A 72,089-nucleotide genomic window follows, 5' to 3' on the forward strand; every position below is an offset into this window, starting at 1 on the left:
TCTCAATGCATGTGATCAAGAAGGGGCAAAGTAGCAAGTCCCAAGGGCACAAGAGAGAACAACAGTTAAAGAATCAGCCCGATAACAAAAAAGCAAAAGAAGGGCAAGTGTTTCTATTGCAAAAGGGAAGGATACTTCAAGTTCAAATGCAAAATTCTTAAGAACAAGAAAGAGAAGCAAGTCTCTTCTAATGATGCAAGCAAAAATCCAGTGGCTATGATTTCAGAAATTAACTTTTTTGAAAATAATCTTGCTTGTTGGCTTGATTCTGGTGCTACAGGACACATTTGCAACAAAGAGTTGTTTAAGTCCACAAAATCAACAAATCAAGGCACCGTAGTCTACATGAGAAATTCTACTACCATTCTAGCTCAAGGCATTGGTGAAGTGGAATTAATGTTTACTTCTGGAAATGTTGTAACTCTTACCAAAGCATTTTATGTTCTAGAAGTTAGGAAGAACCTTGTGTCGCGTAGTTTATTGAATAAGTTTGGTTTTAGACTCGTTTTTGAGGCTGATAAGTTTGTATTGTCCAAAGGTGGTATGTTTGTAGGAAAAGAATATCTTTGTAATGGTAAGTTCAAACTTAATGTAATTACTTTCAATAAGAATAATGACATTTTCGAGTATAAACTTGAATCATCTTCTTCTTTATGGCATCAAAGACTTGGTCATGTTAACTGTAGAAGAATCAACGAAATCATGAAACTTGACTTGTTACCATGTAGTGAACAAAAGAAAGGAAAATACAACATGTATGCTAACCAAAATCACAAGAAGTCCTTTCCTAAAGTTGAAGAATCATCTAAAAAATTGGATCTTATGCATTAGGTGGTAAAAAAATATTTTATGACATTCATAGATGGTTGTACTAGATATTGTCATGTTTATTTGCTACATTCGAAAGATTAAGTCATGCATAAATTCAAGACATGCAAATCTGAAATAGAACTTCATTGTGAAACTTCTATCAAATGTTGAAGAACAAATAAAGGTAGAGAATATTATGATGTTGCATATTTTGAGTCTACCGAGATAAAACATGAAGTTACTACTCCTTATACACCACAACAACATAGTGTAGTAGAAAGGAAAAATCGTTTGTTAAAGGAAATAGTTAATCTACTCTTGTCAAATTTTGGCCTTAATAAAGGTTTTTGGGATGAAGGTTTGTTGATATCTCGTCACATTCTAAATAGAGTTCCAAATAAAAACAATTCTATCACTTATTATGAACTTTGGAATAAGAGGAAGCCTAATCTCAACTACTTGAGAATTTGGGGTTGTATGGCTAGTGTAAAGCTCTTGAAACCTAAGAAACGAAAATTGGGAGAAAGAGGTGTTGAGTGTATATGTTTGGGATATGCACAAAATATTAAACCTTACAAATTCATGGTAATGGAACCTAATGATTCAATTTCATTTAACAGCATAATTGTATTTAGGGATGCTATTTTTGAAGAAAATAGATTCACCTCCATTTCTAAAATGAGGGATGGTATTCCAAAGTCAAGTGAATTAATAAAAGATGATAGAAATGAGTTCATTGAATTGAGAAGAAGCAAAAGAGCTAAAAAGTCAAAAGACTTTGGCTCGGATTTTTATATGTATCTAGTCGAAGGAACCAAAGATAAATTGACCAATCAAATCCCTTATTGTTTCAATATCGAGACTGATCCTGAGACATTTGAAGAATCAGTGAAATCACAAGATACTCCTTTTTGGAAGGAAGCAATTAATGATGAAATCGACTCAATTAAGGATAACAAAACCTTGAAATTGATAGACTTACCACTTAGTTCAAAACCAATAGTTTATAAGTGAATTTTCAAGAAGAAAATGAAGGTTGATGGAACTATTGATAAGTTCAAGACTAGGTTAGTTGCCAACAGTTTCACACAAAAGTATAGTATGGACTATTTTGATACATATACTCTAGTAATAAAATTTTCTACAATTAGAATGTTACTTGCTCTAGTTTCAATCCAAAATTTAGTGATACACCATTGGATGTTAAAATAGTTTACTAAATGGTGATTTGGATGAAAAAGTCTACATGCAATAACCCGAAAGATTTTTTGTTCCTAGAAAATGTCACGCCCCAAATCGACCACCTGATTTGGATGCAACACGCCATGAAACTCAAGGAGTATACCCCCCTGAAGTCTCAGAAGGTATCTTACTTTACTACTCAACCTTGCAAACAATACCTGGGATAGATGCTTTTACAAAAAAAGAAAAGATCCAATAGAACCACGCTCAACATGAACTAGCATAAAAAGTAAACGTATCATAAAAATAAAAGTCAAACTTGTCCACTTATGGACAAGTGCCACACACTAGAATCCCTCAGCCATGACTAGAAAATAAAAATAAGCCATAATGATAAATCCCCGCTGCTAAACTTATGAGCTTGACCACTATATCAACCTCCAACCATTGACCATCTATTCTTCCTCTTCTTCCATGAACACTAACTCATATTCTCCATCGTTGTCTGCAAAATGGGGTGAGAAAGGGGGGTGAGCTTTTGCAAGCTTAGCAAGTACTACCTACTATACCTGTCGGATCATACACGTTACATATACATATAATTTAGCACTTACACAACACAATTCATACTTCATATTCATAGCTCCAACTGTTACAAAAGGACCATAAAGTCGTATGCAAATTTGCCAACACAATTATGCATCAAATTCGAATTCATAACAATCACCAAATAAAAGCTTTAACTTAATTAGAGGAACATGCCTTCATCGGTCTCTGTGTACACAGCCTAGTGTTTAATCCCCACTAGGGAAAGGTCATGGTTCGATTTCGAATTCATAATTATAGTAGTTGGGCTTGGTCTTGTCGAGTGTAGTCATGATCATAATTAAGTGGGTCCATTACATTAGTACATTTTATTTCGTAAACATATTCAATAACAAGCATATCATGATAAAAATTCCATTCAAAATAGCATATATGATCCGAATTTTTATATAGTAAAGTAATGTCCCAATTCATAAAATGTTTGTTGTTACAACTACAAGGATAGTGTGTAGTACTCACCTCAACTTTGACTAATTTCTTTTACTCTTCCACCCCTTGAGCTATGTGACGCCCCCACTTATTCTGGTAGTGCGAATTTCACCCCCTTATGTCTACAATCTATTTGTGCGAAATTCTTTGCTAACCAATCCATACCAAGAATTACATCAAAGTCATTCACGCCAATTTGTACTAGGTCAGCGTCAAACTCTTTACCTCCCACATCAATCTGACACCCCTTATATCTTATGTGAGAAACTAAAATTTTATTCCCAGGTATAGAGACACGATAGGGGTCGTCCAACCATTCTGATACCATATTAAGCAATATCACGAATCTTTTTGAAACAAATGAATGAGATGCACCACAATCAAACAGTACATAAGCAGGTACAGAGTTTATAGAAAGCACACCTGTGACCACATCATCAAACCCCTCGATATCCATGTCAGTCATCGCATGGATTCTCGCATTAGCTTTTGGCCTGGCATCAATGGATTTAGGTCCTTTTGTCACATCCCTTGGTGGTTTTGAACAATCCTTAGCACGATGGCCCACTTGTCCGCAATTGAAGCAAGCTCCTGTCTTCCAATGACACTCTCCTGGGTGGCGTCTGTGATAGTAGGCACATTCCGGAGCTATAGGAGTGTTATTTCTAGCAACCTTGCCTACTGCCTTGCCCGATCCAGAAGTGTCTTTGGTATTCACTTTAACTCTCTTGACAAGTTTGAACAACCCTTTTTGTCTTGGATTATTTGGGTTTCCCACGAAATCAATAGGCCTTGGGCGTTTAGCCTTCTCCACCTCCTTAATCCTTACTATCTCAGCTTCAGCTCTCAAACTAGCCTCATACATAGCACTATAAGTTGGAGTAGTTGCATTCACCATCCCCGCTTGAATTTCACTCAGTAAGCCATTTTTGTACCTCAACATCTTCAACGATTCGTCAGCTAAAATGGTAGGGGAGAATCTACCTAGAGTCGTAAATTTATGGGCATACTCCACTACTGACATTCCAGGTGTTTGTCTTAAATTTTCAAATTGCTGCATCCTCTGCAACCTAATCTCCGGTGGAAAGAAATAAGCCATAAACTGGTCCCTAAAGTGAGCCCAAGTGATGGGTGAGGTAATAGTTGGTTCCACTGCGGTCTACCACTTGCTCGCGTCTCCTACTAGGAAAGGCTTAATAATCAAATGTTTCATTCCTTCAGGCACATTAAGCAGTGTAAAATTGCTTTCAACTTCCTCTATCCATTTCTCAGCCTTATCTGGGTCGAGTGCTCTATCAAAGGTAGGCACATGAACCTTTTTCATGTGCTCATAATAGACATGGGTCCCCATAGGTCCCTGAGCATTAAAGTTTCTTTGTTAGTTACCATTCCCTTGCAAGTTGGCATTCAAATTTGCTTTTCTTTGGACTATGGTAGCTAGGTTAGTTATAACTTGCATGAGCTCCGGGGGCATGTTCACTTGCATATTTGTTGTGGCATTACCCGCTGTATTAGAGCCTTGACCCTGAGGGGGTGTTTGTTGATTATTGCTGTTCTGATTTCACACTCTTCTTCTAGGCAGCATATTCCTACACACATGCTTTTGTTATATACTCTTAAATTTTTATAGTAAAAGAAATTTGTTTTATTATTATCATTACTATTATTATCAGATACATATTTCTTGTGAAGCTTAATCAAGATGAGAAAAGGAATGGAAAAGAAATATAGCATTCCAACCTTTGAGCAAGAAAGAAATCCAAGTTACAGGTTAAATTAATCAAATGTAATTTATCGTAATTTAACCAAGAGAATGGGTGGCAATAAGCCTTATTCACTACTAAGCAAGAGTCGAACTAATACTCTTCTATTTGGGGCTAAGATTCACCACTAAACATATAAACTAGCAGGAATGTTAGCTCAACTAGAAAAAAAAAATCACTACTAGTATTTATTCCTCTTTATCTTGCACCACCAGCTCTTCCTCAGGATCTTCTTCCACTTCCTCATCACTTTCATTCTCATGACCCTGAGCTACATTGACTGGATGGGGTGGAATGCGCTCCAAAAGCATCCCTAACATTCCTTCCACATGAATCAATCGCCTTTCTTGAGCTGCCACATTTTGGTCAATCTCATCTTGAAATCCTCTCATCTCCTTTCTTACTATTTGCTCAACCTTCGTAACCTCTAGGCAGCCCTTTTTTCACAAATTCCTTCCACCAACTTACATTTCAAATCCTTATTTTCATCTTGAAGCTGGCGTTTAATCTCCACTTGCCTATTGCATTCATTTGCTAGCCTTTGAATCTCCTCCCTTTCACGAACCCTTTGTTCCACCACTACGCTGAGAAACTCCACAGGAATTGACATATTCTTATCTCCTTACACCACAAAATTGCTCATTAATGGCTTATACTTATTGGCTTAATTCATAGTAGTAACTAACACAATAACATTGAAGATCTTAAACCAGGCTCTAATACCACTAAATGTCAAGCCCCAAATCGACCACCTGATTTGGAATGCAACATGCCATGAAACTCAAGGAGTATACCCCCTTGAAGTCTCACAAGGCATCTTACTTTACTACTCAACCTTGCAAACAATACCTGGGATAGATGCTTTTACAAAAAAAGGAAAAGATCCAATAGAACCATGCTCAACATCAACTAGCATAAGGAGTAAACATATCATCAAAATAAAAGTCAAACTTGTCCACTTATGGACAAGTGCCACACACTAGAATCCCTCAGACATGACTAGAAAATAAAAATAAACCATAATGATAAATCCCCGCTGCTAAACTTATGAGCTTGACCACTATATCAACCTTCAACCATTGACCATCTATTTTTCCTCTTCTTCCACGAACACTAACTCATATTCTCCATCGTTGTCTGCAAAATGGGGTGAGAAAAGGGGGTGAGTTTTTGCAAGCTCAGCAAGTACTACCTACTATCTCTGTCGGATCATACATGTTACATATACATATAATTTAGCACTCACATAGCACAATTCATACTTCATATTCAAAGCTCCAACTGTTACAAAAGGGCCATAGAGTTGTATACAAATTTGCCAACACAATTATGCATCAAATTCGAATTTGTAAAAATCACCAAATAAAAGCTTTAACTTAATTAGAGGATCATACCTTCATTGGTCTCTGTGTACACTGCCTAGTGTTTAACCCCCACTAGGGAAAGGTCATGGTTCAAATTCGAATTCATAATTATAGTAGTTGGGCCTGGTCCTGCTAAGTGTAATCATGATCATAATTAAGTGGGTCCATTACATTAGTACATTTTATTTCGTAAACATATTCAATAACAAGCATATCATGATAAAAATTCCATTCAAAATAGCATATATGATCCGTATTTTTATATAGTAAAGTAATGCCCCAATTCATAAAATGTTTGTTGTTACAACTACAAGGATAGTGTGAAGTATTCACCTCAACTTCGACTAACTTCTTTTACTCTTCCACCCCTTGAGCTATGTGACGCCCTCACTTCTCTCTAAGACGAACCAAAGGTTATCGGGGGGATGCCTGCCCAACTCTCGCCAGGTCTTAGTATAATTTCAGTTCAAATTTAAAGGATAACGACTAATAACCAAAGTCGAAATAAAGACAAGAAGTCATTTCCATACATGAATATTCAATCTTACATCACAAGTTTCAAAATACAACCATTTTCTCAGAATATACAACTTCCAAAAGATGTCTAGTCAAATACATTCAAAACCCTAATCAAAAGTGCCTCAAGTCGGCTTCTCCATAACTATTTCCATCTCAGTCCCTGCTAAGGAAAACAAATCTAATGGGATGAGCTAACGCTTAGTGAGGCCAAGAAAACATGCAAAACACATAGTTCAGGCAGTGATAGCATTTAAGCGAGAATTAAAGCTGTAACATTTAAGCAATTCACAATTTTCAATAAAACACATTCAATGAGGATACATGAGCTCTCAGGAGTTAGGTTCAACTTACTTCACCAAGGCTCGATCGATTACCTCCCCGCGATGACACTCCGTCAACCGGGTCGGCATTAAATCCGTAGAACTCCACTTACTTCACAGTTCCGTCCACCATTACACCGCACCGGGCCCGAACTTCTATAAAAGGCACTACTACTCGAGTAGGCCAAGCGAGATCTCTCAATAAATCAAGCTTACAGTTATCTCATGGTTCACCAAATTTCTCGACCAAGCTCTTGTTGGCTCAAGTCGTAAGGTCGGCCAATTGAGATTTGGGCGTCCCCCAATTCAGTTATAAGTCGAGGAGATTCACTCCAACAACATGCAGATAGTTCAGTAATAAGTCGAGAAGATTCACTCCAACGACATCCAGTCAACCAAATACAGTTCAGTTATGAGCAGTTCAGTTGTGCAATCAGTTAAAAGAGAACGAGTGTAATAATGTACACACTCGACTCAATAGTTGTCAACCATTCAGTACATAAGAAGCAATTCACATAATTGCAACAAATCATGCACTTGACACTCACCAATCAAAATAAGGGAATAAGTGCTCAAACAAACTTTTAGGCGTTCACTTCGAGATCCTCTTGAAGGTCCCCTTGAGCGCCTGAACAAATAATAATTGATTATCACACACTATTACTTACAAACCCTTTGCTAACAAGGAAGATTGTACACTTGTACAATACTAAGAAAATGTCATTAAAGAGAGCCTTAATTACTCAAAAATTGAGCTCAACAGTGGGGTTTAATAACACAAGAAAAACTGATTTCCTCCATGAAATCAAGTTTAAAACGGTCAATCAAAGGATAGGGAAGAGTTTCCAAAAACTCATTTCCCAACAAGTCGGTAAAATTCAGTTTTAAGTGACAATCTTTGAAATTTCAGATCTTTCACTCAATAGGTCTAAAATTGGAAAACTTTATACTGTTGGAAACTAGGTTCAAAGTTCTAAAAGTTCTTCATACTTTTTCAAGATTCTAAATGAAAGATATTCAAATTTCAGTTCAAAGTGGCTGATTTGAGCATGCAAGATAGTTTCAGTCTTGTTTTTCGGCAAATTTTGGAAATTTGGCAAAATTCACAGAAAGTGAACTAGCCTCTAAAATTCCTAACATAATAAGAGTTCCATACAAAGCTTCAAACACAACAAGTAGAACTAAATTCGGAGTCATGAGTATCAAGATATCATAGTTCAAAGTCGGTAAATTTTCATTACTAAATAGTGAATTTTCAGATTTTAAAAGTAAATTTTGGGACATCATTTGGGTATTGAATTGGTCTTAGAGTAACACCAAATTTAGTACAATTCAACTTCCATATGATGACTACTCCTCTATCAAATTTCACGTAAAAAATAGTACGAGAAGGTAGTTAAAAAAACTACCAAAATTTAGAGAATTCTTAAAGCAAATCTGTCTTCTTGTTTTCTTTTCCTTTTTCAAACATTTTGCCCAATGAAATCAACTCCAATTCTATCCATTTTTGAAACCAAGGTTCTAGGAACACTTAATAAGCATTTGAAAAGCAATGGACATCAAGATTTTCGAAACAAAACGTCCCAAATCAAACCTAACTAGTCGGCTAGCGAGAAGAAAAAGATTTCCAGATTTTCAGCTTTGTCACAGTTTGAAAATTGAACCATATCTCACTCAATACAACTTGAAATTAAGAATGGTTGTCGCGTTGAAAACTAGAATCAAAAGGCTACATTTCATCAGAACGAGTCATTTTCAAAATCCATTCACAAGTGAGAGAAAATAGAGCCAAAAGATGCAGCTTCTACCTTACTCTTGGATAGACCATCAGAACAGGACAACAACTTTGCCGAATCACTACGGCTCACTCAATTCGAACTAGAAAATGAATTTTATACCGTTGGAAAGTTATAAATGTCTAGGTTCAAATGCCACAAACAACACTTGATTTTGACTTTTGCACAAAGAGTTATGTTCAATCAAAGGGGCACTGTTCAGACTGCTTGAACACATTTTCTAGTTTTCTTCAAATTTCGAAATTTCAAGTTTTATCAACCAATTCAAATAATTTTTGGTATAAATTTTCTATACACCATATACAACATATATCAACCAATTTCACAGCAAAAAAACCCACAAAAATTTGAAAGGCAGGTACGAAAAGCACTGGACAGATTCGGCCAGTTCTAGTTCCTCTTATTTCTCAACTTTCTCTCCATTTCTAACCGTAATTCCTCTCATTCAACACATAAACAACATAACAAGCATTTAATCCTCCAGGCAGCTACCTAGAGGTCACCACAAGACCGCTAGCCTAACATTTAAAGCAAGAAATTAAACACCTCAAGTCCGCTAGCCTAATCCATGCTTAGGGTTCAAACCCTTGCAAATCCAATCGTAAATCTTGTATTAAATGGAGAGATTAGATGAGTTGATGGTTACCTCCTTAACTCTTGAAGAAACCAGAAATTTCACCACCAAAAACGTCCAAGACTCACTGCAAGATGAAGCCTTTCAACGAGCTCAAGCTAATCTCCAAGGGATTTTGAGGTTGGATGCAAAGTTAGAAGTGATTTGGAGCAAGAATAAGCAAGATGGATTGGAACTTTCTTTCCCTTGCTGTTTGGCCGGCTATGGAGTGAGGAGAGAGAGAGAGTTTGTTTTGTGAAGCTTCCAAAAGAAGCCTAAGGAATTTGTGGTAAAAAATCTTACAAAAGTCAACTAGGAATAGTGTCGCGCGCGGTATCGTGCCATCATTTTTTTTTCTCTTATTTGTTACACTTGTGCACTAAACGTCCGATGTAATTCCTTTAACATTATAATTATTCACTCTTAATAGTTTAGAATAAATTTCTTAAATCTCCATTTAACCGTTCCGGCTCAAAATACGTGAACTTCCGATTTACGCGCGATAAAGCGAAACTTAAAAGAAATTCTTATAACGATAATATAATTAACTAATACTAGGGTAAATAATCATAAAAATAACTATTTTAGAAATAAAACATGAGTCCTCACATCCTCTCCCCCTTAAGAAAATTTCGTCCTCGAAATTATACCTTGATCTCAGAACAGGTCTGGATACTTTTCTCGAATCTCTTCTTCAATTTCCCAAGTTGCTTCCTCTAGTCCGTGGTTCCTCCATAAGACTTTCACCAATGGAATCCGCTTAGTTCTGAATTCTTTCACCTTACGATCTAGAAGTTTTATCGGTTTCTCCTCATAGGTCAGCACTTCATCAATTTCAATATTCTCCGGTTGCAGGATATGAGACGGATCTGGATGATATCTCTTGAACATGGACACGTGAAAAACATTGTGAATTCGAGACAGACTTGGTGGCAATTCCAACTTATACGCCACGTTTCCCACGTGTTGGATAATCTTATACGGTCCTACAAATCTCGGTTGCAACTTCTTTCTTCTTCTTGCCATCAAACTCGCTTTCAGAGGAGTAATCTAAAGAAAAATTTGATCTCCAACCACCAATTCCAAGTCCTTCCTTCGGTTATCTGCATAACTCTTTGACGACTTTTTACGGTTTGAATCCTCTGGCGTATCAACTTCACTTTTTCGTTCGCCTCCTCAATCCAAGGTACTGTAGTTGGGTCCAAAACTTTCTTTTCACCTATTTCGTCCCAACAAATCAGAGACCTACGCTTCCGACCATATAGTGCTTCATATGGAGCCATTTGAATGGAAGAATGAAAACTATTATTATAAGCAAATTCTACCAAAGCCAAATACTTACTCCAACTCTCCTCAAAATCCAAAATACAAGTTCTCAACATGTCCTCAAGAGTTTGAATCGTCCTCTTCGACTGTCCATCTGTCTGGGGATGGTAAATAGTACTAAAATTCAATTTAGTCCCAAACACTTCTTACATCTTTTGCCAGAACCACTAGACAAATCGTCCTCTAGGGTGTCGATCAAACACAATACTTACAGGTATCTCGTGTAACCTTATAATTTCATCCAAATACAGCTTCGCTAATTTCTCCACTACTAATCGGCAGAAAATGAGCCGATTTGGTCAATCTATCCACTATTACCCAAATGGCATCATGACCCCTTTGTGTTCTAAGTAATCTAGATACAAAATTCATGGTGATATTTTTTCATTTCCACTCGAGTATCTCTAAAAGTTGCAAAAGACCTGATGATTTTTGATATTTGGCTTTAACCTGTTGACAAATCAAACAGGTCTGGACAAATTGAGTATCTTCTTTATGTTCTCCCACCAGTACAAACTCTTCGAGTTCTGGTACATTTTATTCCCTCCAAAATGTACTGTGTACTTAGATCGGTGTGTTTCTTTCAAAATTTCCTTCTTAAACCCTTCGTCATTTGGCACTACTATCCGATTCCGAAACTTCAATACACCATTTACTCCCAAGTTAAAATCAACCTCTCTCCCTTTTTGACTTTCTCGAACCACCTTTTCACTTCAGGGTCCTTTCCCTGAGTCTCCTTAATATGTTCCAACAAAGTGGATTTCACGACAATATTTTCAAGGATCCCTTTTCTCGATTCAAGTCGAGGGTTCCATATACTAATCTTCTCCAACAATTGCAACTCTTTAATCATCAATCTTGCCACTTGCACTTGACAACTTAAAGCATCGGCCACTACATTGGCTTTCCTTGAATGGTACTTTATTGTGCAATCATAATCCTCCAAGAATTCCATCCACCTACGTTGTCTCAAGTTCAGCCTTTTAGGAAAACAAATACTTAAGGTTCTTGTGGTCCGTAAAAACCTCAAATGTTACCCCATAGAGGTAATGTCTCCACTTCTTTAATGCAAACACTGCAGCCGCTAATTCCAAGTTATGAGTTGGGTAATTTCTCTCGTGTGACTTTAATTTTCTAGAGGCATACGCTATCACCTTATCATTTTGCATTAATACACATCCCAAACCTTCCTTTAAAGCATCTGTGTAGACCACAAAACTATCCTTCCCATTCGGTAGAGCTAATACTGGTGCTCTCGTCAAACGTCTCTTTACTTTTGAAAACTTTCTTCACACTTAGGACTCTATATAAATTTCTCACTTTTCTTGGTCAGTTCAGTCATGGGTCCAGCAATCTTAGAAAAATTCTTGATAAATCTCCGGTAATACCCTGCTAACCCTAAAAAATTTCAAACTTCAGTAGAGTTTTTCGGTTGTTTCTATTTTGAGACTGTTTTAACTTTGGCTGGATTCACTTTAATCCCGTCCTTGGAAATTATATAACCTAAGAATGTCACTTCTTTCAACCAAAACTCACACTTGCTAAACTTAACATACAGCTGATGTTCCCTCAAAATTTGTAAAACAGTTCTCAAATGTTTCTCGTGATCCTCCAAGATCTTAGAGTATACCAGTATGTCATTGATGAACACTACTACAAGCTGGTCTAGATAAGGCTTAAAAACTCGATGCATTAAATCCATAAAAGCCGCAGGTGCATTCGTTAACCTGAACGGCATTACGGCAAACTCAAAGTGTCCATACCTCGAGTTGAAGGCAGTTTTGGGTATATCCTTTTCCAAAATCCTCAACTGGTAGTAACCCTGTCTGAGATCCAATTTCGAGAATACTACCGCCCCTTGCAATTGGTCAAACAATTCATCAATATGGGGCAAATGGTACTATTCTTAATGGTGATATCGTTCAAACCTCGGTAATCTATACACAGCGTTAAACTTCCATCCTTCTTCTTAACAAACAAGACTGGGGCTCCCCACGGTGAATCGCTCTCCTTTATAAAGTCTTTCTCTAACAAATCCTATAATTACAATTTCAACTCTCTCAATTTAGTTGAGCCATCCTATACGGCATTTTAGAGATAGGTGCTACTCCTGGATTCACATCAATCTTAAAAACTGTTTCCTTTTCCGGAGGTAAAGACTCTAACTCTTTAGGGAAGACATCCGGATACTCCTTCACTACAGGCATATCTTCCAATCTCACTTTATCGCTAGAAGTATTTATAAGAAAAGTCAAATATCCCTGAACTCCCTTACTCAATATTTTTCCAACTCGAATTCTTGAAATAAGTGCAGATGAGACTAATCTACCCCTTACATCCAATTTTAAGGTTGCCTCTCCTAGAATGCACAACTCTATTGTTTTCGTCTTACAGTTCAACTACGCATTGTAATGAGCTAACCAGTCCATTCCTAGAATCACATCATACCCCTTAATCGCTAAACACATCAAATTGACCAGGAATTTCCGTTCCCCAACCTAGATCTCACAATCCTTAAATACCAAGTTAGCGATTAAACTTTGATCCCCAGTAGGCGTTCTAACCTCCAAATCATAAGGTAACTTAATTGGTTTCAGATCTACTCCACTCATAAACTTAGGGTTCACAAAAGAGTGTGTTGCACCCGAATCAATTAAAACCTTAACTAGATGGCGAAAAATAGGGATCGTACCTTCGACCACCTCAGTAGCATCAGGGATTTGTTGATAGTCCAATGCGCAAACCCTAGCAGGTACCTTTGGTCGACTCCCTCCAGCACTAGTCTGCTTAGAGGTTGACTTTTCTGCCCTTTGGGTGCTACCTTCTACCTTCAGTTTACTTGGATAATTCGCGAGTTGGTGTTCAGCACTGCCACAGTACAAACACTTTCTCGAAGGTATTCCTCTTGATTGACCTTGCCCACTACGACCTCCTCTGAATAAAATTCCTCTAGAAGCTCCTGCGGCCCTTACTCCTTCCATTCCTCTTCCCATCTTGGAAGGTGGGGCACTCTTACTTGTCTGTCCAAAAGTATAACTAGAAATGTTTCTTTTCTTAGTGTGGAAAACCCTAACTTGCAGCCTTGCGCTCTCAACTCTCTGCGCTTTCTCCAGTGCTTCAGTAAACGTAGAGATTTAGGCTGCTGCCAACCCTTCCTGGATCTCCACATTGAGTCCTTGCACGAAGCGCCTTATCCTTTTCAGCTTATTAGTCACCAATTCTAGAGCGTACTTAGAAAGTTTAGTGAACTTCCCTTCATACTCGGCTACACTAAGAGTTCCTTGTCTTAACTTTAGAAATTCGTCCTCCCGCTTCTCTTGGATTAGAGACAGAAGAAACTTCTCATTAAATTCCCTCGTGAAGTTTTCTCAAGTCCAAGGGGTTTGGACTCTCTCCCACGTGCTACTCCCTCAAATTGGAAAGCAGCAAAGTTCACTCGCCTATCTTCGGTATAGTCTAAGGCAGCGAATATGTTGTTCATCCTCTCCAATCAGTTCTCCGCTATCTCGGGATCAGGTTCCCCAGTAAATCTAAGCGGGTTAAATTTCAGAAACCTCTCCAAGGCTCTATCTTCCCCTCTATCCTGGCCCCCGAGTTGGTTAAGTGGTTCTGGACCCTGTCTCTTAGCTAATCGTTTAAGGATATCAGTTATTCTATTAATGGCAGTAGCCACTTGGTTACCCTCTACATTTCTTTGTCCCTGGGTCGACCCAATTGCCGATCCCTGATCATCTCCTTGAGGTTGGTTTTACCTAGTCCCACACCCATCACCTCAACCACTCCTTCGTCCGTCCATAATCCTAGTTATGTCTAGTGCAAGAAATAAAATAATTACGCGAGAAAATACTTGATATACAAGCCAACTCGAAAATATTAGAAATAACAATAATTCACATGTATTTACACTTCAAAACTCATACAATTAGCAGTCATGGGACATTTACAAAAATACGGCACACAGGTACCACAAAAGTACTTTTAGTCATGTGCGACCAAAGTAGATCCAAGTGCCTTAAAAGTAGGTCACACAGTCAAGCAAAATACAATAGCCTTTGCACTAGCATCACCCCAACTATTTCTAACTACAAAAGTCAAAAGAGAGTCATCACTCAAGTCTAATCCACCGTAGGACTATTAGGCGGAACCTCCTCCTCACGATCCTCCTTGAAAGGCTCCTCCTCACTGCCCTCTGCACAACCTCCATCACCTCATCAATCAGCATAGTAGCGTCGGCCAAGATCCCAGAAGCCCGATCTCGGATTTCCTCGCCTATCCTAGTCAGACGAGCTCTAACCCTCCGAACCTCATCACGAGCGGATTTAGCCCTAGCCATCTCGTCCACCACTATCCCTTCTAACTCAACAATCCTAGCACTCCGAGCATTCACCATAATGCTCAACTCCTCAACCTCCTGAAGTAAAGATCGGTTGGTATTCACCAACTGACGATACTCGTTATCAAGGGAAAGTACTAGATCGTTAGGGTACGCATACGTCACCCTACAAAGACATCGAGAAAACCTAATAGAAGGCGAATAACGCACATGAGTTCCTCCACCAAGGGCTCGATAGTAAATAGGCCTAAGGGGCTCCACGTGGCCATTAGCATGACCATTACCATTAACAACATGTCCTCCATTTCCATTCTCCATCCCTGCAAAACAACTACAATTTCCATGTTAGAAATTTAAAGTCACTAACTTGCTCAAACATTATTTAAGGTATAACTAAGTTATGTCATTCCTAATCTCCAGAGTAAAGTCTCTAATATCTCCCAAATAGATCTCTAATCTAGTGCCCTGATACCTACTATGACGATCCCACTTCTCCCTAAGGCGAACCAAAAGTTATTAGCGGGACGCCTGCCCAACTCTCGCTAGGACTCAATACAATTCCAGTTCAAATTTAAAGGATAACGACTAATAAGCAAAGTCGAAATAAAGACAAGAAGTCTTTTCCATACATGAATATTCAATCTTACATCACAAGTTTCAAAATACAACCACTTTCCTAGAATATACAACTTTCAAAAGATTTCAAGTCAAATACATTTAAAACCCTAATCAAAAGTGCCTCAAGTCGATTTCTCCATAACTCTTTCCATCTCGGTCCCTACTAAGGAAAACAAATCTAATGGGATGAACTAGCGCTCAGTGAGGCCAAGAAAACATGCAAAACACATAATTCATGTAGTGATAGCATTCAAGCGAGAATTAAAGCTGTAACATTCAAGCAATTCACAATTTTCAATTAAACACATTCAATGAGGATACAAGAGCTCTCAGGAGGTAGGTTCCACTTGCTTCACCAAGGCTCGATCGATTACCTCCCCGCGATGACACTCCGTCAATCGGGTTGGCATTAAGTCCATAGAACTCTACTTACTTCACAGTTCTGTCCACCATTACACCGCACCAGACCCGAACTTCTATAAAAGGCACTACTACTCGAGTAAACCAAGCGAGATCTCTCAATAGATCAAGTTTACAGTTATCTCATGGTTCACCAACCTTTTCGACCAAGCCCTTACTGGCTCGAGTCGCAAGGTTGGCCAATTGAGATTTGGGCATCTCCCAATCAATTATAAGTCGAGGAGATTCACTCCAATGACATGCAGACAGTTCAGTTATAAGTCGAGGAGATTCACTCCAATGACATTCAGTCAACCAAATACAGTTTAGTTATGAGGAGTTCAGTTGTGCAATCAGTTAAAAGAGAACGAGTGCGATAACGTACACACTTGACTCAACAGTTGTAAACCATTCAGTCCATAAGAAGCAATTCACATAATTGCAACAAATCATGCACTTGACACTCACCAATCAAAATAAGGGAGCAAGTGCTCAAACAAGCTTTTAGGCGTCCACTTCGAGATTCTCTTGAAGGTCCCCTTGAGCGCCTGAACAAATAATAATTGATTATCACACACTATTACTTACAAACCCCTTGCTAACAAGGAAGATTGTACACTTGTACAATACTAAGAAAATGTCATTAAAGAGAGCCTTAATTACTCGAAAATCGAGCTCAAAATTGGGGTTTAATAACACAAGAAAAACTTATTTCCTCCATGAAATCAAGTTTAAAATGGTCAATCAATATCAAAGGAAAGGGAAGAGTTTCCAAAAACGCATTTCCCAACAAGTCGATAAAATTCAGTTTTAAGTGACAATCTTTGAAATTTCAGATCTTTCACTCAGTAGGTCCAAAATTGGAAAACTTTGTACCGTTGGAAACTAGGTTCAAAGTTCTAAAAATTCTTGGAAGATACTTTTCCAAGATTCTAAACTGAAGACATTCAAATTTCAAGTCAAAGTGGCTGATTTGAGCATACAAGACAGTTTCAGTCTTGTTTTTTGACAAATTTTGGAAATTTGACAAAATTCACAGAAAGTGAACTAGCATCTAAAATTCGTAACACAATAAGAGTTCCATACAAAGTTTCAAACACAACAAACGGAACTAAATTTGGAGTCAATAGTATCAAGATATCATAGTTCAAAACCGGTAAATTTTCACTACTAAACAGTGAATTTTCAGATTTTAAAGGGTTAATTCCACTTTGTCCCCCCAAACTTTGGACGATTACCCACTTCAGTCCCTAAACTTCAAAATGGGACACTTAAGTCCCTAAACTTATAATACCTCCCACTTAAGGAAAATTGTTAACAAATCCTGAATGTCGTCGGTGGTCAAAGTGTCCCATTTTATAAGGGTTTAGAGATTTAAGTGTCCCATTTTATAAGTTTAGGAACTTAAGTGGGAAGTATTTTAAAGGTTAGGGACTTAAGTTTCCCATTTTGAAGTTTACGGATTGAAGTGGGTAATCGTCCAAAGTTTGGGGGGACAAAGTGGAATTAACCCGATTTTAAAAGTAAATTTTGGGACATCATTTGGGTATCAAAATGGTCTTAGAATAACACCAAATCTGGTACAATTCAACTTCCATATGAGAACTACTCCTCTATCAAAGTTCACATAAAAAATCGTACAGGAAGGTAGTTAACAAAACTACCAAAGTTTAGGGAATTCTTAAAGCAAATCTATGCTTTCTTTTCCTTTTTCAAACATTTTGCCCAATGAAATCAACTCCAATTCTATCCATTTTTGAAACCAAGGTTCTAGGAACACTTAATAAGCATTTGACAAGCAATGGACGTCAAGATTTTTGAAACAAAACGTCCCAAATCAAACCTAACCAGTCGGCTAGCAAGAAGAAAAAGATTTCCAGATTTCCAACTTTGTCATAGTTTGGAAATTGAACCATATGTCACTCAATACAACTTGAAATTGAGAATGGTTGGTGGCGTTGGAAACTAGAATAAAAAGGCTACATCATCAGAATGATTCAATTTCAAAATCCATTCACAATTGAGAGAAAATAGAGCCACAAGATGCAGCTTCTACCTTACTCTTGGATAGACCATCAGAATAGGACAGCAACTTTGCCGAATCACTACGGCTCATTCAGTTCGAACTAGAAAGTGAATTTTATACCGTTGGAAAGCTACAAATGTCTAGTTTCAAATGCTGCAAACGGCACTCGATTTTGACTTTTGTACAAAGAGTTGTGTTCAATCAAAGGGGCACTGTTCAGACTGCCTGAACACATTTTCCAGTTTTCATCAAATTTCGAAATTTCAAGTTTTGCTCAACCAATTCAAATGATTTTTGGTAGAAACTTTCTACACATCATATATAACATATATCAACCAATTTCACAGCAAAACAACCCACAAAAATTTGAAAGGCAGGTGCGAAAAGCACTAGACAGATTCGGCCAGTTCTAGTCCTCTCATTTCTCAACTTTCTTTCCATTTCTAACCGTAATTCCTCTCATTCAACACATAAACAACATTAAACAAGCATTTAATCCTCAAGGAAGCCACCTAGAGGTCACCACAAGACCGCTAGCCTAACATTTAAATCAAGAAATTAAACACCTCAAGTCCACTTGCCTAATCCATGCTTAGGGTTCAAACACTTGCAAATCCAATCGTAAATCTTGTATTAAATGGAGAGATTAGATGAGTTGATGGTTACCTCCTTAGCTCTTGAAGAAACCAGAAATTTCACCACCAAAAACTTCCAAGAATCACAGCAAGATGAAGCCGTTCACCAAGCTCAAGCTAATCTCCAAGGGATTTTGAGGTTGGATGCAAAGTTAGAAGTGATTTGGAGCAAGAATGAGCAAGATGGATTAGAGCTTAGCTTTCTTTCCTTTCTTTCCCTTGCTGTTCAGCTGGCTATGGAGTGAGGAGAGAGAGAGAGTTTTGTTTTGTGGAGCTTCCTTTGGAAGCTTAAGGAATTTGTGGGCAAAAATCTTACAAAAGTCAAATAGGAATAGTGTCGTGCGCGGTATCGTACCACCGTTTTTTTTCCTCTTGTTTGTTACTCTTGTGCACTAAACCTCCAATGTAATTTCTTTAACATTATAATTATTCACTCTTAGTAGTCTAGAATAAATTTTTTAAATCTCCATTTAACCGTTCCGGCTCGAAATACCCTGTCGCGCCCCACTTTTTGAATGTAGTGTGGGAGTAGTGTGTGAGATATGTATGTGAACGTGTGAAAGCGAAAAGAAAAGGCCATGGGATTGTGAAATGCGACGGTTTGGCCAAATAAAGTTCAAAAAAGGGTTTTTTGGATGAAAAAACGGAGTCGCCACTTGGTATGGAGTTAGGGTGTACCAAGTCACCCAAAAATGATTTTTGTTTTTGAACGAAAAAGTAAATAAACCCTTTTTAAGAACTTTTAGGTCTACGTAACCAAAGAAAGGAATCGGGGGTCACATTTGATAAGGGAGAAGGCAAAGGCAAAGCCTAAGGCACTCCCTTACCCTAGCAAGAGCTAGTTGCGTGACTTAGCCCCACTTTTCCTAATTCTTCTACCCAAGGTATGTATCGCATGTTGGATATGACTAATGGATGCGAAAAGGGAAAAAAAATGCAATCCTAAACCTAAAATGTTTCTCATGAGGCTTTTAGGTCCCAACCACATGAATTGTGGTGGCCAATAAGGATAGCTCTCATGGAAGTCATGATTAATGCAAGTGAGGACTCAAGTGCAAGTGTGCAAGTGTGAGAAAATAAAGGTGCTTGTGTGTGCAAATGAATGAAAATAGGATATTAGATACGTATAAGTTCAATTTGAGTGTCATTTGTGAGGTAGAAAAATAAATGAGGGATAGGAAAAAGGTGACGAGAAAATGGATTGAGAAAAATCTAAGTAGTGAGAAAATGTGGCTAAAAGAGTGAGGAGGTGATATAAAAAGAATGCAAGTGTATGACCCTAAGGGAATGCATCAGGTCGGGCACGGGAAGAACTCCTAACTTTACGACTTTGATTTTCCCTTGGATTAGAAGGAAGAACTGGCGTGCTAAGGCTATTTTGTAGCCAAACTCGCTCGTTTCCCTTATCGAAAGGGGACTCTCAAGCAAATGTACCCTATAACTAGCATGAGGATGCAAAAAAGCCTAAAATGAGGGGAAAAGGGTTAGAGGAGCATGCCAAATGATAAAAACTAAAAAAATGCATGAAATGTAATGAACATGCAAGTATGCACTAACGAAAGGGAGACGGCCTATTGAGTCTAGCGTTGGACTAGCCCTTTCTATGAATTCTACTAGCGTTGGACTAGTGGAAACGGAATAATGAGCCACAACTAGCATTGGACTAGTGTGGTGACGTACATTCATCCATCACATTCATCTATGATTATAGAAAGCAAGTAGACATGCAAATCACCTATAAACACGTAGCACATAACACTTAGCATGCTCGACTAGATGCAATAGCCTATTAAAGCAATTAACACATAGCAACAAAAGCAAGCAATCAAGCTAATGAACCTATTACATTTGCTAACTAAAACAAAAGGGGAAGGGGAAGAATGGATAAGAATGCTCGCCACGCCCTATCTATTACAAGCCAAGAGGTGTACACATACTCCATTAAAAGAATAACTTAATAAAAGCAAGAGTAAATGAAATAAAGGAACTAAAGAAAAGCAAGGAGAGCAAATTAGACATGCAATTCTCACTTAGCACGTTGGATCACATAGGAGAGACAAAAAAGATAAAAGAAGTTATACCTCCCTTGAAATGGAGCCCTAATGGAGTGAAACCACTTATTTACCCTTCAAAATAATAAAAGAGTCAAGGCATCACTTTAATCAAGAAATAATCACAAAAAGACAAAAGTAAACCTGAAATTGAATCAATTAAATCATGTAGACAACCCACATTTAAGAAATCAAAAGAAGAAAGGATTTGATTGCAAAAATTAACAAAGCTTTGGGGTCAAAATTAAAGAAAAATAAAGTTTAGGGGCCTATTTGCAATTAAGTTAGGGACCCAATTGAAAGAAGTTGAAAATGTTCAGGGCCACAGTACAATTAAGGAGAAATCCAGGGACTGATTCACAAATTTGCTTTCTGGTTTCTTAATGGATCAGGCCATTGGTCCATTTTCTAACTTCTTCTTGGGCCAAGACCAGTTGGCCCGCTTAGAAGTCCAAGGAAAAACAAGTGGGCTAGTATATTGTTTTGGCCCAAAAAAAAAAAAGCCAACCAAGCAGACGGGCCTTGATACTCTAGCCCCAGCCAAAAGCCCAAAAATAAATTGAACCCTCTTACACAAACCCAGCCAAATATCATTAGCCAAACATAAGTCTAAGCCCAACAAGATAACAAATCAACTAAAATTATTTAAGCTACAATTATGACCTAAAACCAAGAATTAATCTACCCCAAAAGACTACTTAAGAAAATGAGAAGATGACAAAAATCCAAATGGGTGAAATTAATTCAGCTTTTCCAATTTTTGGGGCTCAAAATACAATTCATATAAGGACCCATCTGAAGGATTTATAAAAGCTTTGAAGTCAAATTATGAAGTTCTAAAACTTTGGGGTTAGATCACAAAGAAGGGGAAAGTTTCGGGACTGAAAACACAAATTTAACAAATGGTCATCTTCTCCAAACAGATTAGCCATCCGCTGCTGTTTTCATTTTTACTTTGCGGACAAATGAACACCAGAAAATTCAACTCTGGCTAACCCAAAAAAAAATGAAACTCACACAAACTTGTTATCCTACCATTTCAATTTGAGTTCATTCAATCCGGAAACATGGGAAGCAGAGAAGTAGAAGACAGCAATGCATCAAAATTTCTTAAACGTAAAGAAAAGAATCGGCCAATTCAACCAGTTTCTCCACACGAAAATGTAAACAAGGCATCTTCCAATAAGAATTTTCAGCTCAGGCATTTCGTTGAACAGATTAGGGGCATCAGGAATTTCATCAGATTTTTGCTCAATTGAAGTTATGATTGGCCCCAAAATTGTTCAAAACATAGGGAAATTTAGTCCAAACAATCACAGATAGCATGTATGTTTCACAATCATGTACAACCGGCAAACATTGCAATGAGCAAATTCAGAAAAGACATGCTTTTGAGAGCTTCCAACGTTTGTGTTTGAAAAGAAACAGAAATTGAAAGGCAGAGGACAGCTTACGATATTTTCTCTCGGTGAAGTTCCGAAGGCGGCAATGATGGATTGGCGGTGTGGTGGTGGCGCTTTCCTGGCAGCGGCAACTCCGGCAGCTTCCTCGTGTAGCCAGACCCCTCCTCCGATGCTCCTTTCCAATTTTCGAGATTTTCCTTTCCTTCCTCTGGCTATCATTCGAATCCTCCGAAGGAAACCCCTCCAATTTCCAGATTTTCCCCTTTTGTTCTTGTTCTCCTCTTCCCCTCAACCGAGAGCCTCCCTCTCTGTTTTCTTTTCTTCTCCCCATTATCTCCCTCGGCTATCAACTCTCTTTTCTATTTTTCTTCTTGCCTTTTCCCTTCCCTTGTTCTAGTCGGGCAGCTCTCAATTTGTTTACCGAAGCTCTCTTCAATCTCCCCCGAACTTCCCCCAGCTTTCCCCTGCGTTTTTCTCCTCTAGTCGCTCTCCCAATTTGCTGAAACTTTCATGCCCCAATCCTAGCCGCCCCCTCTCTACTCTCTTCCTTCCCGAAGCTTTTTTCAAGAAATCCCCCGTCCGCTGTGTTTCCTCCTCTGTTTTTCTTGTTCCTTTTCTTTAGACCAAGCCCCCCCGTAGCTCTCTCTCTTGCTTGGTTTTCTTAGCCGTTGTTCCCCAGATTCTTTCGTCCGCCGCCCTCTGTTTTTCTTGTTTCTTTTTCTCTTGCTTTGTTTCATTCTACCCCCCTCTCAGTTCTCTTTTTGCCTGTCCGAAGCCTTCACTCTTTTCCCCCTTTTTTTTTTGTTTCTGCTTGCCGAAGCTGCCCCCCATTTTTCCTGTTTTTCCAAAAACCTCCTCCTATACACTTGTCCCATACTTCCTTTGACACTTGTCTAATGATTGTTTTGTACACTTGTTCAACATGCACACTTCCACCTATTTTGCCATTTTCATTTTTCTTCAAAAATCAATTAAAGATAAGTTAACAATTTTCAAACCAAATTTAAGAGAATTAAAGCCACTTTTAACATCTTACAAAAATAAAAATGATGAATCTAACCCAATTAAAAAATAAATAATAAATGATAAAAATGAAATTAAAAATAAAAAAAAATTTGGTGTCTACAGTTTGCCCCTCTTTGTCTGAGTTTTGGAAAAACTTGAGACAAAGAAGTAGACACCAAATACCTACCTTCGTTATTCGGCTGCGAACACCTCGAACGATGGACGCTATAGAAATAGGGACTGACACCAAAATTTCAAAATAGGACTGACCCAATCAGAAAATTAAAAATGGGGCTGACTAGAGAAAGAAATTTAAATCATGGGATTGACCCGAATAAAATGAAAGTCATGGGACTGGCCCAAATGAAACGAAAATCATGGGACTGACCCGAATAAAACGAAAATCATGGGACTGGCCCGAATAAAATGAAAATCATGGGACTGACCCGAATGAAATGAAAATCATGAGACTGACCCGAATAAAACGAAAATCATGGGACTGACCCGAATGAAACGAAAATCATGAGATTGACCCGAATAAAATGAAAATCATGGGACTGACCCGAATAAAACGAAAATCATGGGACTGACCCGAATAAAACGAAAATCATGGGACTGACCCGAATGAAACGAAAATCATGAGACTGACCCGAATAAAATGAAAATCATGGGACTGACCCGAATAAAACGAAAATCATGGGACTGACCCGAAATGAAATGAAAATCATGGGACTGGCCTGAAAAAATGAAAATCATGGGACGCACGCTAGTGGGACTGACCCAACGACTAGTGGCGGTGCAAAAATGAAATGCTGGCATGTATGAAAAATGTATAAGACTTGCTTGAAAAATTATCCAAAGATTTGCCCCAGTGTGATGAATTGGTCAGTGGGATGAAACCCGAGCCTGCCTTGATACATTGGTCAGTGGGATGAAACCCGACCCTGCCGAAAATAAAAGCGGTCAGTGGGATAAAACCCGAGCCTGCCGAGAATAAAAGCGGTCAATGGGATAAAACCCGAGCCTGCCGAGAATAAAGGCGGTCAGCGGGATAAAACCCGAGCCTGCGGAAAATAAAAGCGGTCAGTGGAATAAAATCCGAGCCTAATGAGAATAAAAGCGGTCAGTGGGATAAAACCCGAGCCTGCCGAAAATAAAAGCGATCAGTGGGATAAAATCCAAGCCTGCCGAGAATAAAAGTGGTCAATGGGATAAAACCCGAGCCTGCCAAAAATAAAAGCGGTCAGTGGGATAAAATCCGAGCCTGCCGAGAATAAAAGCGGTCAGTGGGATAAAACCCAAGCCTGCCGAAAATAAAAGCGGTCAGTGGGATAAAATCGGAGCCTGCCGAAAATAAAAGCGGTCAGTGGGATAAAACCCGAGCCTGCCGAAAATAAAAGCGGTCAGTGGGATAAAACCCGAGCCTGCCGAAGATAAAAGCGGTCAGTGGGATAAAACCGAAGCCTGTCGAGAATAAAAGCGGTCAGTGGGTATAAAACCCAAGCCTGCCGAGAATAAAAGCGGTCAGTGGGATAAAACCCGAGCCTGCCGAGAATAAAAGCGATCAGTGGGATAAAACCCGAGCCTGCCGAGAATAAAAGCGCGGTCAGTGGGATAAAACCCGAGCCTGCCGAAGATAAAAGCGGTCAGTGGGATAAAACCCGAGCCTGCCGAAAATAAAAGCGGTCAGTGGGATAAAACCCGAGCCTGCCGAAAATAAAAGCGGTCAGTGGGATAAAACCCAAGCCTGTCGAGAATAAAAGCGGTCAGTGGGATAAAACCCGAGCCTGCCATCCAATTGGTCAAGAAATTGAATTTGATTTGTCTAGAAACAAGCAATTAAATTTGATTTTCCAAGAAACAAGAATTTGAACTTGATTTTTGACTTTTGAATTTTTCTGATTTTTCGAGAGAATATTTTTCAAAAATAATTTGCCCCCAGTGTAGGGCCCTTCTCCCTTCTTTCTTCTCTTTCTTCGGCATCGACCTTCCACATCACCAGATGCTCTTTCGTCGATTTCAACTATGAATACCTGCACAGGGCTTACATGCACTCAAATTTTCATGAAAAGGACAGCGTGACTGATTTGAAAAATGCATTATTTGATTCTTGGACGAAATTCTCAATTGGACTACACAAATATTTGCCCCTGTGTGGGCTTATTTCGCGAAATCAAATAATAAAAAAATAAAAAATTTTGCCCCAGTATAGGCCCATTTTGTAAAATCTCTTAAATGAAAATTTGTCCCAGTGTGGACCTATTCAATTGCAAAAATTGGTTTGGATGACTTTCCATTTATTTGAACACTATGTTTCTTCACAGAAAATTTCATGATGAATTTCTCAAAATAATACCAAATTACAAATGATTCCTTCCTCACTTTAGCATTGATGCTTGAGGCAATGGGTCACCACTTCTTGTTGGCTCATCTTTCAGGACCAATCAAATGGGCGTTATGTCTGATTTGGAAATGGGAGGTCAAGATTTGTTTTATTCTTGTGCCCAAATGGTATGTAATCTCTTCAATACCACATTCTAGTGAAAGCAAAGAGTTTGTCACCCTTATTTCTTAAGAAAATTTAGTCAACGTATAAGCTTTACTGGCTTGCAACAAAATGGGTATAAGCGATAGCTAAACCTGTGAAAACTGGTTATACCCCCATAATCACAAATGATTGATGGATTTCTTATGAGCATAATCCTCACTTTGAATTGTCATGAAGGAATAAGTCAACGATGGACTTTATTAGCTTGTAATGTGGCTTGAAACGATAGTTGAAGGATTAGTCTTTCAAGGTCATTGCACCGAAGATCACATTTTTCCAAAATTACCCCTATTCTGAACTCAAAGATCTCAGAATTTGTTTGTATTCTTCTCATCATTCACCAGGGACTTCAGCGTCGAATTTTTCTGCATTTTCTTGCATTTAATTTTCTTGCTTTGCTTTTTGTCTCTTTTTCCTTTCCCTTAACTTGGTGGGTTTTCACATGGTGAGTAGTGTCAACTCCATACCCAAGCAATTCAGAAATACAGCTAAAATTTTCCGGCATCAGAAATTTTCTTGACAGGGCTATTGCAAAGAACAGAAGTCAGGACTTTCAGCTTTTGTAATGGGGTCTGGTAGGGTGTTTAGAAAAGTTAAGGCTTGAAGGCAAATTTCAAGAGTGGTTTAAAGAATCTGAGATCGCATTGTTGTGCCAACCCTATTTTAGGGTTAAATCAGAATTTGCCCCAGTTTATGCTCAATTGAGGCTTTTTCTCTTTCATTTCCTTTCTTCCTTTGATTTTTCGGTCTTCTGCCATTCTTTTGAAATTTGACAAAATTTGCTCCAGTTTATTTTTGAACTGAGGTTCTCTTTTCTTCTTTTGTCTTTTGATTTTGTGGCTTTTCACTTTTTCACTTCTTGAAATTTTCCTTTTCAACTCAAACTTGCTCCAGTGAGGGGTTTGCGATTCTCAGGGGTTGCCAAATGAAGTATTTTATTCTGAAAACTCAAAAGGGATAACTAGGGATAGAATGATTGATCGGAAAAGAAGAGGGCCTGACTTTTATTCTGTTCCTTACAATAATTCTGAAAGGAAAATTTTCATTAATGTGAAATTTTTGCATGCATCTGAATCAATTTACTGAGAAAGACCCCCCATAAGTGGTTCTTCGGGCAAAACCCTTCCTTTTTCCCTTTTTCCAAAATTGAAGCCCAGATAGATTCAAATTTCTCCAATTTGTGATTCCCTCTTTTCTTTTCTTTTAGCATTTTTGCTTTTTTTTTCTTTATTTTTGAAAAATTTTCCAATCTCCCTCCCCAATGTGGGGTGCGATCATAGATGCTTTGAAAAGAACATCCAATTTTGGCTCAAATGAGGATGCAAGGGATAAATAGTGTTTAGGTTGTAGAAACGATGGCCAAAGTATCATTCTTACATCTTATGACAACCAAAGTATCGAAATGGTCATTGAAAATCTACTCCCTTTTTGATATCTAAGAATTTTCCAACATAGGGCAGTGATCATTAAGGCTCTTATTTGAAACGAAATTATTCTTTTAAAGACTCAAATGGGAGAGCAAATGATAAAATCTGTATGGATAGAGAAACGAACGCTTGAAGTATCATTCCAAATTTTCAAAACAAACAAGAATAATGCACATTTTTGCTTTCACTTAGATGTGAATTGAATCTGGTTAAACCAATGGGCATTTTTCTAAGCAAAGTTCGCTCCAATTTGCAATTTATCAATCAACGTGACTGATTTTATTTTGGGATGCTTTTGTGAAGGAGAAAAGGTATCTCATGGGGCCTTTTGAGTGACCTCTTTCAATTTTTGAGCACTCTTATTGTATAGTTCAGATCACCAATCTAGTGTACACATTTGTGAATTTTCAGGCTGGAGGTTGAAAAAAATCCCAATTCAGTCTTACTTCTTAAAATTCATCATGAAATCTCTTAATGAGCTCAATAAAGAATGAAATATACATGAGTATTATACAAAACAAATAATTGTCTGAACAAAAGCTTCATTATTGCCAATGTTTGAAAAATTTAAAGAGCAATACATATGAAAAACATTCTAAGGAACTCCTTTACACATGTATACACACTTTTCCCTCTTAACAGCCCCCTTCTCCCTTTGAGCAATGAAATCTCTTAAATGTTTTACACGAGCGCCTTCAGATGAATTTTCGAATTCACATTGTAGGGCCTGCCTAAGAATCAAGTAATACTTGTAATTTTCAAACCTTATCTGATTAAAATTGTTATCAGATATGGAAAGATATTTTTCACCTTATTGAACTATTTTTATGAATGCAGGGGGAAGGGGGAAAAACAAAAGAAAAATACCCTGAGTTAGTAATCAAGATTATAAAATCGGCATGCATGTCTTATGGGGGAGCCCTTTTATGCCAAGGGTAGGTCTAGCATGAAAATGCAATCCTCTACGATAGGCACCATACAATACCTGATGAATCCCATCAACTGATTGAGTGAAAAATGATTTGAAAAACTTTGGCCAATTTGGAGTGAGAAGAACATTCGTCCTAAAAAATGAGGACAAAGTCCGAATGAATTACTTATTTTGATCGACGCATGATGTGTCAAAAGGGGTAAAATGGTCAAATTCATTGAATGAAATTGGATTATTTATTGAAAATTGAATGAATAACCCTAAAAATGAATTAAACTAATCAAATTGAATGAATGAATCAATTGATCAAACCGATCGAGTGAAAGGATAATTTATTCAAAAACCGACCATATTGTCCTAAAACTAGGCAAATCGGTCAAATGGATCGGATGATTTATTCAAAATTGACTAGATCACCTGAAAAAGGGTAAACTGGTCAAATGAAATTGAACGGAACTGACAATTTATTCAAAATCGACTATATTGTCTTAAAATGAATGAATTGGCAAAATGGATTGATTGAATTGTCCGGCCATTGGTGATTTCAAAATTATTGAGATGCATTAGTTTATGAGCTTCCTAAAATCAAATTTTGGCCTCAATTTGTTTATTGTCTCAACAGTGAGGAAATATTGGTAAATGTCTTCAAATTAATGTCCTTTACGCAAGGGATTTTTACCAATTTTGATAAAATGGCCAAAAAGTGATTATTAGACGCTCATATTCCAAAGATCGCTCTATGAAAATGATCGGATCCTACCTTACCTTATGCACTACCCCTTTGGATGGTACAAAATGTAAACGTGCAAGTCTCCTTGGATTAAGTATCTGAGACACAAGGTGGTTTATTCCTAACACGGGATCCCCTAAATGGCATTCCCTTCTAGGGTTTATGCATGATGTCATTTATTAAAGCGATGTAAATATGTGACAAATAGGGCCTAAAGGACATAAATAATGCATCGGGGGGAAAGGGTCTAAAAATGAAATGTACTTATTGAAAATTAAGTGTAATAACTGAAATTTAAACATGTGAGTTATCTAGCGGGTAAGTCACTAAAAGAGAGCCAAAGAGGCCTCTTATTGCTAAGACACATGAATGCAGGCCAAGAAAACAAAAGAATGGTTAGTGCAATTGATAGTACACATAACATATTGGGAGCAATTAAGAAAAGAAATACAATAAAAGCAAGTAAAAGGGGTGGAACCCCTTCCCTCGTGCCTAAGGTGCTTAAAAGAGGGTGAGGCTGACTCTAACCTAGGAAAATTCTAACATGGATGCATGAGGTTGGGGTTCACTAATGCGACTAGACTCGATAAGGTTTAAAAGGTCCCCAAGCCTTCAGACCCAAAGGCCAAGGGTCATCACTCCCAAGGCCTTCGATCGGTGGCTCGAGTGATCCCTTAGGTAGCGCTATGGGCGCAGTGCACACCATCCACCTACCCAAGGCAATCAATCCTAATCCTACAAGGCGGTGTGGGATAGCGCCCACGAAAAATACAATAAAATGGGATAACAATAAGTAAACGTGCACGTATGAAGTATTCCCTATTTTGAGGGAAAGGGTTGAGAACCACGTGAGGCTCTAAAGGTGACACACCCTCCCCAAATGCAATGCAAAGCGCGAAAGTAGGAAACTAGGTTCAAAGTTCTAAAAATTCTTGGAAGATACTTTTCCAAGATTCTAAACTAAAGACATTCAAATTTCAAGTCAAAGTGGCTGATTTGAGCATACAAGACAGTTTCAGTCTTGTTTTTTGACAAATTTTGGAAATTTGACAAAATTCACAGAAAGTGAACTAGCATCTAAAATTCGTAACACAATAAGAGTTCCATACAAAGTTTCAAACACAACAAACGGAACTAAATTTGGAGTCAATAGTATCAAGATATCATAGTTCAAAACCGGTAAAATTTCACTACTAAACAGTGAATTTTCAGATTTTAAAAGTAAATTTTGGGACATCATTTGGGTATCAAAATGGTCTTAGAATAACACCAAATCTGGTACAATTCAACTTCCATATGAGAACTACTCCTCTATCAAAGTTCACATAAAAAATCGTACAGGAAGGTAGTTAACAAAACTACCAAAGTTTAGGGAATTCTTAAAGCAAATCTATGCTTTCTTTTCCTTTTTCAAACATTTTGCCCAATGAAATCAACTCCAATTCTATCCATTTTTGAAACCAAGGTTCTAGGAACACTTAATAAGCATTTGACAAGCAATGGACGTCAAGATTTTTGAAACAAAACGTCCCAAATCAAACCTAACCAGTCGGCTAGCAAGAAGAAAAAGATTTCCAGATTTCCAGCTTTGTCATAGTTTGGAAATTGAACCATATGTCACTCAATACAACTTGAAATTGAGAATGGTTGGTGGCGTTGGAAACTAGAATAAAAAGGCTACATCATCAGAATGATTCAATTTCAAAATCCATTCACAATTGAGAGAAAATAGAGCCACAAGATGCAGCTTCTACCTTACTCTTGGATAGACCATCAGAATAGGACAGCAACTTTGCCGAATCACTACGGCTCATTCAGTTCGAACTAGAAAGTGAATTTTATACCGTTGGAAAGCTACAAATGTCAAGTTTCAAATGCTGCAAACGGCACTCGATTTTGACTTTTGTACAAAGAGTTGTGTTCAATCAAAGGGGCACTATTCAGACTGCCTGAACACATTTTCCAGTTTTCTTCAAATTTCGAAATTTCAAGTTTTGCTCAACCAATTCAAATGATTTTTGGTAGAAACTTTCTACACATCATATATAACATATATCAACCAATTTCACAGCAAAACAACCCACAAAAATTTGAAAGGCAAGTACGAAAAGCACTAGACAGATTCGGCCAGTTCTAGTCCTCTCATTTCTCAACTTTCTTTCCATTTCTAACCGTAATTCCTCTCATTCAACACATAAACAACATTAAACAAGCATTTAATCCTCAAGGAAGCCACCTAGAGGTCACCACAAGACCGCTAGCCTAACATTTAAATCAAGAAATTAAACACCTCAAGTCCACTTGCCTAATCCATGCTTAGGGTTCAAACACTTGCAAATCCAATCGTAAATCTTGTATTAAATGGAGAGATTAGATGAGTTGATGGTTACCTCCTTAGCTCTTGAAGAAACCAGAAATTTCACCACCAAAAACTTCCAAGAATCACAGCAAGATGAAGCCGTTCACCAAGCTCAAGCTAATCTCCAAGGGATTTTGAGGTTGGATGCAAAGTTAGAAGTGATTTGGAGCAAGAATGAGCAAGATGGATTAGAGCTTAGCTTTCTTTCCTTTCTTTCCCTTGCTGTTCAGCTGGCTATGGAGTGAGGAGAGAGAGAGAGTTTTGTTTTGTGGAGCTTCCTTTGGAAGCTTAAGGAATTTGTGGGCAAAAATCTTACAAAAGTCAAATAGGAATAGTGTCGTGCGCGGTATCGTACCACCGTTTTTTTTCCTCTTGTTTGTTACTCTTGTGCACTAAACCTCCAATGTAATTTCTTTAACATTATAATTATTCACTCTTAGTAGTCTAGAATAAATTTTTTAAATCTCCATTTAACCGTTCCGGCTCGAAATACCCTGTCGCGCCCCACTTTTTGAATGTAGTGTGGGAGTAGTGTGTGAGATATGTATGTGAACGTGTGAAAGCGAAAAGAAAAGGCCATGGGATTGTGAAATGCGACGGTTTGGCCAAATAAAGTTCAAAAAAGGGTTTTTTGGATGAAAAAACGGAGTCGCCACTTGGTATGGAGTTAGGGTGTACCAAGTCACCCAAAAATGATTTTTGTTTTTGAACGAAAAAGTAAATAAACCCTTTTTAAGAACTTTTAGGTCTACGTAACCAAAGAAAGGAATCGGGGGTCACATTTGATAAGGGAGAAGGCAAAGGCAAAGCCTAAGGCACTCCCTTACCCTAGCAAGAGCTAGTTGCGTGACTTAGCCCCACTTTTCCTAATTCTTCTACCCAAGGTATGTATCGCATGTTGGATATGACTAATGGATGCGAAAAGGGAAAAAAAATGCAATCCTAAACCTAAAATGTTTCTCATGAGGCTTTTAGGTCCCAACCACATGAATTGTGGTGGCCAATAAGGATAGCTCTCATGGAAGTCATGATTAATGCAAGTGAGGACTCAAGTGCAAGTGTGCAAGTGTGAGAAAATAAAGGTGCTTGTGTGTGCAAATGAATGAAAATAGGATATTAGATACGTATAAGTTCAATTTGAGTGTCATTTGTGAGGTAGAAAAATAAATGAGGGATAGGAAAAAGGTGACGAGAAAATGGATTGAGAAAAATCTAAGTAGTGAGAAAATGTGGCTAAAAGAGTGAGGAGGTGATATAAAAAGAATGCAAGTGTATGACCCTAAGGGAATGCATCAGGTCGGGCACGGGAAGAACTCCTAACTTTACGACTTTGATTTTCCCTTGGATTAGAAGGAAGAACTGGCGTGCTAAGGCTATTTTGTAGCCAAACTCGCTCGTTTCCCTTATCGAAAGGGGACTCTCAAGCAAATGTACCCTATAACTAGCATGAGGATGCAAAAAAGCCTAAAATGAGGGGAAAAGGGTTAGAGGAGCATGCCAAATGATAAAAACTAAAAAAATGCATGAAATGTAATGAACATGCAAGTATGCACTAACGAAAGGGAGACGGCCTATTGAGTCTAGCGTTGGACTAGCCCTTTCTATGAATTCTACTAGCGTTGGACTAGTGGAAACGGAATAATGAGCCACAACTAGCATTGGACTAGTGTGGTGACGTACATTCATCCATCACATTCATCTATGATTATAGAAAGCAAGTAGACATGCAAATCACCTATAAACACGTAGCACATAACACTTAGCATGCTCGACTAGATGCAATAGCCTATTAAAGCAATTAACACATAGCAACAAAAGCAAGCAATCAAGCTAATGAACCTATTACATTTGCTAACTAAAACAAAAGGGGAAGGGGAAGAATGGATAAGAATGCTCGCCACGCCCTATCTATTACAAGCCAAGAGGTGTACACATACTCCATTAAAAGAATAACTTAATAAAAGCAAGAGTAAATGAAATAAAGGAACTAAAGAAAAGCAAGGAGAGCAAATTAGACATGCAATTCTCACTTAGCACGTTGGATCACATAGGAGAGACAAAAAAGATAAAAGAAGTTATACCTCCCTTGAAATGGAGCCCTAATGGAGTGAAACCACTTATTTACCCTTCAAAATAATAAAAGAGTCAAGGCATCACTTTAATCAAGAAATAATCACAAAAAGACAAAAGTAAACCTGAAATTGAATCAATTAAATCATGTAGACAACCCACATTTAAGAAATCAAAAGAAGAAAGGATTTGATTGCAAAAATTAACAAAGCTTTGGGGTCAAAATTAAAGAAAAATAAAGTTTAGGGGCCTATTTGCAATTAAGTTAGGGACCCAATTGAAAGAAGTTGAAAATGTTCAGGGCCACAGTACAATTAAGGAGAAATCCAGGGACTGATTCACAAATTTGCTTTCTGGTTTCTTAATGGATCAGGCCATTGGTCCATTTTCTAACTTCTTCTTGGGCCAAGACCAGTTGGCACGCTTAGAAGTCCAAGGAAAAACAAGTGGGCTAGTATATTGTTTTGGCCCAAAAAAAAAAAAGCCAACCAAGCAGACGGGCCTTGATACTCTAGCCCCAGCCAAAAGCCCAAAAATAAATTGAACCCTCTTACACAAACCCAGCCAAATATCATTAGCCAAACATAAGTCTAAGCCCAACAAGATAACAAATCAACTAAAATTATTTAAGCTACAATTATGACCTAAAACCAAGAATTAATCTACCCCAAAAGACTACTTAAGAAAATGAGAAGATGACAAAAATCCAAATGGGTGAAATTAATTCAGCTTTTCCAATTTTTGGGGCTCAAAATACAATTCATATAAGGACCCATCTGAAGGATTTATAAAAGCTTTGAAGTCAAATTATGAAGTTCTAAAACTTTGGGGTTAGATCACAAAGAAGGGGAAAGTTTCGGGACTGAAAACACAAATTTAACAAATGGTCATCTTCTCCAAACAGATTAGCCATCCACTGCTGTTTTCATTTTTGCTTTGCGGACAAATGAACACCAGAAAATTCAACTCTGGCTAACCCCAAAAAAAATGAAACTCACACAAACTTGTTATCCTACCATTTCAATTTGATTTCATTCAATCCGGAAACATGGGAAGCAGAGAAGTAGAAGACAGCAATGCATCAAAATTTCTTAAACGTAAAGAAAAGAATCGGCCAATTCAACCAGTTTCTCCACACGAAAATGTAAACAAGGCATCTTCCAATAAGAATTTTCAGCTCAGGCATTTCGTCGAACAGATTAGGGGCATCAGGAATTTCATCAGATTTTTGCTCAATTGAAGTTATGATTGGCCCCAAAATTGTTCAAAACATAGGGAAATTCAGTCCAAACAATCACAGATAGCATGTATGTTTCACAATCATGTACAACCGGCAAACATTGCAATGAGCAAATTCAGAAAAGACATGCTTTTGAGAGCTTCCAACGTTTGTGTTTGAAAAGAAACAGAAATTGAAAGGCAGAGGACAGCTTACGATATTTTCTCTCGGTGAAGTTCCGAAGGCGGCAATGATGGATTGGCGGTGTGGTGGTGGCGCTTTCCTGGCAGCGGCAACTCCGGCAGCTTCCTCGTGTAGCCAGACCCCTCCTCCGATGCTCCTTTCCAGTTTTCGAGATTTTCCTTTCCTTCCTCTGGCTATCATTCGAATCCTCCGAAGGAAACCCCTCCAATTTCCAGATTTTCCCCTTTTGTTCTTGTTCTCCTCTTCCCCTCAACCGAGAGCCTCCCTCTCTGTTTTCTTTTCTTCTCCCCGTTATCTCCCTCGGCTATCAACTCTCTTTTCTATTTTTCTTCTTGCCTTTTCCCTTCCCTTGTTCTAGTCGGGCAGCTCTCAATTTGTTTACCGAAGCTCTCTTCAATCTCCCCCGAACTTCCCCCAGCTTTCCCCTGCGTTTTTCTCCTCTAGTCGCTCTCCCAATTCGCTGAAACTTTCATGCCCCAATCCTAGCCGCCCCCTCTCTACTCTCTTCCTTCCCGAAGCTTTTTTCAAGAAATCCCCCGTCCGCTGTGTTTCCTCCTCTGTTTTTCTTGTTCATTTTCTTTAGACCAAGCCCCCCCGTAGCTCTCTCTCTTGCTTGGTTTCCTTAGCCGTTGTTCCCCAGATTCTTTCGTCCGCCGCCCTCTGTTTTTCTTGTTTCTTTTTCTCTTGCTTTGTTTCATTCTACCCCCCTCTCAGTTCTCTTTTTGCCTGTCCGAAGCCTTCACTCTTTTCCCCCTTTTTTTTTTTGTTTCTGCTTGCCGAAGCTGCCCCCCCTTTTCCTGTTTTTCCAAAAACCTCCTCCTATACACTTGTCCCATACTTCCTTTGACACTTGTCTAATGATTGTTTTGTACACTTGTTCAACATGCACACTTCCACCTATTTTGCCATTTTCATTTTCCTTCAAAAATCAATTAAAGATAAGTTAACAATTTTCAAACCAAATTTAAGAGAATTAAAGCCACTTTTAACATCTTACAAAAATAAAAATGATGAATCTAACCCAATTAAAAAATAAATAATAAATGATAAAAATGAAATTAAAAATAAAAAAAATTTGGTGTCTACATACCCGAACTTCCGATTCACGCGCGATAAAGTGAAACTTAAAAGAAATTCTTGTAACGATAATATAACTAACTAATACTAGGGTAAATAATCATAAAAATAACTATTTTAGAAATAAAACATGAGTCCTCACAAGTTAGCCCTTATGTGTGACCCTAATAATATACAAAAGTATCATCCAACTGTCCATAAATAAACACTCTTAATTCGTGTGGACTGAATTGGTCTCATTCCGCGATACTTATAGCTTCTACTTCGTCTTACGAAAAAATTCCAGATTCAACCAGTTGCTAGTGTCTTGGTCCTAACTTCAGGTATACGCATTGTAACCAGAAACTAAAGACACCTCCGTAAACTAGACTCGAAACCCTACCACTTCTGTGAAGACTACTTCCCTAGATTTGCTCATTTGCCTTAGAAAAATTCGCTCATCATCTCTTGTTACTCCATCTGCCAGATTTTCTGTTCATAATCTATCTCTGGAAGAATTCCTAATCTTTAAGTTAAACAATTAAAATCTCTTCCTTATTACTCATGATGTTTAAACCAGTCTTTACCTACTATTAATCTTCCCAAAGTTACAGTTTTAGTGCTCTTCCCAAGTTCCAAAGCAATAACTCATTAGATTTAACAATCCAATTCTTTTGACAGATTTGAACTCATCACTGAAGCCTTGTAAAAATGATCTTTAAGAACTGGGTTTTATATCCCCAACATCTAAAATGTTCTTTTACAAGTAATACCCCAAATATATGGTCAAATCTTGGGTGAAGATTGCCTTCAATTCGTTGCTTAAACCCACAAGAATCAAGTTTCCAAATCTGCTACGAAACCTGACAGATTAGGAAACCAGTTTACTTTTTTTTTCTTTTCTTCTTCCCACTTGGAGAAAACTCAAGAAACCTTTTCAAAAGTTATCCAAACTTTTAAAATCTGATCTTTTACATGTTAGGAGGTTTCTGGTTCAAGATTCTTGCAAAAATTATGCTTAAGAAAACGTTTTATTGACATACAACCCAGCCTCGTGCAAAAGCTGCCGCACACGACCAGTTCTGAATCCGAAATTGAAAGACCCTTCTAAAATTCGAATTTTAGTCTGAAATTTTATACACAAACCCCACACATATAGGCCCATAACATATCAAAATTTCATCAAAAACCTCAGCCTCTAAGGCCACGAACAGATTCCATACTTTTGCCCCTACAATCTGTCAAAACCTGTAGACTATTCCTTTCTAGTTTAAACGCTCAAACCTTTTCAGTTTAACCCCTTACAACCACGTATTAAATCACAAGTCATGATAGCTGGAATGAGACTCACAGTCTGCATGTTTTCTTCCTCCAACAAAGTACTCAAATCACATAGCTATTTACTAAGTTCATGAGACAAGTGTTTTACCTCCTGGTATGTGCACCTCATTTGTTCCCAAGTTTTCTTGAACTCCAGCTGTCTCTCTCACTCCCTTTTCCTCGCTGTTGGTTGCTGAAAAAAATGCAAGAAGGACGGCTCCTCATTACCCTAGGTGTACTTATATAGACAAACCCTAATCACAATCCCCTTTGAACTAGGTTTCCTTTCCCTTACCCGAACTGATGTTATGGTACTAGTCCTGATTCATTCCTAATATTGGCCCATATCCTTGGTTATTATATCCCTACATATATCTCGGATGCCTAACCATATTTGGACTAGGAGTAAGGCAGGTATATAATTCTTAATATATATATATATACATATATACATGTACACAGCTACTATTGCAACATAATTACCCATTTGGTTATTGGACTATCTACCCCCCTCTTATTTATTATTATTTTTTCACAAAATTATTATATGAAGTACATCATTCCTACCTATTCCAAATTATCCTGTTCAAAAATTAATTTCCAAATAGTCACAAAATACCGTAACCAATAAGGTTCGAATTCCCTTCCTATGAATTTCAAAAGAAATCAATTGAGTCCTAGATTTTAAGCCTGATGGACTTTCAATTCAATTAAACAATTTTTTCCCAATTTCATGAATTTGTTTAAGGAAGGAAAAATTACGGGATATTATATTCTACCCCTCATACACAGAGTTTCGTTCTCGAAACTTACGTACCTTATGTGAACAGATTGGGGTAACTTGTCCTCATCTCATCCTCAAGTTCCCACGTAGCTTCTCTTGCATCATGATTTGACCACCGCACTTTACAAAGGGAATTGTCTTGTTTCTCATGACCCGCTCTTTTTGGTCCACGATTCTTATGGGGCATCCTTTATAAGTTAAGTCTGAATCCATAATTATCTCTGGTTGGTCTTGCAACACGTGCCCTGGGTCCGCTACATACCTCCTTAACTGTGATACGCGAAACACATCATGCACACGTGACAATGAAGGTGGCAAGGCCAACCTGTAAGCCAGATCCCCAACCTTATCTAAGATCTCATATGATCCAATGAATCTAGGGCTTAATTCCCCCCCTTTATGAAATCTCACTACTCCTTTCGTAGGGGATACATGAAGGTACACCTTATCACCCTTCCCGAAGTCCAAGGGATGCCTCTTAGAGTCTGTTCAACTTTTACTACGGTCTTGTGCAACCTTTAACCTTTGCTAAATGATCTTAATCTTTTCAACCGTTTGCTGTATCAACTCCGGGCCAGTTACCAACTTTTCTCCAACTTCATCCCAGTACAATGGTGACCTATATTTTCTCCCATATAAGGCTTCAAATGAAGTCATTCCGATACTACTATGGTAACTATTGTTGTAGGAAAATTCTATGAGTTTAACCAATTTATCCCAGTTCTCCTTAAAATCCAACGCACAGGCCCTTAACATATCTTCCAAGGTCTGTATGGTAGCTCTGATTGCCCATCAGTCTGAGAATGAAATGCTGTATGTAACAGCCCCGCATTCCCCTAAGGCGTACCAAAGGGGTTAACGAACTACCTGCCCAACTCTCGCCAGAACTACCAAGACGATTATACACAAATTAATACATTCCGAAATATATTAGCGCTCTTAAACAATTCAACAACCATGAAACGGAAAATGAAAATCAAAACTGAAGATGAACAGTGCCTGCCACATCACAATCCGGCCGGATTCCTGGCCGAATTGGAGGCAGTAGCCAACTCAAAAATTTTTTAATTTCCCTTGCATATCCGGCCAGATATCCGGCTGAAAAACTGGCCGGATACTAGACCGGATTCGATGAACAATACCCGCCTAAAAAATTTTTCTTTCTTCGTTTAAATTTCGAACACGTCCGAAACTCTACCAAAACATATAAACTTTATCTAGTCACTAGAGATCATACATTCACAAGTATATATGCCACACCACATGAAGAAACGCTTTTATATATACACACGTGGGTACGTTTACAAATCAAAAGTATCATTGAAATGACATACATTTAGGGTTCCAACTTTCGAGGAGCTATACAAAAGAACAAAAGAATATCAACTAGCTTCCAAAATCATGGTTTCCAAAAGTTGATCCCGTAAGGAAAACAAAATTAACGAGGGGTGAGTTTTCGCTCAATGAGGTACCAACAGGTTATATAGTCACGAATCACAGAAGTACACTTTAACAATCCCATAAGCCTTACTTAAATACCAAGGAACATCACATTTAAAGGATACGGATGGCACTCAAGTGCCAATTTCCCATCTTTGCATTACTTGATCTCAACTTGTTTTCACTCCACCAATATTCAAAGAAACGAACATGACCGTAGACTTCACTTTACACCAATTACCTTCCACCATACATTCCCCTTACCGGGCCCGAACACCTCACAGAATCAGAAAGGGTAATACTCGCGTATACCATAAAGTCGAGGAGATAACACTCCACTCGATGAACAGTACCCCATAGTACGTTATCTCATTGACCAGGCCCTTGCCGGCTCGACTCGATTAACGACCAATGAGGTTTGATCTCAGATATCACAGTAAAGTCGTTGGACACATGCTCCAAACGACACCAAACCATGTACAGGTAACAATTGCACAGTTATACAGTAAACAGTTATTCAAATAAGAAAACAGGAGTGATAAAGTACACTCTCGTCTCAAAAAACGTAATTCACAGTCATTCAGTCCAAAGATTCAAGTACAACAATCATGTAAGCATCAAATCATACAACGGTATACTCGCCCGTTCAAATATAGCACATTCACAAATTTCCGTCCGACGTATGCCTTGGATCACCGGCACATCCTATAAATAAGAAATCACAATTGAGACCCGAACACGAGTCGAATACCTATTCAAGGAACTACTAAAGCAAGACAAAAAATAACTAGAAAGGGAAATTAAGGAACATTTGGTGCTAAAAGCATAAACAACCCCAAAACATTTCCTTTCTACCCAATTTCAATTCAAATTCCAAGGAACTCAATATCCCCAAACTTTGGACAGCATTTCCCCTTAATTTCATACTTTTCCATCCTACAAACAACCACCAACAACACATACAATTTATAGGCTATTCAACACACTTAATGAATGTTACAATACCCTTCAATCTTAGCCACTTAAAGGCTCAACAACCAACCATAGCAAACCCTAATCTTGAAACCCTAAAACTGAAATTTGCCCTACAAGCGGAAATTTTCCGCAAACAACCACAACTAACATACAAGAGGTTCATTTTACACCATATCAAACTACCATTCCGTGTCCCAACAATAATCAACATATAAAATCAGAAAAATCACCAAAAATTCTAAAATTCATCAAACTCTACTGTAACCCATAAAATCTTCCACAAAATAACCTATTTAGCCACTACAACCCACTAATTAACCATTATTAAAGCAAAGAGAGAACTTTTTTATCCAACTTACCTCAAAACTCAAGAAAGCTAGCAACTTAGGGCTTCCCTTTCAAAATCACTCCACCACCTTCTTGGATTCCTCCTAGCAAGGGATTTCTATGGAGTAATTTGAGGTTTGGTTGGTTGATTCACCAGATTTAGCAAGAAATGGAAGGCAAAAGTTGAAGTTTCTCTCTTTTTTCTCTCTCTAATGAAGCTCGGCCAAGAAGGGTTAAAAATGAAGCAATAGTTTGGTCAAAATTAGTTGTAAGAAGGTAAAAGTATCTTGGTCAAAAGTCCACCCTCGAGTAGAAATGCGACACGTGGCACCTTTTATTTTATACCTATCCTCTTGTCTCTCCAAAGATAATTATATCAAGATGATCTCTAATTATCTCCTAACACCTAGTAAATTACTCCCTTAGTACAAAACTAAACCGAATCGTCGAAAATTTTACACTTAACCCACTAGCGGGTCCCACATTCAAAATTTCCTACTATTGTCACATGAACTAACTTATACTAGAAAAATGATTTAAAACCTCTATTTACTGATAAAAATATCTAGAAAATTTATATAATAAAAGAAAATATAGAAAATGCGCGCAAAGAAATAAAATAATGCCTAGAAATTAAGAAAAATTCCGGTTTCTCACACTCTCTCCCCCTTAAAGAATTTCGTCATCGAAATTTCTCACCTTGATTCACAAATAACTCAGGATATTTCTTTTGCATCTCTTTTTCTACCTCCCAGGTTGCCTCTTCTACCCCGTGGTTTCTCCACAAGATCTTTACTAATGAAATTTGCTTGTTTCTTAGCTCTTTAACCTTTCGATCGAGTAACTGCACAGGTTTCTCCTCATAGGTGAGTGACTCATCTATCTCAATCTCCTTCGATTGAAAAATGTGAGTTGGAGCGGGATAATACTTTTTGAGAATCGAGACATGAAAGACGTCGTGAATCCTGGACAAACTTGATGGTAACTCAAGTCGATACGCCACTTTTTCAACTCTTTGGAGAATCTTGAAGGGTCCTACGAATCGTGGTTGAAGTTTCTTTCCTTTACCTATTGTGACACTTCATAAGGGTGTGATCTTAAGGAAGACACGGTCTCCAGTTTCGAACTCCAAATCTTTCCTTCGATTGTCCGCGTAGCTCTTTTGTCGGTTTTGAGTTGTTTGGAATCTTTGATGTATTAACTTGACTTTTTCTTGTGCATCCTCCATCCATGAAATGGTTGTTGGATCTAGAACCTTCATTTCGCCTACTTCATCCCAATAGATCAGTGATCGGCACTTCCTTCCGTAAAGCGCTTCGTATGGTGCCATTTGGATCGATGAGTGGTAACTATTATTATAGGCAAACTCCACTAAGGTCATGTGTTGGCCCCAACTACCCCCAAAATCTAAGATGCAAGTCCTTAACATATCCTCAAGGGTTTGTGATGTGAGACGGATCTAGACGAACGTCAAGTTGAGTGGATTTTGCGGAACTTTGACCCTTCTAAAATCACGAGCCACGAACTAAGGAGGATCCTTAACCCAAGACTAGCCAGTTTAGTGAACCAAAGTATATTTAGAAGAACGCCACAATCAAGGAGACTACTTGATTGATAAGTTCGATGAACAACTTGAGATTAATTCTCAAGTATTCAAAGGAAATTCTCTTGAAGCAAGAGAGAGTGAATAAACTCATGAATATGTTATAAAATCTGAATTCCTTTAATGAATGAAAACCTAGGCTATATATAGCCTTACAAGACTCAAACCCTAAAATGTCCAATGGACGACCTTGCCCTTCATTAAGGGTGAAAATGTGTAACAACTAATGGACTAAAATTAAGACTCTGAATTCGGCCAAAGTGAAGTGAAAATTGACCGAAATTATTAATACTAACAAACAACTAATAATGGTAAATAAAACCCTAAGTAGCAAGCTAGTACTCCATGAACTAGTCTGCATTTGGTTCTTCAATTTGAAGGAAAGTGTAGAGAATAGTTTCTCCATTATGTAATCCTTCAATGGTCCTCAAGTCATCACCAACTCGTTCTTGAATCGTGCAAACAAGAGCTTGAAGTGAATCTTGAATTCTCCTAGCACGCGCTCTTGTAATTGGACCACTGGGTATTTGCATGACCTGAGCACTAGAAGTTTGAGTAGCCTTGAGCCCCTCCTCATTAGTCCCCTCCTCTTGAAGGCGATTTGTCCCCAAATCAAACTCATCGTCTGCATGAAAAGGACTCAAGTCAGATACATTAAAAATAGCATGTACCCCATACTTACCTGGAAGTTCAAGTCTGTAGGCATTGTCATTGATACGCTCCAGGACTTGGAATGGACCATCTCCCCGTAGAAGTAGCTTACTACGCCTTTTGACTGGAAACCTCTCTTTGCGCATGTGTATCCATACCCAATCGCCAGGCTCAAAGACCATCTTGCGGCGCCCTTTGTTGGCACTTTGGATGTATTGAAGGGTACGCTTCTCGATGTTGGCCCGCACCTTAGTGTGTAACTCACGTACAAATGCAGCCTTGGTCTTACCATCCAAGTTAACTCTCTCATGAACAGGTAAAGGAGTTAAATCCAAAGGTGTGAGAGAGTTAAAACCATACACAATTTCAAACGGTGAATATCGTGTAGCAGAATGGACAGTGCGATTATATGCAAATTCCACATGTGGTAAGCAATCTTCCCAAGACTTAATGTTCTTTTTAATAATTGCGCGCAATAGGGTAGATAAAGTCCTATTTACCACTTCGGTTTGACCATCAGTTTGTGGGTGACTAGAAGTAGAAAATAGCAATTTAGTACCTAGTTTACACCACAAAGTTTTCCAAAAATAGCTAAGGAATTTGGCGTCCCTATCAGAAACAATAGTGCGTGGCATGCCATGTAATCTAACTATCTCACGAAAGAATAAATCTGCAACATGCTTAGCATCATCTGTTTTAAGACAAGGAATAAAATGGGCCATTTTGGAGAAACGGTCAACTACCACATAGATTGAATCATGTCCTTTTCTAGTCCTAGGTAGTCCAAGCACAAAATCGATTGACAGATCAACCCATGGTTCATGTGGAATTGGCAAAGGCGTATAGAGACCATAAGGGTGTACCTTTGATTTTGCTTGGTGACAAGTCACGCACCTCTCAATGTGGCGTTCCACGTCACTCCTCATGCGTGGCCAGAAGAAATGTTCATGGAGAATCATTAAGGTCTTGGCAATGCCGAAGTGCCCCATTAGCCCTCCTCCATGAGATTCTCTTACTAAGAGTGTGCGCATGGAGCTCTTGGGAATGCAAAGCTTGTCCTTGTAGTATAAGAACCCCTGAGAGATGAAATAATGCTCACGAGAGTGTCGTGGCAAGGAGGAAAAAATCTCACCAAAATCTGAGTCAGTTGCATAAAGTTCTTTAAGGAACTCAAAACCAAGCAACTTAGCATCTAATGTAGTGATAAGTGTGTGCCTTCGCGAGAGTGCATCAGCCACTACATTCGTCTTACCTGTCTTGTATTTGATTACAAAGGTAAAACTGTCAATGAAGGTAATCCATCGTGCATGTCGCTTACTCAACTTGTCTTGGGACTTGATATGCTTGAGCGACTCATGATCGGTGTGCAAGACAAACTCACGAGGGCGAAGGTAATGTTGCCATGTTTGTAGGGCTCGCACTAAGGCCATGAGTTCCTTATCATAGGTTGAGTAGTTTAGAGCAGCCCCATTCAACTTCTCGCTAAAGTAGGCAACTGGGCGACCTTCTTGGAGTAAAACAGCTCCAATACCTATACCAGAAGCATCACACTCTACTTCAAAAGCTTTGTCAAAGTTAGGTAAACTAAGAACAGGTGCATGTGTGAGCTTGTGTTTAAGTAATTGGAAAGACTTAGCTTGTTCCTCTCCCCAATGAAATTGCACATCTTTCTTGACAATTGACGTTAGTGGGGCAGCAATTGTGCTAAAATCCCTGACAAAACGTCTATAGAAGCTTGCCAAGCCATGGAAACTTCTCACCTCACTCGCATTGGTAGGGGTTGGCCATTCACTAATAGCCTTCACCTTGTCTTGATCAACATGAATTCCCTGCTCACTTACAACATAGCCTAGGAAAATCAATTGATTTGTGCAAAATGTACACTTCTTAAGGTTAGCGTAGAGGCTTGCCTTGCGAAGTGCATCGAGGACCATTTGTACATGCACAACATGCTCATCTAGAGTCTTACTATAGATCAAAATGTCATCAAAGTAAACGACCACAAATTTACCAATGAAAGAGCGTAAAACATGATTCATGAGTCTCATAAAAGTACTTGGTGCATTGGTTAGCCCAAAAGGCATGACCAACCACTCAAAAAGTCCATGTTTTGTTTTAAATGCAGTTTTCCATTCATCTCCTTCTTTCATGCGAATTTGATGGTAACCACTTTTCAAATCAATCTTAGTAAAATGATAGCACCATGTAATTCATCAAGCATGTCATCCAAACGAGGTATGGGATGGCGGTACTTTACCGTGATGGCATTAATTGCCCTACAATCAGTGCACATTCGCCATCCTCCATCTTTCTTTGGAACAAGTAGAACTGGGACAGCACAAGGGCTTAGACTCTCTTGAATCCAACCCTTACCATGCAACTCCTCCACTTGTCGTTGTTGCTCCTTTGTTTCCTCAGGATTGGTCCTATATGGTGCCTTGTTTGGCAGGGAAGAGCCAGGAATGAAATCAATTTGATGTTCAATTCCCCTTAATGGAGGCAAACCATTAGGTATATCCTCAGGAAAGACGTCTTGATACTCCTGTAAGAGGTTAGTAATAACACTAGGCAAAGAAGCATCAAGAGCATTAGTGAGTAAGGATTCCTTGCCAAATAAAATAAATAAAACCTGATTAGAATGCAAGGCCTTTCTCACATCTTTTACCTTGGCAAGCATGCTGGGTTTTCTCTCCTGTGCGGCCTCGAAGACCGAATGAGAGTGGTCCAACTTGCTTGAAGAAGGGTCGGCCAACACCAATTTCTTAGTTTTGCCGTTGTCCTTCTTGGTGGTAGCATGCAAGTCATACTCTTTTTGTAGACTAACTTGATCCTCATGAACTTGTTGAGGTGTAAGAGGTGCAAGTGTAGTCTTTTTACAATTATGCATAAAAGAGTATGTGTTCAAGAAACCATCAAAAGTGACTCTTTTGTCAAATTGCCAAGGACGCCCTAAGAGTATATGTGCAACTTGCATTGGTACTACATCACACATAACATCATCTTCATACCTACCAATGCGAAAAGTAACCAAAACTTGTTTAAGAACAGGTACCTCGCCACTGTTGTTTAACCACTGAAGCTTGTAGGGACGAGGGTGCTCACTAGTTGGCAATTTTAGTTTCTCCACCATCAATGCACTAGCAACATTAGTGCAACTTCCGGGGTCAATCACCAAGCTGCATACCTTGTTGGTCACATGGCATCTAGTGTAAAAGATGTTGTCACGCTGAAGCTCATCTTTACTAGCTTGAGTAGCTAGTGCCCTTCTTGCTACCAATCCAACCTTGTCTTGAGTTGGAACTTCCACTATTTCATCTTCCTCTTCAACCAAGGAAGGCATGTCTTTGTACTCCTCCTCTTCATCGTCAGTGACAATGTCTCCATTTGGTAGCACAAGCATGGTCCTTGGATTTGGACATTGGCTTGCAATGTGCCCAATTCCTTGACACCTCCAACATTTGGTGTCACGATTCCTAGGTTTTGAAGTTTCAATTGTTGGCTTTGAAACAACTTTGGAGTCGGTTTTGGTAAAAGGTGGCCGTGAGCTTGACCCTTGATCTTGCTTCGGCTTTGGAGTGGTCCAAGCATTCGAACCTCTCTCTTCCCTTCTAGGCTGGAATGGTCGAGTAAATGTTTGTGGATGAGGGGTATAATTTCTGGTTGTACCCCTCCTCTTGAGCCTTTGCTCAATCTTGATAGCCTTCTCCACCATATCTTCGATCTCCACATAGTATTGAAGCTCCAGTTGATCGGCTATTTCAACCCTCAGTCCATTGAGAAATCTTGCCATTGTAGCCTCTCTATCTTCTTGAATGTCAGCTCTCAACATGGAGATTTCCATGTCCTTGCAGTAGTCCTCGACTGAGCGTTGACCTTGTGTCAAGGTTTGAAGTTTGTGGTACAAGTCTCTATGGTAGTGACTTGGTACAAATCGCTTCTTCATCAGTCTCTTGAGCTCAGTCCAAGTGGTTATAGGTGGCTCTCCACACCTTCTTCTGCTTGTAGCCACTTGTTCCCACCAAACTATGGCATAGTCGGTGAATTCGACTACGGCAAGTCTCAATTTTTGTGCATCGGTGTAGTCATTACAATCAAATACTAACTCTACTCGACTCTCCCATTCAAGGTATGTATCCGGATCAGATCTGCCTTGGAATGGAGGAATCTTCATCTTAATCCCCTTGATGGCATCACCGATTGCTCTTGTGGTTCGCTTTGGTCTTCTTTGCTCGTATGCCTCATGTTCTGAATCAGCATTGGAGTCACTAGATTCCCCCAGGGTGGATTTTCCTCTAGATTTCCTAGAAGAAGCCCTAGATGAACTTAGTTGATCAATTTGCTCATGGATTGTTTCCAACCTTTGGTCAAATCTCCTCTGCATGTCCTTCCACATATTATCCATTTTAAGTGACAATTGAGCAATGGTAAGTTCATTTTCCTGAGACATGGTGAAACCTGCAAAACTTGACAAATTGTTAGTAGGAAATGTCTCACTTGCTCCCTTAAGTGTTTCACTCCGCTCGTGTGAAGTCACTCTAATGCTCTTACCAATTCACCTCTCAAGCCACTTGGTGGTTCCCTTTGAAGAAATCAAAAAATTTCTCAAGGAAATTCAATCAAACCTTAGTCAGGTAGCTCCCAATTGTAGCAAAGTAACAAAAAACAAAAGTAGAAACGGAATGAAATGAGAAATGAAATGAGGAATGACTGATAAGGAATGAAACGAGGAATATCCAAAAACAATGGTGGAGTTTCCCAAGTGTTTCCTTAATTGCCCAATTGATTTTTTTTGGAAACAAGTTAGGTGTTGGACTTATTTGGAAATTTCCTTAAAGTCGGCTAACCAAACAGAATTATTACCAAAATTTTGTTCAGATTCCCTCTCCAAAAACCTTCCAAAATTTTTCCAGATTCCCTCTCCAAAAACCTTCCTAAAGTCGGCTATAACAAATCAGAATTGTTCCCAAAAAAAATTCCAGATTTCCTTCTCTTTTGAAACCTTCCAAAGTCGGCTGCAAAACAGAATTTGGTAGCTTAAAAATTTCCAGATTTCTGCTCCTTTTAAACCTTCCAAAGTCGGCTGCAAAACAGAATTTGGTAGCTTCCTAACCCCAAAATTTTTCCAGAATTACCTCTTCTTAAAACCCCTCAAAATTTTCGTCCCTTACTCTCCCTCAAGAACAACAATTCGGCCCTCCCCTCTTTGCTCCACACAAGGACAGTTTTGACGCTTGGTGATAAACAATGGCTTCACAAGATGACACAAGCAACGTCACCCAAGAATACCCCAAGCGGCCTACTCAAGAAACTCCCAAGAGGTTTACTCCTAAGCCAAGAAAGCCCCGTATGGATGCAAGGACGTACAAGAAACTGTTTATACGTAGGGAGGTGCAAATCTTCAAGAATCAAGATGGTCAAGATCCTCAAAAAACTCAACGGGTGATACAAGTGATCAAGGCTCAAGGTGTGCCACATTTTCAAGAGGAGGTTGGTCAAAACTTTTGAGTAGTCTTTTCTTGATGTAATTTTCTGGTTTGTTGGAACAATTGCAACAAGACAGAATTGGCAAATAAAAGTGCGGCTTCCTTCTTTGTTGTTTGCTACCCGAAAGCCCTTTCTCTTTTCCTTTTTTCTGTTTTTTTTTTGACTCTAAGAACACACAAATACTCGGCTGTTTTTTTGGGTAAAAATTCCAGAATCTAATGTCAAACCAATGTTCTCCTTCAATCCTCCAACAACTATCAAGACATGTATCAAAGTTTCAAGACTTCAAGATTAGTTTCAAGGAACTCAAGAAACCCTAGATTATTGTAGTCCCCCTTCAAGATTCCAACCCCTAACAAGTTTAACCACAAAAATCAGTTTAGGAAATTAATGAAAACAACTTGGTGGAACAAACGAAAGTTTGGATAGATTCGGTAAGAAACTTGTGCCCAAGGAAAACCCTAGTTGCAAGTGAAAACCCTAGCCGTCGCAGAATTTTTTTTTTTATTTAAACAGAATATGCAACGAACAAAACACGGCTACACTTGAAGGCAGGCTTCAAGATAGAATCACACAACAAGTAATGCACGAAGTGGACACGAAGCAAAAGAAATCAAAGAGTGACTCAACAAGACAACAAAGGCGGACAGAATTTTTTTTTTTTTTTTTTGTAATAACAATCGGACTTGACACAAAGAGAGACACGACCAGATTTGCAAAATAAAATTGACTAGGAAGCTTACGAACAAACTCAACGGGATATACTTGATGTCGTCGACTAGCTCTGGATACCAACTGATGTGAGACGGATCTAGACGAACGTCAAGTTGAGTGGATTTTGCGGAACTTTGACCCTTCTAAAATCACGAGCCACGAACTAAGGAGGATCCTTAACCCAAGACTAGCCAGTTTAGTGAACCAAAGTATATTTAGAAGAACGCCACAATCAAGGAGACTACTTGATTGATAAGTTCGATGAACAACTTGAGATTAATTCTCAAGTATTCAAAGGAAATTCTCTTGAAGCAAGAGAGAGTGAATAAACTCACGAATATGTTATAAAATCTGAATTCCTTTAATGAATGAAAACCTAGGCTATATATAGCCTTACAAGACTCAAACCCTAAAATGTCCAATGGACGACCTTGCCCTTCATTAAGGGTGAAAATGTCTAACAACTAATGGACTAAAATTAAAACTCTGAATTCGGCCAAAGTGAAGTGAAAATTGACCGAAATTATTAATGCTAACAAACAACTAATAATGGTAAATAAAACCCTAAGTAGCAAGCTAGTACTCCATGAACTAGTCTGCATTTGGTTCTTCCATTTGAAGGAAAGTGTAGAGAATAGTTTCTCCATTATGTAATCCTTCAATGGTCCTCAAGTCATCACGAACTCGTTCTTGAATCGTGCAAACAAGAGCTTGAAGTGAATTTTGAATTCTCCTAGCACGCGCTCTTGTAATTGGACCACTGGGTATTTGCATGACCTGAGCACTAGAAGTTTGAGTAGCCTTGAGCCCCTCCTCATTAGTTTGAATGGTTCGCTCAGATTGTCCATCCATTTGGGGGTGATAAGTGGTATTTAGATTGAGCTTGGTCCCCAAAGTTTCCTGAAATTTCTGCCAAAACATAGACACGAAACGAGGATCCCTGTCTGAAACTATACTCACTGGAATTCCGTGCAATCTCACGATTTCATTCATATACAACTGAGCCAACTTTTTCAGGGAATATTTCATGTTCATAGGCAAGAAATGGGTCGATTTGGTTAACCAATCAACGATCACCCAAACGGCATCATGTCCCTTTTGTGTCCTTGGCAAACAGGAGACAAAGTCCATCGTGATGTTCTCCCACTTCCATTCAGGTATCTCAAGAGGTTGCAGCTAACCAGAGGGTTTTTGATGTTCAGTCTTAACTTGCTGGTAGACTAAGCAGGATTGTACATATTGGGCAATTTCCCTCTTTATGCTATCCCACCAATACAACCTTCGCAGATCTTGGTACATCTTGTTACTACCCAGGTGGATTGTATATTTCGATCGATGGGCTTCCTCCAAAATTTCTTTTCTTAAAGTTTCATCCTTAGGCACCACTACTTGGTTCCGATACCTCAAAATCCCTTCAGGACTCACATTGAAATCAAATAATTCTCCCTTCTCTACATTTTCCTTCCACTTTTGTACCATCGGATCCTCCTCCTGAGTTTCTTTAATTCGACCTAGAATAGCAGATGTTACCCGGATATTCCCAAAGATCACCTTTTGACGTTCCAAATTAGGGTTCCACTCACTGACTGCTTCCAACATCTCCCATTCTTTGACCATTAGCCCAGCTATTTGAGCCTTCCGACTCAAGGCATCAGCTACTACATTCGCCTTCCCCGGATGGTAGTTAATCGTATAGTCGTAAACCTCTAAGAATTCCGTCCATCGTCGCTGCCTCATGTTTAGTTCCTTTTGGGAAAACAGGTACTTAAGACTTTTATGATCAGAATAAATCTCAAAGGTTATCCCGTACTGGTAGTGCCTCCACTTTTCAGTGCAAAGACCACAGCTGCTAACTCCAAGTCGTGGGTGGGATAGTTTTGTTCGTGGGGTTTCAATTTCCTAGAGGCAAAAGATATCACGTTCTTATTTTGCATCAACACGCACCTCAATCCTTCCCTTGAAGCATTAGTATAAACAGTGAAACTATCCTTACTGTTGGGCAAAGCTAGAATAGAGGCCATGGTTAGTCTTCGTTTCAATTCTTGAAAACTACCCTCACATCTAGGATCCCACAGAAAACGGCTATTCTTTTTCGTCAAATCGATTAAAGGACCGGCAAGTTTGAAAAAATTCTTAATAAACCGACGGTAGTATCCAGCCAACCCTAGAAAGCTACGAACTTCAGTGGGAGTTTCTGGCCTCTTCCATTCAGTCACTACCTCTACCTTTGCCGGATCAACCGTAATACCCTCCTTCGAAATCACATGCCCCAAAAACGAAATCATCTCCAGCCAAAATTCACACTTACTGAATTTAGCATATAACTGATGATTACTTAGGGTTTGTAAGACTAACTTCAAATGTTGCTCATGTTCCTCTCGGATTTTTGAATAGACCAAAATGTCATCAATAAACACAACAAAAAATGGGTCCAAGTAGGGTTTAAAAACCCGATGCATTAAGTCCATAAAAGCGGCAGGGGCATTAGTCAAACCAAAGGGCATAATGGCAAATTCAAAATGCCTATACCTAGAATCGAAGGCAGTTTTTGGTATATCCTCCTTCCGAATTAGCAACTGATAGTATCCCTGTCAGAGATCTAATTTCGAAAAGACCACTGCTCCTTGTAACTGGTCAAACAATTTATCGATATGGGGCAGTGGATACTTATTCTTAATGGTCACATTATTTAACCCCCGATAGTCTATACACAACCTCAGGGTCCCATCTTTCTTCTTCACAAACAACACAGGGGCTCCCCAAGAAGATCCACTCTCACGGATAAACCCTCGTTCTAATAAATCTTGCAACTGTAACTTCAACTCCTTAAGTTCCACAGGTGCCATTCGATATGGAGTTTTAGAGATTGGGGACGTCTCGGTAACAAATCAATCTTGAACTCTATCTCTTTATCCGGAGGTAAGGTTACTAACTCATCAGCGAATACATCCGGATATTCATTCACTACCAGTACATCCTCTACCCTCAACTTATCGGTGGAAGTATTTATAAGAAAAGCTAGGAACCCTTGCGCCCTCTACTCCGAAATATATTAGCGCTCTTAAACAATTCAACAACCATGAAACGGAAAACGAAAATCAAAACTGAAGATGAATAGTGCCTACCACGTCACAATCCAGCCGGATTCTGGCCGGATATACGGCCGGATTCCTGGCCGAATTGGAGGTAGTAGCCAACTCAAAAATTGTTGAAATTTCCCTTGCATAACCGGCCAGATATCCGGCCGAAAACTGGCTGGATACTAGGCCGGATTCGATGAACAGTACCCGGCTAAAAAAATTTTCTTTCTTCGTTTAAATTCCGAACATGTCCGAAACTCTACCAAAACGTATAAACTTTATCTAGTCACTAGGGATCATACATTCACAAGTATATATGCCACACCACATGAAGAAACGCTTTTATATATACATACGTGGGTACGTTTACAAATCAAAAGTGTCATTGAAATGAGATACATTTAGGGTTCCAACTTTCGAGGAGCTATACAAAAGAACAAAAGAATATCAACTAGCTCAACTCGCTTCCAAAATCATGGTTTCCAAAAGTTGATCCTGTAAGGAAAACAAATTAACGAGGGGTGAGTTTTCGCTCAATGAGGTATCAACAGGTTATATAGTCACGAATCACAGAAGTACACTTTAACAATCCCATAAGCCTTACTTAAATACCAAGGAACATCACATTTAAAGGATACAGATGGCACTCAAGTGCTAATTTCCCATCTTTGCATTATTTGATCTCAACTTGTTGACACTCCGCCAACATTCGAGGAAACGAACATGACCGTAGACTTCATTTTACACCAATTACCTTCCACCATACATTCCCCTTACCGGGCCCGAACACCTCATAGAATCAGAAACGGTAATACTCGAGTATACCATAAAGTCGAGGAGATAACACTCCACTCGACGAACAGTACCCCATGGTACGTTATCTCATCGACTAGGTCCTTGTCGACTCGACTCGATTAACGACCAATGAGGTTTGAGCTTAGATATTACAGTAAAGTCGTTGGACACATGCTCCAAACGACACCAAACCATGTACAGGTAACAATTGCACAGTTATACAGTAAATAGTTACACAAATAAGAGAACGGAAGTGATAAAGTACACTCTCATCTCAAAAACGTAATTCACAGTCGTTCAGTCCAAAGATTCAAGTACAACAACCATGTAAGCATCAAATCATACAACGGTACACTCACCCGTTCAAATAAAGCACGTTCACAAATTTCTGTTCGACGTATGCCTCGGATCACTGGCACGTCCTATAAACAAGTAAGAAATAACAATTGAGTCCCGAACACGAGTCGACTACCTATTCAAGGAACTACTAAAGCAAGACAAAAAATAACTAGAAAGGGAAATTAAGGAACATTTGGTGCTAAAAGCATATACAACCCCAAAACATTTCATTTCTACCCAATTTCAATTCAAACTCAAAGGAACTCAATACCCTCAAACTTTGGACAGCATTTCCACTTAATTTCATACTTTTCCATCCTACAAACAACCACCAACAACACATACAATTTATAAGCTATTCAACACACTTAATGAATGTTACAATACCCTTCAATCTTAGCCACTTAAAGGCTCAACAACCAACCATAGCAAACCCTAATCTTGAAACCCTAAAACTGAAATTTGCCCTACAAGTGGAAATTTTTCCCAAACAACCACAACTAACATACAAGAGCTTCATTTTACACCATATCAAACTACCATTCCATGTCCCAACAATAATTATCATACAAAATCAGAAAAATTACCAAAAATTCTAAAATTCATCAAACTCTACTTTAACCCATAAAATCTTCCACAAAATAACCTATTTAGCCACTACAACTCACTAATTAACCATTATTAAAGCAAAGAGAGAACTTTTTTATCCAACTTACCTCAAAACTCAAGAAAGCTAGCAACTTAGGGCTTCCCTTTCAAAATCACTCCACCACCTTCTTGGATTCCTCCTAGCAAGGGATTTCTATGGAGTAATTTGAGGTTTGGTTGGTCGATTCACAAGATTGAGCAAGAAATGGAAGGCAAAAGTTGAAGTTTCTCTCTTCTTTTTCTCTCTAATGAAGCTCGGCCAAGAAGGGTTAAAAATGAAGCAATAGTTTGGTCAAAATTAGTTGTAAGAAGGTAAAAATATCTTGGTCAAAAGTCCACCCTCGAATAGAACCGCGACACGTGGTACCTTTTATTTTATACCTATCCTCTTGTCTCTCCAAAGGTAATTATATCAAGATGACCTCTAATTATCTCCGAACACCTAATAAATTACTCCCTTAGTACAAAACTAAACCGAATCGTCGAAAATTTCACACTTAACGCACTAGCGGGTCCCACATTCAAAATTTCCTGCTATTGTCACATGAACTAACTTATATTAGGAAAATGATTTAAAAACTATATTTACTGATAAAAATATCTAGAAAATTTATATAGTAAAAGAAAATATAGAAAATGCACGCAAAGAAATAAAATAATGCCTAGAAATTAAGAAAAATTTCGGGTTCTCACACACTCTCCCCCTTAAAGAATTTCATTTTCGAAATTTCTCACCTTGATTCACAAATAACTTAGGATTGACAAATTCAATCAAAGTGAGTATATTCCAGTCTCGACATCTTTGGATCCCAAAATAAACTTTGTGAAAAATGAAGCGAATCCAATATCTCAATTGGAGTATATTAAAGTTATAGAATGCTTCATATATGCAATGCCTTGTACTAGACCGGATAGTGCATATGCTAATGGTATATTGAGTAGATATTCAAACACTCCTAATAGATTACATTGACAAAGTGTAATCAGAATTTTGAAGTACTTGAAAGCCATTAAGGAATATGGTATATGTCATATAGTTATTCTTCAGTTTTAGAAGGATTTTCAAATGTTTGTTGGATCACTAATGGAGATGATCACTCGTCGTCAAGTAGTTGAATCTTTATGTTAGGTTGTGGAGTTATTTCTTGGGGATCTAAGAAGCAAACTTGTATCATCAATTCAACAATGGCAATCGGATTTGTAACACTTGCTTCAACTTGTAAATAAGTTGAATAACTACAAAATTTGCTTTATAATATACCCATGTGGCCAAAGCCATTGTCGCCTATCTCAATATATTATTATAGTGTAGCTACACTTGTAAAACATATAGTCAAGTGTATAATGGCAAACCGAGACATATTGATTTGAGACATAGTTATTGTCGCGCCCCCATTTTTTAATAAAGAAAATAAAAGAAAAGTTTAGGAAAATGACTTTTGATTCGATTTTTGATTGGAAAATGAATTTTTGATTTAAAAAGAAAATGAAAAACATGGGTCTAAATGGGACTTGAAAATGCGACGATTTGACCCAAAATATCGTTTAAAAAGGGTTTTTTGAATGAAAAATGGAGTCGCCACTTGGTATAAAATTGAGGTGTACCAAGTCACCTAAAAATGAATTTTTAAAGAAAAAGTAGAAAAACCCTTTTTAAACGACTCCAAGTCTACGAAAATCAGAGAAAAAGATTCGGGAGTCACATTTGAAGAAAGGGAAGGCAAGGATAAGAATCCAAGGCACCCTTTCAACCTAGCCAATGGCTAGTTGCGTGATTTAGTCAAGGATTTTCTTATTTTAACCTTATAATTTATCACATTTGGATGTACTATATGAATGCATACCCTAGACCTAAGAGGGTATCAGGGGTCGAAATGTATCTTCAAAGCTTACTTGGTACCAATAACATTAATTGTGACGCCCAATAAAGACTCTTTGGAGAGGTCACGAATAATGCAAGTCATGAGACTCGAAAGAAAAGAAAAAGTAAAGAAAATAATAATATACAAATGTGGATGACCTAAAGGAATGCATCATAATGGGTGCGGGGGACTTATACTCGTGACTTTTAATGTTCCCTTTAATAGAGGGAATACGAGCGTGCTAAGGCTAGAAAAGCCAAACTCGTCCATATCCCATATTCAAGGGTTTCCTAGTCTAGTCAAGCAAATGTACCAGTCCTAGGTCTAATACTTAGATGAAATGCAAGTCTAATGTCATGTTTCATACAGAGGGGTAAGGAATATACATATAAGGGAAAATATGGGGGAAGGGATATACGTATAAGGAGGGATGTCATGATAAAAGACCCTAAAAGTGAAAATATGCATGAAATGATAATCATACAAGCATGATCTAGCGAGAGAGGTCCCTAAGGGTCTAGCGTTGGACTAGCCCATGTCTAGATTTTCCACTAGCATTGGACTAGTGAGAAAAGTCGGAATAAAGGGCCACAACTAGCGTTGGACTAGTGTGGTGATGTCATACACTCATTACAATCAAATAAATCATGTAAAGTATAATAAAGCAAATAAACACATAAACCACATAAAACACATAACATGTAAGCATGATATCTAGATGCAAGACCCTAGGAAAGCGAGTAACACATAACACATAGGCATGCAAAAACACACAAGGCAAATAAAGCAAAGAAACTCCTAACTATTACATTGGAGCTACAATCTAAAAAGGGGGAAATACATAAATAAATAATTAAAGGAATACCTAACTATTACAAATTTGACATTCAAGTGCCTTTCAAATGATAGATATACAAAGCTAAAGCCAATAAAGCAAATAAATAAATAAATGAAATAAATAAATAAACATCCAAGGGGCATGCCATTAAACACGTAAAGTCACATAGGGCACGTAGGGTCAAATTAAGTAAGAAATAAGGGATAAGGTGTACCTCCCTTGAGTTGGGGCCTAATGAAGTGAAGTCACTTATTTACTCTCCAAAATAATAAAAGAGTCAAGGCATCACTTTAATCAAGAAATAATCATAAGAAATGGAAATAAACATGATATTGAATCACTCAAAGCAAATTGAAACAAACAAGGACCCAATAGCAAACATTAGCCAAACATTCAAGTCCAATTAAAATATTTTGGAAACTTCAAAGGTTCAAGAATAATAAAAGGTCAAGTAATGGTTCAAAACGCAATTACTCTAGGACCTAATTGCAAGAAATTAGAACATGATTGGGCCATAGTGAAACAAGGAGAGACTTGAGGGGTTAGAATGAAAACTCCAAAAATTTCCATGCATGCATACGAGGAAGATTTCTGCAATTGAGACTCTCGGCAAAAAAAAAAAAAAAAACTGAAGCGATTTCCTTCTTTTTGTTTCTATCATTTCTGCTGCAACTTCCTTCCCACTTTCAAACACTAAAATCAGATTTGATCTCATACTTTAAACAAAAACATGATCTTGGCATCCAAACAAGCAAAATCATAAAGAGATCATGCAAATACTGAAAAAAAAACTTCATGCAAAAGGCCTGGAGAAGCTTTTGATAACAAAGAAAAAACTGCAGCAACCTTGTTTCCAACGGATACTTTAGATTTGAACATCAAATTTGATCAAAACCTTTTAAACCAAACCTCCAAACTTTGAACTAAGCACTAAGACACATAACTTAAACATTCAAACAAGCAAGGATTAGGGAATTAAACCAATACCAAAGAGACTTTCCTGCGAAAATGGTTTTAAACTTCAGCATTATCGCATGGCAGATTCGCTCAAGCCTCTCAAATGGAAAACCAACCTCAAGCTTTTATCAAACTTATCATTCCAAATAGTCTATCATACATGCAAGAGGATGGCAGAACCAGAAATGATGAAGATTTTCATGCAAACCAGGATTCAAACCAAGCTTTCTGCTAAAAAGGATTCGGTAGCTAAGAAAACTTTCTGCGATAATTTTTCTGCTGCAAATTTGCAGCTTCAACTCACGCAATGAAAGATTGCACCATAACTCATCATTTAGTTACCAAACCCACACACATCTCCCAAGCATCAATTTTAGCAGGGAGGAAACAAAAGAAATGCAGCAAAGAAACTTATCAAAAACATATGTTCATGCTATTTTAGTAACATGTTCATACATGCATCGAATGAAGCTTTCTTCATTTCTGGTTGCTAGGTTTCTGCAAATGCTTCTTACTAGTCACCCAAACATCTTAAATAAGGCTTCAAACTCAACATTTATCACGCACAAAAAACTAATCATGCAAAACGAAAGGAAACAAGGCAGAGAGTGGCCACGAGGTCAGATTTCTTGCTGCAATTTTCTGCAAATAAAGACATTCAGTACATACGCGGCTAACAAAATCCGAACCAACAAAACTATTCAAAGCGAAGCAACATTTTATGAATCATATCATCAAAACCCAACCTCATTCTGCGCATTCCCAAGAATTCTCCAAACCAGATTGCGCACAAAGACAACCAAAGGAGCAGCCGTGAACTCACACAAGCCCATCAGCTAAAACCTATAGAAAAGACCCCAAACTTCCGTCCCCAAAACCAGACCAACCTGTGGATTTCTCAGCCCAAACAGAAGTAAACTTAACCTTCTTCAAATAACAAAAAAAACAGACATGAAACCAGAGTGTGTCGGATGAAATGCAAAAGAACACAGACAGAGTTGGCTCTAGATTTTAGAAACAAGATGGTAAGAAAAGCAATAACCATCAGCCCTGGCTATACCCAACACAGAAAACAGCGAAAAAGAAACAACTTTGGTTGGTGAAATGAAAGTGAATTGCAAGAAAAACAGCAAACTGTCTCTCAAAAACATCCAAGCATCAAACTTTACTCTAGTAATTCCACATCCAAGCGTGAGTAAAAGCCCAGGATCTCTGGTTACACAAACCAGATTCCATATGAAATGGAAATAGACAAGGAAAAGGGCTGAAGACTACCTGTTTACCGCCCTTGGACTTGAAGCTTCAGCCTGGGTTCAATGAAAAGATCAGCCGCAGACTCCGATGAAGAAACCTGAAACTGGGTGTTCAACCTTGGACCTCCTCTTTCTCGGATCTATTGGCTCCTCCCTCACCCACGGCTTTTCTTCTTCTTTTCTCCCCGCGACTGAAACCCTTTTCCTCCTTCTTTCTTGTTCCCCGCAGATCCTTTCTCAATCTCCTATCTCTCTTTCTTCCTCTCTTTTCCAGCCACCCCACCGTTCTTTCCTTGCCCTTGCTTCGTTCCTTCCTACTGCCCAGCCGAAGCTCTCCTTTCCAAACCTAGCCCTCTCTCTCAAACTCAGCCGCCCCTTTCTTTTTTCAGCCGTCAACTCTCAGCCCCTCTAAAACCTCTCCTGTTCTCTTAAACCCTTTCTCATCCTTTTATACGGCACCCTAAAAACTAAACCCTTATTTCAATGGTTACAAACCAACCTCATCTTAAACCTTCTCCCTTGGCCATCCGATTGCACCCTTGCATGAAACGGCATCTTTTCTCTTTGTTTTTTAATAGAAATTAATTCTTTAATAGAAAAATTATTGCCATTAAAATGCTTTAAATCCAAATCTAAAGGGTGAAAACACACTTTTTGAATTTTGTGAGGATTTTCCTTTCCTTTTTCTTTTTTTTTTGACATTTAGTATAAAAGCACAAATAATAAAAAATAAAATTAAAACAAACTTCAATTTGAAACACGTAAAAACTAAAAATTAACTAAACAAATAAAATTTAAAAATCAAAAATTTGGTGTCTACAGTTATGTGAAAATTTTGATCACAAATGGAGTCATATCAATTGACTTTAACAAAAGGATTATCAAGAGACTTGGTTTTGAAAACATCAATAAGGATGGGTTAAAAATCCAAACTCAATGACTATTAATGGTGAAATCTCAATTCAACACTAGATACAACATTTAGTCTTGAATTCAATGAGTGAAAGTACATCATTCTAATGATTGGAACACTATATTATTTGTTCATCCAAGGCAAAATAGTACTTTTATTCTCGCCTATTCATAGTTAGGTAGAGTTATGTGACGTGGTTTAGCCTTTCAAATTATAAATTCCTAATTATCAAATTAATTAAACCCAATTACCTCAATTTTTCTCAAATATATAGGTCAAATGAGTATAGTGATAATTAGGATCGATCCCACACGGAATTGGTTAATTACCAAGGTTTTTTAACTAATTTTATTATCTAAACAAATGAAATATTATCAAGAACCAACACTAGCAATTAATCAAGCCAAATGGCAAATTTAAAGAGATTAATTTAGACAGTACATCTATCCATGGATGTTAGAAGTTAAATAGGTGGTTCAACCAATCATAGAGTTTAAATAATAAAATATAATACACAGCCATGAAGTGGTAAACCAACCATGTAGGCGGTAAGTTGAAAGAAATAAAAGTAGAGAGTTAGATTAGATTTTCTTTAAGATTAAGATCTTAGGGATTAGAATCTCTTGTTAATTCAAGACAATAATCAACTTGATTAATTAGACCTTTAAATTGTGACTAGTTGAGGAATAACTGTGAGAACCCTGAAAACGTATATATAAATATCAGTGCATATTTCATTTGCATTTTTAATTCCTTAATAAATTGTAGCATTAAATCTAATTGTTTTTAAATAAGTGCGTAGAAATAAATTTTGTGTGCAAAATAAAATAATTGTGCTAAACTATTAAATTTCTTAGTTTTGTTACATTAAATTCATATTTCGAAGGTAAATTATTTCATTGATTTAATAATTAATTTCTTTGAATTTTGATAGCTAAACCTTAACCGTTAATAATGATAAAGGTTATTAGGAACCCTAGTATTAAAATGCAATCGATAAAGTTTAGACAAAATCGATACAAGTATATTAAATACACCTAAGATATAAAAATTTTGATAACCAAACTTTAGCGAAATTAGTGCATTATTAGGCATTTAAATTACATTTGGGATAAAACTTTGGAGTTAGACTAGAATTTAGAACGTACGTGGATATTAGGTGAAGATGTGAAAAGACTAAAACACCCTCCACTATCTCACAAATTACCATGCAACCATTCAACCTCTCTCGGACAACCTTATAACACCATCATTCCATTCGGCCGAATGAAAAACATTCTCCACTTCAACACTTCACCTCTTTTCAAAAACCGCGACTCCATTCCACCACCACATTCCTCAGAACACAACAACATTCCTCTCCACTATCACAGCTTAGCACCACCACTCCACCTTACCTCGTGATTCATTGACAAGAAAAGAAAAGAGGAGAAACCACGAGCGAGCTGTGAATTCCTGTTCTGTCCGTGAGCTAGAGTGAAGAAAGGGAGAAACCGTGCGAGAGTTTCATCCTTTGCTGCACTCTCAACCAGCTGCAATCCACCTCCAACCGCAACACCACCACAGCTGCCACCACCGTGACAAAAAAAAAAAAAACCAGACCTGCAATTTCAGTTCTTGCGCGAGCCGAGAGAGGAACAACTTGGCAGATCGTGTGTTGCGTGAGCTGAGCACTTAGCTAAGGTAATTTCTGAGCTAGAATGATTTGTTCAATGGTAGTTTGAGCCGTTAATGGCCTTGCATGTGAGGCTTAGCCGTTTGGATGATGATTTAGAAAAAAAAATAACAATAATAAACTGATGTGCGCAAAAATGGGTTTACCGAGAGCTAAAAGGGATAATGCAGCTCTGAATTCGATTATTTGGGATAATCTGAGCATGCAATTGTGATTAGCTAAGTAAAAACAAGAAGATTAAGACTTGCATGTCGAGTTTATGCGATCAGTCGATGATATTAAAAGCCAAGAAAAAAATCTGTGTTGACGGAAATGGAATTTGCCGTGGGATGATTCAGAAATGCAGCTTTAATCTTGTTTAATGGAAGTAATCTGAGCTTGTAATTTCGATTAACCAACCAAACACTAGGAGATTAAGACTTACATGAGGATAGTTAGCTCGATTAGACAAAAAAAAAATTTGACATAAGATTAATGGCTGCTGGAAAAATTCTGTTAACCAAGGAATCGAGTTGGAATATTTTCCTTGGAATATAACGGTTTAGAAATGCAAGGGAAAGGTGTATTTACAGCTGTGTAAGTTATTTAGCTATGAAACATTTGATATGTTGGAAGATTTAACCAAAAATGTTGGAGTGTAAGTGCTGGAAAATTTTTCAGTTCAATCAAGAGAGGACTAAAGGAATTTTTTTCCAGATTGCCTTTTGTGAATTTTAGTTCTAAAAATGTTATTTTAAACTGTAAAATAATCCATACTTGTTGATTTCATTCTGGAACATATTAAGTGGGTCGTGCATGTGAAGTTTAGAATAACAATTGCTGGAAAAATGTTTAAGCTGTACTTGTTGAAGAACAATGAAAGTTTGGTTGAAATCTTGGATAAGATAGTGTTACAAATTTCGTCTTTGTGTTCGTGTACATGTTGGAGATTTTAAACGTTTGAAATTTTGGCTATATGGCCATAAGAAATAATTGTTGGATGCTAAGGGCTAATAATTGATGAAGCCCTTGGCCATTTGAGTACTTGCTTTCATAAGCGTTAAAGTTTTGATGAAATTAACTGCCGGAGTTGTTTGTGATCATATCTACTTGGTTGATCAAACCTTGCGGTTAAGTCAAGGGAATTGCTTGGAGGCTTTGCATTTATTTTGATTAAAATTGTGATATTATATGAACTTACCAAAAAAAAAAACCAAGAGCTAATGATTGACGAAGCCTTGGTCATTTGTTTTATTTCTGATCAGAAATGAATCTGTTGAAACCTAGGGCTAATGATTGACGAAGCCCTAGTGATTTGCTGTTGGAAATGTGATTTTGCTGTGTTGGCAAATCTGAGTTATAATGTGCTTGTGAACTGGAATCGAGAAATTCGTTTCGACCCTGTGAACTTGAGCAATTTTGATCAAGCTAATTAAATATACTTTTGCCCTAGTATTGAACGATAAAATTTAGTACTGTACAATAAAATTTAGCATGTAGTATTTTTGCCTAAACTTTGCCAACTCGACATTTCTTCCTTTAGCCTAAACTAGCCTTAACATTTTTAGAAAATGATTGTACAATTTTTAGAACCTAGACTTTGTTCTACTTTAGTTTCTTTCTTTAAAATTTGCCCTGGCTAGTTGTTCTAGAGAAAAACTTGTTCGGCAAGAAAACTTACTCAAATAAAGTAGTTCGAGTTGCGTTTTTAGAAGGAAAAGCATGTTTAAGGAAAACTATACGAAATATTTTACTAGTTTTAAAATTAAGTGGTTTGTCGACTTGTTTCAAGAAAATAAATTAGTCATACATATGAATAATTTTTCTACGTGACCCTAGAGCTGGTACAGCCAACTTATAGTTTTAAAATTTGGTATTTTAGGGTTTAGCGAGGACGCGGATTTTGATTCCCAGTATGACCTTTGAGCTTCACTCCTAGGTGAGTGTCCCTGCCTGTTCTATGCTTATTTGGTTAATGTGCTTCCTTGCCTTCATATGTGGTAATTGCAAAAATGATTTCTGATCCATCGAAGTGAGCAGTGTGTACTTTATCACACTAGCCGTTCGAGTGGCGACTTGCGTGAAATGTTTTCGTGAATATCTCAAGTGTTGTGACGTCGTTGGGTGAATCTCTCGACTAGTGTTGTGACGTCGTTGGGTAAATCCCTCGACTAGTTTGTGACGTCGTTGGGTAAATTCCTCGACTAGTCTGTGACGTCGTTGGGTGAATCCCTCGACTAGTTTATCCAAAGGGTATACTCGAGTATTACCGCTTTCTTATTTGGTGTGCGGGCCCGGGACAGGGGTATGATTGGTGTCGGAGTTAAGAAAAAGAAAAAAATCTACATGGACCGTAAGTAGTGAGAGTTGATGGAGTGTCGACTACGGTAAATTTTGATCAAGCGTGGAGAATGGCTCCTGAGAGCCCCTGTATCCTACCTTGTGCTGTTATACACTTTCCTATTTGTTTACTTCAGTTGAAATCAATACGTGTTATTTGTTTTATTTGATTGCATGTTTTGGGGCACCACTGAGCTTTAGCTCACCCCACGTTTATTTGTTTTCCCCAATAGGTCTTAACGTATGAGAAATCTGAGCCTACTTATATTTGCTTATGAATGTATTTGAACCTTGTGACTTTGATTTGCAGTTCATAATGTAATTCGAATAAAATAATGTACTTTTGTCTTGGGTTACCATTTGAAGCTGGAAAAGTGTAAACCCTAATTTTGATATTTGGCTCGTATGTAAAATTTTTGCGTCGTATGATTAGATACATTTGAAGTTGTTTGAATTTGCTACTTGGTTGTAACGCGTGAGGTTTTAAGAGCCGTCAATTGGCTATCTTCAATTGCTATTATCTCTGAAGTTAATGTGGTCTTAGTTATTGGTCTATTTTTTTGGAGAATCAATATCGTAATAGTTAGGTTAATCTTCGGAAGGATTTGGGTTAGATTTCTTGCGTGAGTCCTGGCGAGAGTTAGGCAGACGGCCCGCCAACCCTTTGGTTCACCTTAGGGGGAAGTGGGGTCGCCTCAATAACCACTCTTAATTTCTTGGATATTGCTTTCACAAATAAACAAGAATACTCACACCAAACCTTTATCTATTTACATGATAAATTAGCTTAGTATAAGTTCATGAATCTCAATGGAATTAGAAGCTTATTCCATCCAAATTCACCTCCTACTCATGTGAAGATGTAATCTAGAGTTCATATATTTTGAACTACATATGCAAGGCAAATTAATAGCTCAAACACATGCTTGGATGATCTATAATTGTTGATCAAGCAACTACACATATTAGATGCAATATACGAACCAACAAATTCACAAGATGGCCAAAATCAACTCAAGTAATCACATATTCATGAAACTACAAGTTCATCCTTTCCCTAGGATGCAAGAGTTTAGCTAAACATATGAATGAACATAGTGAAATTAATAAAGATTTTAAAATGAAACATGAATTAAACAAGGAAGTAAAAGGTAAAAATTGGTAAAATCTTAGTTAAGTGAATGAAATAAGCTTCTCAAGCTTCTCTTTTACAATCTTGATCTTCAAGTTTACCTCTATAAGCTTGTGTTTTTTTAGAAAATCTCACCTTTTTACTCACATAACCTGTGGGGATCCAAAAAATTGTTGTCTATGTTTTTGTTCATTTACCTTACTTGTCTTCAAATTGTGGTTGATTTAATGGTTGAGTAGTGATTTTTATTTTCTTGCCTTATTTAATTTAGTGTATGTTTACCTCGGTGCATGTTAAATTTCACAGTACATTATACTAGTGTTGTGACGACCTCACCTCTCCCTATGGCGTACCCAAGGGTTTGCTCAACCGCTTGTCCAATTCTCGTCAGGATTCAGTCACAATTCATGAAATTTACAAATGAGAACTTCAAAATAAAAGTGATAGTAAGAACAACCTTCAATAGATACACTCAAGGACCTCCAATGTCCCACAATCTATAATATAACCAAGGAGTCAAACTTGCAACAAAAAAAAAAACCAAACAAGCTAGCAAGACATTTATGAAGTGCTCGCGTGAGCGACTGACGAACTTAGATGAAATCTAGGTCTTCCTCAATTCAACCTCTCATGCACTCATCCCTGTAAGGAAAACAAATTTGCATGGAATGAGCTAAAAGTAATGAGGTTCCAAGAAAACAGGCAGGTAATAAAATAGGTAAGACCATACACTGAATATCAAGAAACAAGTCAAACTCAAACAGATCATGATCCAGTATATTGCTAAGCAAATAGCCAGATAAATCATGCAAAAGTATATAGTAAAGAACACATTCATGGCAAAGGATATAGATTACTCTCAGGAGCAAGTTCCACTGCAGGTTGATCAAGGTCCGTTGACTCTCCATCAACCATGAAAGTGTAATATCCGTAGATCACCACTTTACACCAATTTTTGTCCACCGATCAATCCCCTATCGGGTCTGAACGTCAAAGAAGTATCCAAAGTTCGTCGATCTCCTCGAACAAACCCTTACTGGCTCGATTCGACCAACTAACCTTGGGTTGGACTTATAGTTCCAGATATTCAGTAATTCAGGATCTGACTTATAGCCCCAAGTATTCAGTATTCAGGAGTGCAGTCGTTGGCTATCATCCAATGCTCACGCAGTAATAATTGGAGACGTTAGTTGACACTTAACGCTCCGTATTCAGTAATATCAGTGTTCAAGTGACGACTTCCAGTCAGGAGTAAATAGGTTAGGAACTTGTCTTTTACTCAAGATTTTCCAACTTACCCGACTGCTCTGAGGCTGGTCTAAAGCAAGAGGTCCATCGAGGTTTCAATTCAGCCGTTACCGACTTACATTCATGCATACGCATGAGTAATTTTGGATTCCACTTACCCAACGTCTCGAATAAGGTCCAAGTCCCCGTTCAACCACAACAAAAGAAATGTAGCTGGTCTACAATTCAACCGCTACAAGAAGGATGTAGCCGGTCTACTATTCAATCGCCACAAGAGAAATGTAGCCGGTCTACAGTTCAACCGCTGCAAGAGGAATGTAGTCGGTCTACAATCATGCACATAAATATGTAAGTCCATATGCAGGATCAATTAACTCAAGTTCATAGAGGTCGAGTGTGAATAAGGACACACTCGCCTAGCCATAATCAAGTCACAAATATTACCCAACAACTCACATTTCAAGCATTCCAAGTGTTTCAAGTCAATATACGGTCACATGCAAATCAAACTACTTGTTCATGCATAAATGAGGTATCAATTATTTTGTCAAGTTAAATCGATTGAGTGTACATAAGAACATAGTCGCCTAAATAGGGTTGAAGTCACAAATAAGCTCAGCATATCACGTTTCAAGCATTTCAAGTATTTCAAATCGAAACAGTTGAAACCCGGGTAGGTGAAAAAACCTGATCAAACAAGAAAATGGAGGAAAATTGCAGAAATCAGAAATTTTGGCAGCAAATCCGGCCACAAATTCGATCAAATATTGGCCGGATTGACAAGGAGAACTTAAAAATTTTTTATGCTCACTGCCTCAAATCCGGCCGACAATCCGGTCGGAAATCCGGCCAGAAAGTGGCCGGATTCTGGCCACATTTCAGTTATAACAAAATGGCCAGTACATCTTTTAACAAAATATCAAAAGTTTAGTCGAACTAGGTCAAGTGCAATAAAGTACACGCTTGCTTATACGACGATAAATCAAGTACTTAGCGATTTCTAACAATTGTGAGCATGTAACACGCTCCCCAACACACAAGAAAGTCGGTGGGATAACCACTCGAGTGACCAACAAGTCAAGTGCAAGCAAACCAATTCATTTCATATCAATATCAAGAAGTTAATTACAAAGGATCGAGTATGATAAAGTACATTCTCGTCCCAAAGGTTATCAACTCAAGAGCAATTATTTTAACCAGGTAAGCATGTCATTCAAGCTAGGAGACATTCCACGTAAATATTTTCATGCACTTAGAACACTCACCAATCAATTGCAACCTTTCACTTTAACCCTGGCTTGTCCTCTTGAATTCTCTTGAGTCCTGTGGTCACATACTATATTAAAAGATTAGCAATACAAAATCAAAATACATAAAAAAATTAAGGTTCCAAAACTCCACTTTCTTTCATTTAAACCTCAATTCCACCCATAAACTAAACTCAAAATAGTTTACCAACTCCAATCTTAAAGTTGGAAATGAAAGTAAGAATAGTTCTTGGAAAACAGAATTTTTCCAGTTTTGCACGGCGCTATTTGAAAAATTATAACTGAAGCTTCCTAAGTCCAAAATTTATAAACTTTATACCATTGGAAAATAGACTCAAAGGGTTACAATTTTCCAAAGACACCTTTATAAGATTCTGTCCACAAGTCAGTCAAATTCCAACCTCAAACGGCTGCTTTATCCAGTAGAAAGACAGAACAGGAATGGAAATTCAGTTAACTTTGGAAAATCACAGATATTCATAGGAATTGAGAAAAATTATGAAACTTTCATGGTACAAAGTACTCTAAACCTAGTTTGAAACACAATGAATAGAACTCAATTTTGACTTTTCTATACCAAGATAAAAAGTTTTATGAAAGCTGATTTTTGAAACTTGGTTCACGGAATTTCAGCTTCGGAGCACTCGACACAGTTTCGAAATCAGGTCATAAATAAGGCTATACAAGTCCAAAATTAGCGTGGTTTATGGCGTTGAAAACTAGATTCAAATGATAAAAATCACTAGAAGAAACTATCTTGAAATGCATTTTATAAGATGAGTGAAAATGAGCTACAAGCTGCAGCTATGTATGCTTCTCGGTTAAAACAGTAAGGAAAAATCATTCAAGTTTGCCAGTTCACTGCGGCTCATAGGAAATGAACTAGTGGGTGCATTTTATACCGTTAAAAAGCTCTCGGAGTCTATTTTCATATGCCATAAATGGCACTTGATTTCAAATCCTGTATGAAAAATTATGGCCTGATGAGTGTACATTGGACGGCTACACTGATCAGAAGTTTTCCAGGTTTGCTTCCTCACTTTAACCTAACCTTCTCTCAACCAAATGAAATGCTTTTTGGGAGATAATTTACACACATATACACCAACATATAACAAGCATTTTGGCATCAAAATAACCACAAAATTAGAAATTAAAATGAGGAAAACTGAACCAGTAAAAATCGGACAGCTTGCTCCACTTTCCCATCAAATTTTCTCTCCAACTCCTTCATACCAAAACCAAACTATAAATCACCAAAACAACAACCAAACAAACAATAATTCCTCAAGGCCACTACCTAAAAATTCACCTCAAGACATCTACCTAAAGTTAAAGCTCAAGGAATCCATCAACAACCCAAGCTTAACTTAGTTAAAACTAACCAAAATCTAACTAAGAGATGAAAGAAAATGAGGGATTTGAGAGGTTTTACCTTCTTCCAAGGGTAGTGAGCAACTACAAGGAAACAAGCTCTAAACCACCAAGAATCTTCCTCCTCCAAGTCTCCTACTAAGCTAGAGTGATGGTCCAAGAAGATGAGCAAGTTTGGAGTGAGTTTTTCGGAGCAAAAATGGAGAAGATGAAGCTGAAATTTTGGTAAAAATGGAGAAGGGATGGCCGGCCAAAAGGAGAAGAAAATTTGAAACTTTCTTGGCTAATTGGGAGATGAAGTGCACGGCCGAGGGGAAGAAGAAAGAAAGGAAATGAAATTTTTGGTCAAATTCAAGTCAAGGTCAAAGTTCCACGGATATTGTGACAATTGTCCTTCCAAGATTAATCCTCATCCTATTGTTTTCTAATCACTAAAATATCTAACCAATCTTTAATTATCTTTTAACACCTTATAAAATAAAATTCGTTTGCACAAACTCCTTCTAATCTTCAGAAATTTATCACACGCACCGTATTAGCGGGTCCCACGTCCATAACGCAATTCAAATTTAACATGAACTAACTTATACCAAGAAAATGATTTTAAAACTTGACTCACTTATAAAAATATTTAGAGAATTAAGGCAATAATTTAAAGCAAAAAATATGCATTAAAAGAAATAAAATAAAATACAAAATAATTTTCCGAGTTCTCACACTCTTTCCCCCTTAACAGAATTTCGTCCTCGAAATTCCCTTCTTTGCTCACAAAATTCGATTCTATAGTGTTTTCTTCTACTTCTCAAGAGCTTCTCCTCACTCATGCCGCTACCACAATCGAACCTAGAGAAAAACCTTAACAATCGCAATGGCTAAATTAACATGCTAAAAAAGATCAATGAAGGTATCAAAAGATGAAAAGTGACACAAATTTCTAACTCGATGAAAAGAAGAGTTAAAACTTGGTTACTATTCTTGCTAATTCTTAAACTTATACACTGCACGTTGACAAATCACCGATAACGTAAGACCCCTTTCATCTTTACATTTGTACCACAAGACCCGTATCATCCTATCAAACCAAAATTTTTTCCTTTCGAACACAAATAAAGAATTCTCGCTTAAATCCAAGACTAAATTATGATAATTAATTCATGGATAGAGATTCAATTCTACCCAACCACAGACATTTAATGTCACTAATCAAAACATTAGACTTCAAGTTCACTGTTTCCAATAGAGATACAACTTACTACATAAAGTTTGCATAATACATAGTTCAATAAATACAACTATTTTAGGCAAAATCTCACTAATTGCTAACTTTAACTATTACAACTGTTTCACCATCTCAAAATTCATTTGTCTTGGATAGTTTCTCACTTGATATCCAAGTTGGCCACATCTAAAACATGCACCATGTGAGGACCCGTAATTTTCTTAATTTCTAGGTTTTATTTTCATTTAATTGCACGTTTTTTTCACATTTTCTTTATTCAAAAAATTTGAAAACATAAGTTTATGCGTAAATATAGTTTTTAAATGATTTTTCTAGTATCGATTAGTTTTTGAGAAATTAAGAGCGTATATCGGACGTGGGACCCACTAGTGCGAAAAGTTCGGAAAAATTCGGCCAATTAGGTTAAGTTATGGATACTGGGTTTAAATTATCGGGTGCTAAGAGATAATTAGAGATTACCCAAGTGGATTGGTGAGAGAGGAAACAAAGAGATAGAGATGCATTAATTAGGGTGACAAGTGTCACCATATGATTCAATCTTGCTATAAGACCACTATTCATTCTTTTACCATTTGACCAACTAACCCAATAAACCAAAAATTACCAAAATTCACCCTTATTTCAAGCTCTTGAAGTCGGCTCTCTCCAAGGAAGAAAGAAAGAAAACCTCTCCAAATTCTTAGCTCTACTCTTGCTCAAATCCAAGAACTCAACCATTTAATCTTGCTTTTGTTCCATAGAAACTCTTAAGTGAGTGATTGTGAGGTGTTTAGTGGAGTTGTTTGGAAGACTAAAGTGATTAGTTGCTCCCTCTCTTGTGTTGCTAAGGTGAGTAGTGAAGGAACCTCTCTCCTCCAACTAATGATGTTTAATTCATGATTGGTGGTGGTATAAGATGTAATTTTATGGATTATATCTTGATTTTTGGTTGAATTGGTGAAGTTTTATAATTATTGGTGATATTTCTGTTTTCATATGAATCTGATTATGTGGTCATGTATGATGATTGGAAATGATAGTTAAGGAAGCTAGAAGGTGGACAAAGTGGTTAATTGTAAGCAATTTCTGTTTTGGAAAGAAAATTGGAAAGTTAGGGTTTCTTTGAATTACATTCTGCCTGGCACTGTAGCTCATAGTTAGAGGCCGAATTGGCCTTGGGTTAAAACATGAAAGTTGTAGGGAATGATATTTTAGAGATGCCTGCAAAAATTTCAGGTCAATCGGAGCAACGTAACTTGTGAAAAGATGGAATTACCCTTGCTGCCCTGTTTCTACCCGAATTTGAGAATTGCTTCTGTGTTGGGTTATTTTGGTTGGGAATGCTTCAGAATTAGTTGTTGAGGCCTTCTGATGAATTGTAGCCCTATTTCTTAGCTTTCGGATGGCTTTGGAATTTCTGGATTTGGACTTAGGTGGCCTGATTTATGATGTTTACACCAGAATGCGATTTGTGAATTTGTTTTTGTGGTTCTGGTGTAATATATTGCATTTTTGACCTGGTTACACTCGAAACAGGGCTGAGTGACCTTCTGCAACATTGTAGCCCTATCTCTTAGCTTTGAAATGGTGTATCTTGCACCTCCATCCGATAATCGTAGTGCCATTGGTACCAAAACCGCAAAATAATGTCAAAAACTATTTTTTTTTGTTAACACTTAACTCCATTTCCGGATTTTTCTGGTTTCCTCTAATGCTTATGTATGCTTATAGAACCCTATTTCAGTAGTATTTGGCATTGGTTTATGGCTTGTAATCGAGTTTTATTGTGCTTATTGGAATATTTTAGGACTTGACTTTCCTCTCCGGTCATTTTCCTAGCTAAATTTTGTACTTGAATGACTTTAAGCCTAGTGAACGGCTTTTGGAAATGAGATTATTTTTGTATGAGATGTTGGGACTGATTTGAGGAAATAATGAAGCCATGACGGCTGGAAAAGTAAGCAAATTCAGGGGAAATGCTGTCCAATTTTCTAGGCCGTTTGGTTCCTTTAAGTTTGAATTACCTTTTGGGTAGAAATGAAGGACTTTTGGGTTGTTTGAGCCTAGGTCTTCATGTTACCTTTTCGTTTCCAAAAATCATGTTTTGCACTCTTGCATTAGTAATTATT

At 37.9% G+C, this 72,089-nt stretch overlaps 2 protein-coding genes across 2 annotated transcripts; both read right to left on the bottom strand.

Moving 5' to 3' along the window:
- Positions 1 to 2,616: 2,616 nt before the first annotated feature.
- Positions 2,617 to 4,126, bottom strand: LOC140035619 (uncharacterized). The gene is made up of 2 exons (XM_072076922.1): positions 3,183 to 4,126; positions 2,617 to 2,641 (listed from the first exon to the last, which is right to left on the bottom strand). Exons 1-2 carry the CDS (start codon positions 4,124 to 4,126, stop codon positions 2,617 to 2,619), a joined length of 969 nt encoding a protein of 322 aa, XP_071933023.1.
- A 10,707-nt stretch (positions 4,127 to 14,833) lies between these two features.
- Positions 14,834 to 47,244, bottom strand: LOC140035620 (uncharacterized). Its single transcript, XM_072076923.1, has 4 exons — positions 45,075 to 47,244; positions 43,737 to 44,373; positions 42,874 to 43,373; positions 14,834 to 15,381 (listed from the first exon to the last, which is right to left on the bottom strand). The coding sequence occupies exons 1-4, from the start codon at positions 47,242 to 47,244 to the stop codon at positions 14,834 to 14,836; spliced, it is 3,855 nt and encodes a 1,284-aa protein (XP_071933024.1).
- Positions 47,245 to 72,089: the final 24,845 nt, after the last annotated feature.

This window comes from Coffea arabica, chromosome 2c, assembly GCF_036785885.1.
Source record: "Coffea arabica cultivar ET-39 chromosome 2c, Coffea Arabica ET-39 HiFi, whole genome shotgun sequence".
In the NCBI taxonomy this organism is placed as follows: domain Eukaryota; kingdom Viridiplantae; phylum Streptophyta; class Magnoliopsida; order Gentianales; family Rubiaceae; genus Coffea; species Coffea arabica.

What these genes read in the sequence shown, in the direction of transcription:
- LOC140035619 (XM_072076922.1), bottom strand. Translation starts at nt 4,126, where the DNA reads ATGGCTTATTTCTTTCCACCGGAGATTAGGTTGCAGAGGATGCAGCAA. An exon ending in GTAATTCTTGGTATGGATTG is followed by an intron (nt 2,642 to 3,182) that starts GTTAGCAAAGAA and finishes CTTTTGTAACAG; the next exon opens with TTGGAGCTATGAATATGAAG.
- LOC140035620 (XM_072076923.1), bottom strand. Translation starts at nt 47,244, where the DNA reads ATGGATAATATGTGGAAGGACATGCAGAGGAGATTTGACCAAAGGTTG. An exon ending in GTACCGCCATCCCATACCTC is followed by an intron (nt 44,374 to 45,074) that starts GTTTGGATGACA and finishes CTTCTGGTATAG; the next exon opens with GTATTGGAGCTGTTTTACTC. An exon ending in GTGGAACGCCACATTGAGAG is followed by an intron (nt 43,374 to 43,736) that starts GTGCGTGACTTG and finishes TTCTACTTCTAG; the next exon opens with TCACCCACAAACTGATGGTC.